General features: G+C 44.7%; 3 protein-coding genes, 1 long non-coding RNA gene and 1 other non-coding gene across 7 annotated transcripts; 2 read left to right on the top strand and 3 right to left on the bottom strand.

The window, feature by feature from the left end:
• Positions 1–17,621: 17,621 nt before the first annotated feature.
• LOC119362627 (wall-associated receptor kinase 1-like) lies at positions 17,622–21,786 on the bottom strand. Of its 2 annotated transcripts, XM_037627872.1 has the most exons (4): positions 20,656–21,786; positions 20,365–20,541; positions 18,448–19,388; positions 17,622–17,985 (listed from the first exon to the last, which is right to left on the bottom strand). In XM_037627872.1, the coding sequence occupies exons 1-4, from the start codon at positions 21,725–21,727 to the stop codon at positions 17,971–17,973; spliced, it is 2,205 nt and encodes a 734-aa protein (XP_037483769.1). In that variant the 5' UTR covers positions 21,728–21,786; the 3' UTR covers positions 17,622–17,970. The 2 variants fall into 2 exon arrangements, with proteins under 2 accessions (XP_037483769.1, XP_037483768.1); XM_037627871.1 differs by lacking the exon at positions 17,622–17,985 and having other exon boundaries at positions 18,234–19,388.
• A 6,774-nt stretch (positions 21,787–28,560) lies between these two features.
• LOC119362626 lies at positions 28,561–31,455 on the bottom strand. 2 transcript variants are annotated; one of them, XR_005173531.1, is made up of 3 exons: positions 31,297–31,455; positions 29,165–29,280; positions 28,561–28,619 (listed from the first exon to the last, which is right to left on the bottom strand). It is a non-coding gene; the product is annotated as an uncharacterized LOC119362626 (long non-coding RNA). The 2 variants fall into 2 exon arrangements; XR_005173530.1 differs by having other exon boundaries at positions 28,577–28,629.
• An 11,320-nt stretch (positions 31,456–42,775) lies between these two features.
• On the top strand, positions 42,776–47,901 carry LOC119362624 (protein HIGH CHLOROPHYLL FLUORESCENCE PHENOTYPE 173, chloroplastic-like). The gene is made up of 16 exons (XM_037627868.1): positions 42,776–42,930; positions 43,331–43,537; positions 43,621–43,782; positions 43,925–43,975; positions 44,415–44,549; positions 44,707–44,730; positions 44,877–44,988; positions 45,523–45,648; positions 45,742–45,791; positions 45,919–46,077; positions 46,166–46,261; positions 46,378–46,493; positions 46,703–46,826; positions 46,982–47,095; positions 47,209–47,289; positions 47,428–47,901. The coding sequence occupies exons 1-16, from the start codon at positions 42,874–42,876 to the stop codon at positions 47,572–47,574; spliced, it is 1,761 nt and encodes a 586-aa protein (XP_037483765.1). The 5' UTR covers positions 42,776–42,873; the 3' UTR covers positions 47,575–47,901.
• TRNAQ-CUG lies at positions 43,152–43,223 on the top strand. Its single transcript has one exon. It is a non-coding gene; the product is annotated as a tRNA-Gln (tRNA).
• A 291-nt stretch (positions 47,902–48,192) lies between the features above and the next one.
• LOC119362625 (putative uncharacterized protein YHR217C) lies at positions 48,193–49,164 on the bottom strand. Its single transcript, XM_037627869.1, has 2 exons — positions 48,544–49,164; positions 48,193–48,440 (listed from the first exon to the last, which is right to left on the bottom strand). Exons 1-2 carry the CDS (start codon positions 49,087–49,089, stop codon positions 48,423–48,425), a joined length of 564 nt encoding a protein of 187 aa, XP_037483766.1. The 5' UTR covers positions 49,090–49,164; the 3' UTR covers positions 48,193–48,422.
• Positions 49,165–71,643: the final 22,479 nt, after the last annotated feature.

Genomic DNA, 71,643 nt, shown 5'->3' with positions numbered 1-71,643 from the left:
TGGGCTGAATGTGTTACTTCATTGGCTGAGCCACCGACTATGTCAGAATCGTCTGAGTTAGGTGATGCAGCTGGTTCCAGATTGTTATGTCCGGACTCCTCTTCCCATGATACGGATGGCTTGAAAAGTCGTTCCAGGAAGATGTTCGGAGGGACGGCATCGCGTTTTGCGCCGATGCGTGCCAACACGTCTGCTGCCTGGTTATTGTCCCGGGCTACATGGTGGAATTCGAGTCCCTCGAACCGAGCTGACATTTTTAGCACAGCGTTACGGTAGGCTGCCATTTTCGGATCCTTGGCGTCAAAGTCTCCATTTATTTGGGATATTGCGAGGTTTGAATCCCCGCGCACCTCTAGGCGTTGAATACCCATGGAGATTGCCATCCGGAGGCCATGTAGAAGGGCCTCGTATTCGGCTGCGTTGTTGGAGTCCATGTACATTATTTGAAGTACATATTGGACTGTGTCTCCGGTTGGGGACGTCAAGACGACACCAGCCCCCAAGCCCGCCAACATCTTGGAGCCGTCGAAATGCATGATCCAATTGGAGTATGCGCCGTACTCTTTAGGGAGTTCGGCTTCGGTCCATTCGGCGATGAAGTCAACCAGGACTTGCGACTTTATAGCCCGCCGTGGTTTGTAGGTTATGTCAAATGGTAAGAGCTCAATGGCCCATTTTGCAATCCTGCCCGTCGCGTCGCGATTGTTTGTAATATTGTTGAGAGGTACTTCAGACGCCACTGTTATGGAGCACTCTTGAAAGTAGTGTCGCAGCTTCCGGGATGCCATGAACACCGCATACGCTATCTTTTGATAATGTGGGTATCGGGACTTGCATGGAGTCAAGACAGTGGATACATAGTACACTGGTTTTTGAAGAGGGAATTTGTGTCCTTCTGTTTCTCGTTCTACGACGAGTACCGCGCTGACAACTTGATGTGTTGCAGCGATATATAATAGCATTGGTTCGCCCAGGTTGGGTGCGGCCAGGACCGGATTTGTTGCCAATATGGCTTTAATTTCTTCGAGTCTGGCCGTCGCGGCATCCGTCCATTCGAAACGTTCAGTGCGCCAGAGGAGGCGATAAAGGGGCAATGCCTTTTCTCCCAAACGGGAGATGAAGCGGCTTAGAGCCGCCACGCATCCAGTTAGCTTTTGTATTTGCTTGAGGTCTTTTGGGATATCCAATTGTGACAGAGCTCGGATCTTGGCTGGGTTTGCTTCAGTTCCTCTACCGGATACAATGAAGCCCAAGAGCTTTCCGGCTGGTACGCTGAAAACGCATTTTTCCGGGTTTAGCTTAATGTCAAATGCTCGGAGGTTGTCGAATGTCACCCTCAAGTCGTCTACTAGAGTTTCGACGTGTTTGGTCTTGACGACCACATCGTCTACATATGCCTCGACTGTTTTACCTATCTGGGTAACCAGACATGTCTAAATCATGCGCTGATATGTTGCGCCGGCGTTTTTGAGTCCGAAGGGCATTGTGTTGAAGCAGAATGGTCCATATGGAGTAATAAATGCTGTTGCAGCCTGGTCTTTTTCCGCCATCTTGATTTGATGGTATCCGAAGTATGCGTCGAGGAAGCACAATGAATCGTGCCCTGCGGTAGCGTCGATGATTTGGTCGATGCGGGGGAGAGGGAAGGGGTCCTTTGGGCAAGCCTTGTTAAGGTCTTTGAAATCGACACAAAGGCGTCAGGATTTGTCCTTTTTTGGTACCATTACCAGATTGGCTAGCCAGTCCGGATGTTTGATGTCTCTGATGAATCCGGCTTCTAAGAGTTTGTCTAGCTCCTCTCCCATTGCCTGTCTTTTTGGTTCGGAAAATCGCCGAAGAGGCTGTTTGACAGGCTTGAATCCTTTTAGGATATTTAGGCTGTGCTCTACCAGTCTGCGTGGGATTCCTGGCATGTCTGAGGGGTGCCAGGCGAAAATGTCCCAATTTTCCCGAAGGAATTCTCGTAGTGCGGCCTCGACATCGGGATTTAATTGTGTCCCAATGGAGGCCGTCTTTGTGGGGTCGGTTGGATGGACCTGGAATTTGACTATTTCGTCTGCTGGTTTAAAAGAGGTGGACTTGGACCTCTTGTCGAGTATCACGTCGTCCCTATCCACCATGGAGCGCAGCACAGTTAGTTCGTCTGCCGCTAGGGCTTCGGATAGTGCCTCTAGGGCTAATGCGGCTGTCTTATTTTCGGCGCGGAGTGCAATATCTGGATCACTGGCCAGAGTGATGATTCCATTGGGGCCGGGCATTTTAAGCTTCATGTACCCGTAATGGGGTATAGCTTGAAAGATTGTGAATGCCTCTCGCCCTAACAAGGCGTGATATCTGTTGCCGGATGGGGCCACTTGGAACGTGACCTCTTCAGACCTGTAATTGTCCGGCGAGCCGAACACTACATCGAGTGTGATTTTTCCTGTGCAGCGTACTTCTCGACTAGGGATTATCCCCCTGAAGGTTGTGCTGCTTCGCTCAATGCGGCTCCAGTCAATATCCATTTTTTGAAGGGTTTCCTCGTAGATGAGGTTTAATCCGCTGCCGCCATCCATGAGTACCTTGGTAAGGCGAAAGCCATCCACTATCGGACTGAGGACCAATGCGGCTGGTGCTCTAGCTGTTCGGAATTTAGGTTCGTCGCTGGCGTTGAAGGTGATAGCCGTGTCACTCCTTGGATTTGCTGTTGCTACTTGGTAGACTTCGGCGAGGCCGCGGATTGTTCTTTTTCGCATGTTATTTGATGCAAAAGTCTCGAAGACTGTTAATACCGTATCGGTACTGCTGGGCTGTTTGCCCGGGGCTAAAAAGCCTTCGCCACTTTTGGCCACCTGCCGTAGTATCCAACATGCTCGAAGGCTGTGTGTTGGAGTGGCGCCCTCCGTACTGTGGATTTTGCAGGGTCCGTTGAGCCAGCCCTCAAGTACGGTTCCATGCCCTTTAGGGTTTTTTTGCTTTTTGGTTTTTAACCCAGGTGCTTGAGTATGGCGCACCCTTTTACTTCGGACTAGGGTTGTAGTCAAGGCCGGACTGTCCCAAAACCTAGTTTCGGTGTTCCTGGCACTCTCCACCGCACAGTATTTTTGTACGATGGTCGCTAGGTCGACGAAGCGTGTAACTTCGCGACGACTTATGGCGTTCATGATTCCCTTGTCCGTGCAATTGTTGCAGAAAATTGAAATCGCGCTTTCTTCGCAGCAGTCCTTTATCCTGTTCATAACCAGGAGGAATCTGGCCCAGTAATGATGTACTGTTTCATCGGGCTCTTGCCGTATTCGAGATAGATCGCTTATGTTTGGGTGGGCGGGTGGAATCAAGTTCGGAACCCCGCTCGATCTGAGGGTCAAAGGCCAAGAAGTTTCCGGATTTGGAAGCTTGACTTGCTGGATGCTTTCCAACGAATCTAGTCCGATGCCTGACTCTAAGTAAAGTATTTGATTAGAGTCCATCCCTCCGCGGGAATCCGGCTTGGAGGGATCGGGAATCCGGACATAGTTGGTTTTCAACGTGGAAGAAGGGTTGCCGCATTGTTCCTCTACCATGACAACATGGTGGGTAGCCTGAGGAGAGTTAATCTCTCTCAGATCGGTTTTAAGCCCAATCTGATTGTAGTCTGTAGCGACTCCCAGGGCGGCGATGCGATCCAAGAGCTCGTTTACAGAGGAGATCTCAATAGGATCTAACTGCTCGGCGAATTCCGAGCTGACGTGAAGATCGCTTTTGATGACCTGAGAGGTCATCGTCGGAGCGGTGGCCGAACAGGCGGTCATAAGAAAACCACCTAGCCGGATAGTTTGGCCGGCGGCCAAAGCTCTCTTGACGACGGTGCCGTCTTTAAAGATGGGAAAAGGCATCCTTCCTGATCGCGACGGCACAGAGGAACTCTCAATGAAAGCACCAATGTCGGTGTTAAAACCGGCGGATCTTGGGTAGGGGGTCCCGATCTGTGCGTCTAGGCGGATGGTAACAGGAGACGAGGGACACGATGTTTTTACCCAGGTTCGGGCCCTCTTGATGGAGGTAAAACCCTGCGTCCTGCTTGATTAATATTGATGATGTGGGTTACAAGAGTAGATCTACCACGAGATCAAGGAGGCTAAACCCTAGAAGCTAGCCTATGGTATGATTGTTGTTCATCCTATGGACTAAAGCCATCTGGTTTATATAGACACCGGAGAGGGCTAGGGTTACATAGAGTCGGTTACAATGGTAGGAGATCTACATATCCGTATCGCCAAGCTTGCCTTCCACGCCAAGGAAAGTCCCATCCGGACACGGGACGAAGTCTTCAATCTTGTATCTTCATAGTCTTGGAGTCCGGCCGATGATGATAGTTCGGCTATCCGGACACCCCCTAGTCCGGGACTCCCTCATTCACCTTCGTTGGAGCGTCACCGATCAGATCTCCCAGGAGCCGACAGAGCCACACACCTTGGCATGCGCTCGATGCTGCCGCCACATACTCTGCCTCGCAAGACGAGAGCGTGACGATCTTCTGCTTCTGGGACGCCCACGTGATAGCACTTGAGCCGAGGAAGAACACCATGCCAGTGGTGCTCTTGCGATCGTCCTTGTCGCCGGCGTGGTCGCTGTCGCTGAAGCCGATCAGCGTCGGTGCTCCTGCACCTCGCTTGTAGCAGCATCCGTATCTCGCCGTCCCTGAGATGTAACGGAGAATCTGCTTCACCGCCGCCCAGTGCGGTGCTCCCGGTGCCTCCAGGTACCTGCTCACCATGCCGACAACAAACGTGATGTCGGGACGTGTGTTGCAGAGGTAGCGGAGGCTGCCCACGATGCTCCGATAGAGCGTCACGTCGATGACTCCCCCTGAGTCCCGCTTGCGCAGCGGCAGCCTGCTCTCCATGGGCGTGTGCGTTGTGTTGCAGCCGACCATGCCGGCCGCGGCGATGATCTTGCCCACGTAGGCGCTCTGGCAGAGAGTGATCGAATCACCTCTCTGAACCACCTCGATACCGAGGTAGTAAGATAGAAGTCCAAGATCACTCATGGCGAACTTGCACTTCATCTCCTCCTTGAACTTGTCGATGTCGCCCGTGTCAGACCCGGTGATCACCAGATCATCCACGTACACGCTGATGATGAGAGTCGAGGCACGGGTGTTTCTCCTATACACAGCGTGCTCGAGTGGGTTGCGCTCGAACCCAAGCGAGGTGAGCGTCGAGTCCAGCTTGGCGTTCCAGGCATGTGGTGCCTGCCGCAGCCTGTACAGCGCCTTGCGCAGCCACATCACACCGTGCCTGTTCTTGTCATTGACGTACCCTGGAGGCTGATGAACGTACACCTCCTCCTGCAGGTCGTCGTTCAGGAAAGCGCTCTTGACGTCCGTGTGGTGCACCGCCCACCCATGGTGCGCGGCGAGCGCCAGGAGCAGAAGCACGGTCTCCATGCACGCCACCGGCGCGAACACCTTGTCGTAGTCCACGCCTTGCCATTGCGCGTAGCCTTTCGCCACGAGTCGCGCTTTGTGATTCACAATGTGACCTGCAGGGTCCTTCTTTACCTTGTACACCCATTTGAGCCCAATGGCTCTGTGTCCAGGTGGGAGCGCTGCCATCTCCCAGGTGCTGTTGTCGTGGATCGCGGCAAGTTCAGCGTCCATGGCCTCCTTCCAGCACCCCTTGGACAACGCCTTGTCGACGCCATCTGGTTCCTCCGCCGCAATGAGGCAGAGCTGCACGAGCTGCCCCCGATCCTCATCCAGCTGCCTGAGCACATGCCGCATCTTGCGATACTTCTGTGGTGAGTGATCGAGGTCGTGGCGCTCGTAGTCATCGTCAGGAGGTGTGGCCCAGCCATCCTCTGTGGATGCAGGTGATGGCAATCGTGGCATGACGACCTCCCGCTCCACGCCGTCGTGACACGACGTCTCCGTGTTTGTCCCCGATGGTGTGGTCGTCGTGGCCATTGCTCTGCTGGCCACGGATGCGCCTCTGCTCGGTGCGGCTCTACTCGACGAGGATCCAGCTTCAAAACTGGATGGAGGAGGCGCGGGATTGGTGGTCGTGGGGTCATCTAGGTAGATGACCACGAACTGTTTGTCCAGAGGCCGCGTCGCGGCGCTCGCTGCACCCGACCAGTCCCACTTCCGCTGCTCCTCGAACTTGGCATCGCGAGTCACGCGCACCTTCTTCGTGGCAGGGTCATAAACCCTGTAAGCCTTTAAGCCCTCCTCGTAGCCGACGAAGAATATCGGAGCAGATCTGTTGGCGAGTGCACTGCTGGCTTCCAGCCATGCCATGCTTCCTATGGCGTCATGCCGTCGACGCTGTGCGTGGGTGCCCTGTTCAGTAGGTACACCGTTGTTCGGGAACGTTGTAGAAAATAATTTTTTTTCTACACTTCACTAAGATCAATCTATGGAGTCATCTAGCAACGAGAGAGATGAGTGCATCTACATACCCTTGTAGATCGCGAGCGGAAGCGTTCAAGAGAACGGGGTTGAGGGAGTCGTACTCGTCGTGATCCAAATCACCGAAGATCCTAGTGCCGAACGGACGGCACCTCCGCGTTCAACACACGTACGGTTGGGAAGACGTCTCCTCCTTCTTGATCCAGCAAGGGGAAAGGAGAGGTTGATGGAGATCTAGTAGCACGATGACGTGGTGGTGGAAGTAGCGGCGATCTCGGCAGGGCTTCGCCAAGCTCACCGAGAGGGAGAGGTTGTATGGGGGGAGAGGGAGGCGCCAGGGACTAGGGTGCGCAGCCCTCCCCCCTCTTTATATAGGGGCCCTGGGGGGGGCACCGGCCCCTAGAAATCCCATCTCATGGGGGGGGGGGCGGCCAAGGGGGGAACTTGCCCCCCAAGCCAAGTGGGGCGCCCCCCCCACCCCTAGGGTTTCCAACCCTAGGCGCAGGGGAGGCCCAAGGGGGGCGCACCAGCCCACCAGGGGCTGGTTCCCCTCCCACTTCAGCCCATGTGGCCCTCCGGGATAGGTGGCCCCACCCGATGGACCCCCGGGACCCTTCTGGTGGTCCCAGTACAATACCGGTGACCCCCGAAACTTTCCCGGTGGCCGAAACTGGACTTCCTATATATAAATCTTCACCTCCGGACCATTCCGGAACTCCTCGTGACGTCCGGGATCTCATCCAGGACTCCGAACAACTTTCGGATTACCACATACTAATATCTCTACAACCCTAGCGTCACCGAACCTTAAGTGTGTAGACCCTACGGGTTCGGGAGACACGCAGACATGACCGAGACGACTCTCCGGTCAATAACCAACAACGGGATCTGGATACCCATGTTGGCTCCCACATGTTCCATGATGATCTCATCGAATGAACCACGATGTTGAGGATTCAAGTAATCCTGTATACAATTCCCTTTGTCAATCGGTACGTTACTTTCCCGAGATTCGATCGTCGGTATCCCAATACCTCGTTCAATCTCGTTACCGGCAAGTAACTTTACTCGTACCATAATGCATGATACCATGACCAACTACTTGGTCACATTGAGCTCATTATGATGATGCATTACCGAGTGGGCCCAGAGATACCTCTCCATCATACGGAGTGACAAATCCCAGTCTCGATCCGTGTCAACCCAACAGATACTTTTGGGGATACCTGTAGCATACCTTTATAGTCACCCAGTTACGTTGTGACGTTTGGTACACCCAAAGCACTCCTACGGTATCCGGGAGTTACACGATCTCATGGTCTAAGGAAATGATACTTGACATTGGAAAAGCTCTAGCAAACGAATCACACGATCTTGTGCTATGCTTAGGATTGGGTCTTGTCCATCACATCATTCTCCTAATGATGTGATCCCGTTATCAATGACATCCAATGTCCATAGTCAGGAAACCATGACTATCTGTTGATCAACGAGCTAGTCAACTAGAGGCTCACTAGGGACATGTTATGGTCTATGTATTCACACATGTATTATGATTTCACGATAACACAATTATAGCATGAATAATAGACAATTATCATGAACAAGGAAATATAATAATCATTTTATTATTGCCTCTAGGGCATATTTCCAACAGTCTCCCACTTGCACTAGAGTCAATAATCTAGTTACATTGTGATGAATCGAACACCCATAGAGTTCTGGTGTTGATCATGTTTTGCTCACGGAAGAGGTTTCGTCAACGGATCTGCGACATTCAGATCCGTATGCACTTTGCAAATATCTATGTCTCCATCTTGAACATTTTCACGAATGGAGTTGAAGCGGCGCTTGATGTGCCTGGTCTTGTTGTGAAACCTGGGCTCCTTGGCAAGGGCAATAGCTCCAGTGTTGTCACAGAAGAGAGTGATCGACCCCGACGCATTGGGTATGACTCCTAGGTCGGTGATGAACTCCTTCATCCAGATTGCTTCATGCGCTGCCTTCGAGGCTGCCATGTACTCCGCTTCACATGTAGATCCCGCCACGACGCTTTGCTTGCAACTGCACCAGCTTACTGCCCCTCCATTCAAAATATACACGTATCCGGTTTGTGACTTAGAGTCATCGAGATCTGTGTCGAAGCTAGCATTAACGTAACCCTTTACGACGAGCTCTTCGTCACCTCCATAAACGAGAAACATATCCTTAGTCCTTTTCAGGTACTTCATGATATTCTTGACCGCTGTCCAGTGTTCCATGCCGGGATTACTTTGGTACCTTCCTACCAAACTTACGGCAATGTTTACATCAGGTCTGGTACACAGCATGGCATACATAATAGACCCTGTAGCCGAGGCATAGGGGATGACACTCATCTTTTCTCTATCTTCTGTCGTGGTCGAGCATTGAGCTAAGCTCAATTTCACACCTTGCAACACAGGCAAGAACCCCTTCTTGGACTGATCCATATTGAACTTCTTCAATATCTTATCAAGGTATGTGCTTTGTGAAAGACCTATGAGGCGTCTCGATCTATCCCTATAGATCTTGATGCCTAATATGTAAGCAGCTTCTCCAAGGTCCTTCATTGAAAAACACTTATTCAAGTAGGCCTTAATGCTATCCAAAAGTTATATATCATTTCCCATCAAAAGTATGTCATCTACATATAATATGAGAAATGCTACAGAGCTCCCACTCACTTTCTTGTAAATGCAGGCTTCTCCATAAGTCTGCATAAACCCAAACGCTTTGATCATCTCATCAAAGCGAATGTTCCAACTCCGAGATGCTTGCACCGGCCCATAAATGGATCGCTGGAGTTTGCATACCTTGTTAGCATTCTCAGGATTGACAAAACCTTCCGGCTGCATCATATACAGTTCTTCCTTAAGATAGCCGTTAAGGAATGCCGTTTTGACGTCCATTTGCCATATCTCATAATCATAGTATGCGGAAATTGCTAACATGATTCAGACGGACTTCAGCTTCGCTACGGGAGAGAAAGTCTCATCATAGTCAACCCCTTGAACTTGTCGATAACCCTTAGCGACAAGTCGAGCTTTATAGATGGTAACATTACCATCCGCGTCCGTCTTCTTCTTAAAGATCCATTTGTTTTCTATCGCTCGCCGATCATCGGGCAAGTCTGTCAAAGTCCACACTTTGTTTTCATACATGGATCCTATCTCGGATTGCACGGCTTCAAGCCATTTGTTGGAATCTGGGCCCGCCATTGCTTCTTCATAGTTCAAAGGTTCACCGTTGTCTAACAACATGATTTTCAGGACAGGGTTGCCATACCACTCTGGTGTGGAACGTGTCCTCGTGGACCTACGAAGTTTAGTAGTAACTTGATCCGAAGTACCTTGATCATCATCATTAATTTCCTCTCTAGTCGATGCAGGCACCAGAGGAACATCTTCCTGAGCTGCGCTACTTACTGGTTCAAGAGGTAGTACTTCATCAAGTTCCACTTTCCTCCCACTTACTTCTTTCGATAGAAACTCTTTCTCCAGAAAGGACCCGTTCTTGGCAACAAAGATCTTGCCTTCGGATCTGAGGTAGAAGGTATAACCAATGGTTTCCTTAGGGTATCCTATGAAGACGCATTTTTCCGACTTGGGTTCGAGCTTTTCAGGTTGAAGTTTCTTGACATAAGCATCGCATCCCCAAACTTTTAGAAACGACAGCTTAGGTTTCTTCCCAAACCATAATTCATACGGTGTCATCTCAACGGATTTAGATGGTGCCCTATTTAAAGTGAATGTAGCTGTCTCTAGAGCGTATCCCCAAAGTGATAGCGGTAAATCGGTGAGCGACATCATAGATCGCACCATATCCAATAGAGTGTGATTACGATGCTCGGACATACTGTTACGCTGAGGTGTTCCAGGAGGCGTGAGTTGTGAAACGATTCCACATTTCCTTAAGTGCGTACCAAATTCATGACTTAAATATTCTCCTCCATGATCTGATCGTAAGAACTTTATTTTTCGGTCACATTGATTCTCTACCTCATTCTTAAATTCCTTGAACTTTTCAAAGGTCTCAGACTTGTGTTTCATTAAGTAGACATACCGATATCTACTTAAGTCATCAGTGAGAGTGAGAACATAACGATAGCCACCGCGAGCCTCAACGCTCATTGGACCGCACACATCGGTATGTATAATTTCCAATAAGTTGGTTGCTCGCTCCATTGTTCCGGAGAACGGAGTCTTGGTCATTTTACCCATGAGGCATGGTTCGCACGTGTCAAATGATTCAAAATCAAGAGACTCCAAAAGTCCATCTGTATGGAGCTTCTTCATGCGTTTGACACCAATGTGACCAAGGCGGCAGTGCCACAGATATGTGGGACTATCATTATCAATCTTACATCTTTTGGTATTCACACTATGAATATGTGTAACATCACGTTCGAGATTCATTAAGAATAAACCATTGACCAGCGGGGCATGACCATAAAGCATATCTCTCATATAAATAGAACAACCATTATTCTCGGATTTAAATGAGTAGCCATCTCGTATTAAACGAGATCCAGATACAATGTTCATGCTCAAAGCTGGCACTAAATAACAATTATTGAGGTTTAAAACTAATCCCGTAGGTAAATGTAGAGGTAGCATGCCGACGGCGATCACATCGACCTTGGAACCATTCCCGACGCGCATCGTCACCTCGTCCTTCGCCAGTCTCCGCTTATTCCGCAACTCCTGTTTTGAATTACAAATATGAGCAACCGCACCGGTATCAAATACCCAGGAGCTACTGCGAGTACTGGTAAGGTACACATCAATTACATGTATATCACATATACCTTTAGTGTTGCCGGCCTTCTTGTCCGCTAAGTATTTGGGGCAGTTCCGCTTCCAGTGTCCCCTTCCCTTGCAATAAAAGCACTCAGTCTCAGGTTTGGGTCCATTCTTTGGCTTCTTCCCGGCAACTGGCTTACCGGTCGCGGCAACTCCCTTGCTATCCTTCTTGAAGTTCTTCTTACCCTTGCCTTTCTTGAAACTAGTGGTTTTATTGACCATCAACACTTGATGTTCCTTTTTGATTTCTACCTCCGCTGATTTCAGCATTGAAAATACTTCAGGAATAGTTTTCACCATCCCCTGCATATTGTAGTTCATCACAAAGCTCTTGTAGCTAGGTGGGAGCGACTGAAGGATTCTGTCAATGACCGCCTCGTCCGGGAGGTTAATGTCCAGCTGGGACAAGCGGTTGTGCAACCCAGACATTTTGAGTATGTGCTCGCTGACAGAACTATTTTCCTCCATCTTACAACTGCAGAACTTGTCGGAGACTTCATATCTCTCGACCCGGGCATGAGCTTGGAAAACCATTTTCAGCTCTTCGAACATCTCATATGCTCCGTGTTGCTCAAAATGCTTTTGGAGCCCCGGTTCTAAGTTGTAAAGCATGCCGCACTGAACGAGGGAGTAATCATCAGCACACGACTGCCAAGCGTTCATAACGTCTTGGTTCTCTGGGATGGGTGCATCACCTAGCGGTGCTTCTAGGACATATGCTTTCTTGGCAGCTATGAGGATGATCCTCAGGTTCCGAACCCAGTTCGTATAGTTGCTGCCATCATCTTTCAGCTTGGTTTTCTCTAGGAACGCGTTGAAATTGAGGTTGACATGAGCGTGGGCCATTTGATCTACAAGACATTTTGCAAAGGTTTTTTAGACTAAGTTCATGATAATTAAGTTCATATAATCAAATTATTTAATGAACTCCCATTCAGATAGACATCCCTCTAGTCATCTAAGTGATCCATGATCCGAGTCAACTAGGCCGTGTCCGATCATCACGTGAGACGGACTAGTCATCATCGGTGAACATCTCCATGTTGATCGTATCTTCTATACGAATCATGTTCGACCTTTCGGTCTCTTGTGTTCCGAGGCCATGTCTGTACATGCTTGGCTCGTCAAGTCAACCTAAGTGTTTTGCATGTGTAAATCTGTCTTACACCCGTTGTATGTGGACGTTGGAATCCATCACACCCGATCATCACGTGGTGCTTCGAAACAACGAACTTTCGCAACGGCGCACAATTAGGGGGAACACTTTCTTGAAATTATTATGAGGGATCATCTTATTTACTACCATCGTTCTAAGCAAATAAGATGCAAAAACATGATAAACATCACATGCAATCAAATAGTGACATGATATGGCCAATATCATATTGCTCCTTTGATCTCCATCTTCGGGGCGCCATGATCATCTTCGTCACCGGCATGACACCATGATCTCCGTCATCATGATCTCCATCATTGTGTCTCCGTGAAGTTGTTCGCTAACTATTACTTCTACTACTATGGCTAACGGCTTAGCAATAAAGTAAAGTAATTACATGGCATTTATTCATTGACACGCAGGTCATACAATAATTAATACAACTCCTATGGCTCCTGCCGGTTGTCATACTCATCGACATGCAAGTCGTGATTCCTATTAGAAGAACATGATCAATCTCATACATCACATATAATTCATTCATCGCATCCTTTTGGCCATATCACATCACAAGGCATATGCTGCAAAAACAAGTTAGACGTCCTCTAATTGTTGTTGCATGTTTTTACGTGGCTGCAATAGGGTTCTAGCAAGAACGTTTCTTACCTACGTCAAAACCACAACGTGATATGCCAATTTCTATTTACCCTTCATAAGGACCCTTTTCATCGAATCCGATCCGACTAAAGTGGGAGAGACAGACACCCGCTAGCCACCTTATGCAACTAGTGCATGTCAGTCGGTGGAACCTGTCTCACGTAAGCGTACGTGTAAGGTCGGTCCGGGCCGCTTCATCCCACGATGCCGCTGAAACAAGATAAGACTAGTAGTGGCAAGAAAATTGACAACATCTACGCCCACAACAAGATTGTGTTCTACTCGTGCATAGAAACTACGCATAGACCTAGCTCATGATGCCACTGTTGGGGAACGTTGCAGAAAATAAAAAATTTCTACGCTTCACCAAGATCAATCTATGGAGTCATCTAGCAACCAGAGAGATGAGTGCATCTACATACCCTTGTAGATCGCGAGCGGAAGCATTCAAGAGAGCGGGGTTGAGGGAGTCGTACTCGTCATGATCCAAATCACCGAAGATCCTAGTGCCGAACGGACGGCACCTCCGCGTTCAACACACGTACGGTTGGGAAGACGTCTCCTCCTTCTTGATCTAGCAAGGGGAAAGGAGAGGTTTATGGAGATCTAGTAGCACGATGACGTGGTGGTGGAAGTAGCGGCGATCTCGGCAGGGCTTCGCCAAGCTCAGCGAGAGGGAGAGGTGGTACGGGGGGAGAGGGAGGCACCAGGGACTAGGGTGCGCAGCCCTCCCTCCACCCTCTTTATATAGGGGCCCTGGGGGGGCGCCGGCCCCTAGAGATCCCATCTCATGGGGGGGGGGCGGCCAAGGGGGGAACTTGCCCCCCAAGCCAAGTGGGGCGCCCCCCACCCCTAGGGTTTCCAACCCTAGGTGCAGGGGAGGCCCAAGGGGGCGCACCAGACCACCAGGGGTTGGTTCCCCTCCCACTTCAGCCCATTTGGCCCTCCGGGATAGGTGGCCCCACCCGGTGGACCCTCGGGACCCTTTCGGTGGTCCCGGTACAATACCGGTGACCCCCGAAACTTTCCCGGTGGCCGAAACTGGACTTCCTATATATAAATCTTCACCTCCGGACCATTCTGGAACTCCTCGTGACGTCCGGGATCTCATCCGGGACTCCGAACAACTTTTGGATTACCGCATACTAATATCTCTACAACCCTAGCATCACCGAACCTTAAGTGTGTAGACCCTATGGGTTCGGGAGACACGCAGACATGACCGAGAAGACTCTCCGGTCAATAACCAACAGCGGGATCTGGATACCCATGTTGGCTCCCACATGTTCCACGATGATCTCATTGAATGAACCACGATGTCGAGGATTCAAGTAATCCCGTATACAATTCCCTTTGTCAATCGGTACGTTACTTGCCCGAGATTCGATCGTCGGTATCCCAATACCTCGTTCAATCTCGTTACCGGCAAGTCACTTTACTCGTACCGTAATGCATGATCCCGTGACCAACCACTTGGTCACATTGAGCTCATTATGATGATGCATTATCGAGTGGGCCCAGAGATACCTCTCCGTCATACAGAGTGACAAATCCCAGTCTCGATCCATGTCAACCCAACAGATACTTTCGGGGATACCTGTAGCATACCTTTATAGTCACCCAGTTACGTTGTGACGTTTGGTACACCCAAAGCACTCCTACGGTATCCGGGAGTTACACGATCTCATGGTCTATGGAAATGATACTTGACATTGGAAAAGGTCTAGCAAACAAACTACACGATCTTGTGCTATGCTTAGGATTGGGTCTTGTCCATCACATCATTCTCCTAATGATGTGATCCCGTTATCAATGACATCCAATGTCCATAGTCAGGAAACCATGACTATTTGTTGATCAACGAGCTAGTCAACTAGAGGCTCACTAGGGACATGTTATGGTCTATGTATTCACACATGTATTATGATTTCCGGATAACACAATTATAGCATGAATAATAGACAATTATCATGAACAAGGAAATGTAATAATCATTTTATTATTGCCTCTAGGGCATATTTCCAACAACCGCCGTCTTCACCGCCTCTCCCCATAATGTCGCGGGCACGCTCATGCTTTTCAGCAGACAGCGCGCCATCTCGACAGTCGTCTGGATCCTCCGTTCAATGACGCCATTTTGCTGCGGCGTGTACGGAGCGGTGGTGAAGTGTTTGATGCCGCCGTCGTCGCAGAACTGAAGGAACGCAGTCGAGTTGAACTCGCCACTGCGATCCGAACGAAATCCAAGCAAGCGATGCCCGGACTCAGCTTCTGCTCGTGCCTTGACCTTGCAGAAGCGCTCGAACGCCTCGTCCTTGGCCTTGATCACTTCCAGCCACATGTACCATGATCGATCGTCGACAATGAGGAGGAAGTAGTTGTTCCCCCCCTCTGTCGCCGGCGTGATCGTACCACACAAGTCCGTATGCACCATCTCCAGGTTCTTGGTGGCGCGGTACGATGTGGCCTGCGGGAAGGGATGCCGATGTTGCTTGCCCAGGATGCATCCATCGCACACCTGATCCAGTCGATCGAGCAGCGGTATACCGCTCGCCATGTCCTTGCACCCCAACTCGCGCAGGGCGTGGAAGTTGAGGTGGCCTTAGCGTGTGTGCCACAGCCAGGCAGGGTCCATGCCGCTCGCGAGGAGACACACCGGCCGCGCCGATGTCAGATGCAGGACAAATAGGCGCCCCTTGTTCCTCTTCACGCACGCGAGCAGACGATCGTTGGCGTCGTGAAGGCGAAGCCAGCCATGGCGGATGTGCGTGTCACAGCCGATCTCGTCCATCTGCCCTAGGCTGAGGATGTTGCTGCGAAGACGAGGTATATAGTACACCTGATTCAAAGTCATGTGCTCACCGCTGCGGGTCTCGAAGACGATGGTGCCCTTTCCCTCGATCTGCACCTCCGATCCATCGCCAAGTTTCACGGCCCCCGTCGTGATGATGTCGAGCTCGGAGAAGATCTCCCCCCGCCCCGACATGTGGTTCGACGCCCCAGTATCCAGGTACCAGGACGTGTCATAGCGACCCCCGTCCTCGACAGCGCGGGCCTGTGACTTTTCCTCGTTGAGCAGGACGTGCTCGTCGCGGCTTTGGGGCTCGGTGGTGACGACAGACAGATCGGCGAGGAACACAACTTTATCTTCCTCGCCATCGGCGTCACGGGCAAGATTTGCCTTCTCCTTGCGCTCCTTGCGAGGCTCGGTGCAGTCGCGCGAGAAGTGACCGTTCTTGTTACAGTTGTAACATTTCACGGTCAACATGTCGCGTTCTCCGGCCGACGTGCGACCGCCGCCGTCGCCGCGAGGCTTGCCCTTCTTCTTGCCCTTGCGACCTTTGCCGTCGCCGCCGGAGCTGCCCGAGCTCTGGCCCTGCTCCTTGCTGCGGGCCTTCCACTTCTCCTCCGTGAGCAGAATTTTCCCGTCGTTGCTGCCGCTGCTCTGACCGAGGCTATAGCGATCCTCGGCCGAGCGCAGGCGTCCGATCAGCTCCTCCACCGTGAGGAGGCTGGTGTCGAGTAGTGTCTCGATGGAGATGGCGATCTGCGTGAACTGAGAGGGGACAACTTGCAGGAATTTCTCAACCACAGTTACCTCTTCCACGACGTCGCCGAGGACGCGCAAGCTGTTTGCGAGTGTGTTGATGCGCATCCCAAACGCCTCCAGTCCCTCGCCGCTCTTGAACTGGATCTGAGCGAACTCCTTCCACAGGCGCTGTGCAGTGGCCTGCTTGACGCGAGCGACTCCAAGACGCATGGTCTTGACTGTCTCCCACGCCTCCTTCGAGGTTTTCTTTGCCGCGAGCGTGCCCACCATTTCTGGCGGCACTGATCGCAGGATCGCTCCGAGTGCTGCCTTGTCGTTTGACACGCTCATCGGGAAGCCCTCCACGGCCTCCCAGAGGAGGCTTGCCTCCATGTTGATCTGCATGGCCAATGCCCACTCCATGTAATTGGTTTGGGTGAGCATGGGCCAGACGATGGAGCTGCTCGGAGCGGCGCGCTCTTGCACCGTCCGCTCGTGGACGATGATCTCGCTGCTGTCGCTCCTCCGCGCAGTGCTCCGGCCATGGCGCCGCGCCGATCGTGACGGCGTCCGTGACGTCCTGCGCTCCGCACCCCCTGCCGCCGCCGCATCCTCCTTCTCCTTCCGCAGCCTCTCCTTCGTCGCCGGAGAGGCGCTCGACATGGTCACCGGGAACGATAACTGCTCTGATGCCAAATGTAAGGGCTAAGTGGTGAAATCCAGCTCACGAACACACACACAGAGAGAGAGATGAACACGAGGATTTTGTGCAGCGCACAACAACCACTGATCTTTGATTTTCCCTTCCTTATTTGTAGTTGCTTACAAGCTAACTGAAACCACAAAATCAGGACATGACTAAGCCTACTGATCGTGCCATCCCACGATCGCTGAGCCACTCCCTTGATGATGCCGTGCTTCGTGCGTTATCTCCGCGCCATCCCACGGACACACGATCACCAGCCTACAAACTAACTGGATCAGCTCGACGACTAACTCAACGAGCTGACCGATTATTCTGCTGAAGCAAAACTAATCCTAAACAGCTAACTGACAGAGAACTAGCCGTTGTCGACAACAGCCTGAAGTGCTACAGTTAACTGACGAAACTGTCGTCAAGCTTAAGCTTCAACAATGACTCAGGTAAGCTTGTTTCCCTGTCTCGTTATCTTCATTCTGATGCAGGATTGATTGAGATCTCGGATGGACAAAATCATCGAATTAGACAAATTAATAAACAACCCAGAAATGATACTGATGCTTATGTTTCTAGTCCACTGCTTACAAATTCTCACAAGCATAAGATTAGAGATATTGATAGGAAGATGCATTCGTTTATATTGCCTTGTTTCCCAGCAATGGATTATCAAAAATTGGGGGAAATGTCATAATGCTGAGATGGAAAATGCGCTTATTAAAATGAAGTCATTAATTCCTATAGAATCCCGAACTGAAATGAAAAAAGCTAGGTTAGTATAGAAAAAATGATTAGAAAAACTGAAATCACATGAAATAAAAAAAGGAGGGAAATTGCAAACCCATAAGTGTATCTCTTTACATGTTCTTTATTTATTGAACTTCGCCATTGTATATGACCATATACGTGTTTTTTATACAAACGTTAGTATATTATGAAGGAATAAAATAGAGGGAAATTGCAAATTAATAAATGTGTTTATTTACATGTTCTTTATTTAACAAATGTTAGTATGTTTGTATAGAAAAAAAGCTCAACAATATATTACAAATTTTCTTGGAACCAAAGTGAAACCTTCCCTGTTCCTACCTTATAGGCTTTTGTTCACAACAACAATATAAGATAAACGTCACCACCTCTTATTTGACACGACATATACATGCAAGCAAGTTACGACTTACGAGACCGGTTCATTATGAGAAGGCGCTCTACTACCTCTGTCATCGATGGTCTTTGATCCACATCAAGGTTAAGACATTCCAAAGCGATCGCTGCCAAACTATCAAGAATCTCCAAATCTCCTGCGACTACAATTTCCTTGTCAAACAACTCTGTCACTTTCTTCTCTTTCTTCCCAGCTTCAAGGAAACTGTTTACTAAGCTGCCGCCATCAGAATGTGTGGCTTTCTGCCCACTAATAAGTTCCAGTATGACAACACCAAAACTGTAGACATCACTTTTCTCGGTTAGTAGGCCAGTTTGTAGATACACTGGATCGATATAACTCATGTCACCAATGACAGATCCGGTGTGTTTTTTGTCTCTCGCAATCAACCTTGATATGCCAAAGTCTGAGATCTTCGGCGCAAACTTATCATCCAAGAGTATATTTGCAGGTTTAACATCACCATGTATGATTTTGGCATTGGTTTTTGAGTGCATATAGACCAGAGCATCTGCCGATTCGATAGCAATACTTAAACGCACACCCAAGTTGAGCGTCACCTTCTTTTTGCCGTGAAGAATGTCATCAAGGCTACCATTGGAGAGAAACTCATAGACCAACATCGGGATATCAACTTCTAGGCAACAACCTATGAGCCTAACGATGTTCTTGTGGATTACTCGAGACTGAATGATGACTTCGTTTGCAAACTGTTCATTCTCTAGCATAGTACCACTAATTGGCTTCTTTACCGCAACTTCTTCATTATCAAGAAAGCCCTTATAAACTTCACCAAAGCCACCTTTTCCAATGAAATTGCTACTCTTCAAAATTGGCTTGAGCTCCTCCTTTTTGAAAAGTTTTATGAACTTTGCCTTCTCTAATGTAGGCCCGCCGTTCTTTTGATAAAACTCTCTTGTCTTTTGTTTCTCTTTGTGAAGAAGAATAAGGAATGATATAGCCGCGATGATAAAAATACCACCTATTCCACCTACATGGACACAAAATAAAATGATTTCACATCACTAAAACTTTGAATAACTTAATCTATCTGCATAGGAGAATATAAAAAGTAAACAATTTTTTTTAATAATACACTTTGAATTTGTCACCACTATGGAAAAAACTACAGCAAATAGCTCGCATATGTTATCAAGGACGATGTAAACCATCATACTTTATGGGTGAGTGATAATAGGAGACTATATTAGATGGTTTGGTGTGAAGAACCACCTTTAATATGTCGACAGCTGAGTAGAAGCCAAACAAATTCACCCAGAACATCCGAGGATTTCTTGTAAGGGCCTCTTCAACTCAAAGGATTTTTATAGGAATTATGGAGCATAGGAATCCTCAGGGATTTTTCCTATGTTGGTCATCTGTGTTGTATGATTGAATCATATAGGAAAGTTTACAAAGGATTGATTTATACTACATTTCACAGAAAAAAAATCATCCACTCAATTATCTTGGAAGAATCCCTTCTTACTTTCTGTGATAGATTAATAACCAAAATCATGTAGGATTCAAATGAACATGCATATAATCATACATTTTCCCCTTCTCAAGTTTTCATAATCATGTGAATCAAAGAGGCTTTGAAATCACAAAGTTTGTTTCCCCATCCACCTTTAGGGCTCATACTCCAATCTAACACTCCACCTAAATCAAGATGGTCGTGTATCGTAATGATGCAGAGGCCAGAGGTTTCAACCTTCTTTTCTTAAAGAATAGCCCGCATATAAATCCCCATAGGCGATAGATATTCCCCCTAGTAATGGGCTAATGGGACTCATTTAGATTAAATACTAAGTAACAACCCATAATAGAAAATGTGTACAAATTAAAAACATTTGAAAGTAGGAAAAAATCTTAGCAAAAGCTAGATTGAGACATGTGTACTGCTAGCTAAGGACAAAAAAAAGTTGTAGTCGATTAATGTGGTGCGATGTAGTATTTGTGCTTACCCACAATCACCTGTGCTACTAGGGGGAATTTATCGGTGCAAGTTCCTTTTATACCGTCACCTTTCATTCCGAGTTTACATGGACAGTCATAGCCTTCCAGCCTGTTCTTGCAGATCCCATCACTCGAACAAGGATACAACTCAGGATTCAGTTTTCGGAGCTTGCACTCGTCGATGTCTGAAGAAAAAACAAAAAAGGTTAAAGGTTCGAAATCTGGTTTTCACAACAAGAAGAAAAGTTTGAGATCTGGAGTAAAAAAGAGATACTAGTACGAATTAAGGCTTAGTATACCTTGGCATCCATTGGCGATGTAAGGGTTGCCATCGTAATGTTCCAAGCACCTGCACACATAGCCATGGGCAGCACCACCTGTCGCGTTGGCGCAATAGCTGTTGCCGCTGACGCAGGCGTAGTCCGGAGGTGGTTTCTGGCCTTTCCCCGGGCATGCACCGTTCCGGATGGAGAAGTCGAGCACGAAGGGGATGCCCCTTGGGTACCTCCTGGGCAGCACCTCGACGCCGTACAGGTCCGGCGTGGAGAAGCGGTACCAGTCGCTCTCGACCACCATGGCGTAGGTGCACGGGTTGGTCTGCCACATGGGGTTGTCCTCGATGCTGAACCACGTCCCGAAGTCGGTGAGCGGAGCCGCCTCCGGCAGCGCGGCCTGGCAGCAGCCCCGGCTGGAGCATGACCCATTGGTCGCCAGCTGCAGGAGCTTGGGCATGCCCATAAGGTCCGAGAGGCAGGCGAGCGAGAACTCATAGGTGGAGTTCCGGTACGCTGACCACAGGTAGCTCATGATCTTGGGTTCCACCCTCCAGCCCACGCCGACGAGGAGGTTGCGCGTCACCGACAGCAGGAACGGGCCCCTCTCGCCCAGCGCCAAGTTCTGGCACTTGGCGACGTAGTCGCCACTGAGGTTGGCGGCGTTGCAGAGGGACAAAACGAGGCCATAAGCGCGCGCCTCGCCGTCGGCCACCGATATGTCTATGAGCTCCAGGGCCGTGTTGCCATGGTCGGTCCTCCACACAGGATGGTGCCACCCCACCTTGTAGTATATCTCGGCTATGTGCTGGTTTACTCCGGCGTAGGCGAGAAAGGCGCGGTGGGGAGTGAAGGAGTCGTTGCAGGTGACCTGGAAGCCCTCGCGGAAGCAGCCGGGCTTCGTGCCGAATGGGAAGGGGATGAGAGTGTCGCCGCACCTGTCGGGGCAACCCGGAAGCGTGATCGGCTGCTTCTCATCTTGTTCTGCAGTAGCAGCAGCCTGTAAGATCAAGCGAGTTGATGCTGCTGCTGCAAGGAGGACTAGGATTATTGGCAGTGGCTGGGAGTGATGGGATTGGGAGCTTCGCGTGGTGGTCATGGCCGGTACGGTGTTGTATGCTGCCCTGCGCTTGTGAAGCAACAGCTCTATTCCACTCATGCAGATTACTCCTAGGTCGTCATTAAGCTCCGGCGGGTGGAGTAGTAGATGGACTTCCACGTCCCGAATATATGGGGAAATATGGGAACAAAATTCCGTGCATACGGGCTATAAAAGCACAAAAATGCTAGACCTACGTATGGCTTTACGAAAAGCTACGTAAACCTTCCATCGCTAACTAATCAGCCCCCCTGATTTTCAGGGGGTGGGGCCCCCTCCCTTTTTTTTCCAATCAAATATCTCCAACTTAGTCTCTTCGTAAGGTACGTAAAACAATTTACGTAGGTGTAGCGTTGTCCATAAAAGCATCTACAGCCGGGCCGGGCGCCTCAAATCGGGCGCCTCCCCCGTCACTGTCATGAAATTTCGATACAGATGGGCGTCGCAAACGGGACTTAAACGTCCGGTCTGACGGCACCCTCATATCAAGGCCAAATATGAGGCGTACATGGAGGCATCCAGGCGTGCTCGCCACGTCGGATCCGGCCCACACTGGCTCACCCGACCCCACATATATTCTTCCCATCCGCTCGCCAGACCAAATCCTAGCCACTTCACTTCATTCCCCTCCGCCACCCATGCTCACCTTCGGTGGTCTGGGGCCATTTCCGGCATGGCGTGCAGCGGATCAGAGTCCTTCACCTCCAGATCCGTCGACCCCGAGCTCATCCCACATGGCACCGAGGAGGATATGGATGTCCGGCTTGCGCTCCGCCGCTCCCGGGAGGAGGCCCGTGCGAGGCAGCGCTCGGACTCCTTCCGTCGGGAATCCATTGCGTCCGCCCAAATGGTGCATGGATCCGGCGCTAGGTGTGCCGTCGCTGCCTCACTAAAGGCAGTGCGGTCCATCTGGTGTCCGAACGCGGTGGTGGACGCGCAACCCCTCCGTTGACACGCCAAGCAGCAGGACACACCATTGGCGTCGTGGGACAAAAACATGACATGACGTGCCCACCATGTGAGGCAGCGGAAGGCGGCGGCACCCTTCGCGGCGGTGGACGTCGGCAAGGCGGAGTCGCACTCTTCAGCGCCCCATATGTTGCAGCAGTCTGGGCGCCGCAACCGCGTCGTGGTGGATGTCCGGCTCATCCCAGGATGGATTCATCATCGATCTGACGTCCACCAACATCCAATGGGTTTCGGGCTCCGACGAGGAAGGGTAGGGCATGGGAGACGACGACACCTTGAGTCCCGTGAGCCGGCTCGTGTTCCATGTCCTACTCTACCTTATCGGCAACCGGACCAACACTCTGGGTACGCAGCCGGCCGTCCAACATGGGCACGGCGACCGGACGAGCTCCACTTAAATATCGCTATGTTGCATATAATAATATGGATTTGAGGTTTCTAATCTAAAGTATCTGAATGTGAAATGCGTTATTTGAAGCGGGACGGCCCGATTTGCATGTGCGCCTGTAAATGCTGTAAACACTTTCCGCGGCCATGTACCCCACCTCACTGATTTCCTGCTGGTAACCTTCGTCGGTTGCTTCGCTCTGCTCAAAAGCAATGAAAAAGCATCTAGCATGGGGTCTTCAAATCTTCATCGTGTGCTCCTTTGCTTAAAGGAATCCAATACTAAACAAAAAGAATCTACAAAGAAAGAATGACACTAACACTGAAACGATCTACATAGACTAAAGAGTGATCGTGCTGAGTGCTCACGTAGTTGAGTGGCACAAGAGCACGTCCAACAGCAGGCACGCAAAAATAAAGCGGATTTTCAAGACATGGGGCAGCGGAGCACTTTGAACCCACCAAAACATGTGCTTAATTTTTTTGAAAAGATTTGAATTTTTGTACATGAATACGCACACATGTGGTCTAGGTACGTGTGAAATTTCGTTTGAAAATACGTTGTATTGTATGCTGCATGAAAAAGACAAAAAATTTGGCCCAAAATAAACTGGCCCCAAATTTGCATGTATTTTGTCTTTTTTATCTCTCACATGCCAGCACGTATATTGGTGAAATTTTGCCCCGTTATACTGTATTGCTATACGTGTCCGTACATAAATTTTTGGAATTTTTTAAGCCATACAAATTCATTTTTTTAACTTCAAAATAACAGGCACAAGTGCCCGTGCTCATATGTCAATTTTCGACGCAAAAATTTCTTATTGGGCACCAAAAAAGTGCATTTGCATCATCTGATTTTTTTTACTCCAACAACAGCCCTACAATAGGGCACCAGTTTGCATTGCCGACACCGACGCTTCGACTCTTGGGGGAGGGGTGTGGTTGAACGTGACATATCCGCATATATCTCCAAATTATCTCTCTCTTATCTCTACCCATGTATAGCCTAACTACTAAAGATTTGGTAGGGTTAACTGACTTGTCACACAAGACATGTACTATACTAGAAGGAAATGTGCGCGCTGCTGCGCTGTTTTTCATCCATGAAAAACAAAATATATAGAAGTACTCCAACAAATTTAGCAGAAAACCAACAATTTCAATGACACCACAGACTAAGAGGAAATTTCATTGGAATTCCCTAGTCCATAATCACATTCTCACTTGCCTCCCCCAATTACTATTGTTCCTGCATTTGGGCCTCCTAAGTCATGTCTTACTTTCACAAAAGATGACACTTCCAAATAAGGCGTTAATCAAAAGTTATTTTATCCAGAGAAAAGGATATCACATATTCCATACAACAGTCTATAAGTCACAGATGTACAATGCTCATTAACTGTACAATGCTCATTAACTATGGTACAACTGCATAACGGTGTCTTGATAGTGTTGAGGATGTTATCGTATAATATTCAGTAACGCCAACCGATTTCCTTGGATAGAGGGGGTTGTGGTCCTTCATGAAACGCTCCATGAGATCCATACGAAAAAGCTAGGCAGGGTTGTTTTCAAAGTGGATTTCGAAAAGGCGTATGATAAGGTTAAATGGCCATTTTTGCAACAGGCCTTGCGCATGAAAGGTTTCGACCCGGCTTGGAGGAACCAGGTTGAATCATTCATGCAAAAAGGGAGTGTTGGAATCAAGGTGAATGACGACATAGGTCATTATTTCCAGACACATAAGGGCCTGAGACAAGGAGATCCGATGTCACCTGTCTTGTTCAACATTATAGTTGACATGTTGACCATTCTAATAGGTAGGGCAAAGGATGCTGGTCAAGTAGGTAGCCTGGTACCTCATCTGGTTGATGGAGGGGGTGTCTATCCTACAATACGCTAATGATACTATCATCTTCATGGAGCATGACTTGGCAAAAGCGAGAAATATGAAGCTGCTGTTATGCTTATTCGAACAATTGACCGGGTTAAGATTAACTTTCACAAGAGCGAATTGTTCTGCTTTGGAAGAGCCAAAGAGGAACACGAGGCTTACAAGCAATTGTTCGGGTGTGAACTTGGGAATCTACCTTTTACATATTTGGGTATACCAATTCATCATCGTAAGCTAACAAATAGAGAATGGAAGTGTATTGAGGATCGATTCGAGAAGAAACTAAGTTCCTGGAAGGGCAAGTTGATGTCGTACGGGGGTCGTTTAATTCTAATTAATTCGGCACTCACGAGCATGCCCATGTTTCTTTTGTCGTTTTTTGAGATACCAGTTGGAGTCCGGAAAAGACTGAATTTCTATCGATCACGATTTTTCTGATAGAGTGATGACCTGAAAAAGAAATATAGACTTACTAAATGGGATATTATTTGTCGACCGAAAGACCAAGGGGGTCTAGGTATCAAAAATCTTGAGGTGAAAAACAGGTGTCTTCTCAGCAAGTGGTTGTATAAGTTATCTTTAGAGTCGGAGGCCACGTGGGCGCAGATTCTGCGTAATAAGTACCTTCATTCCAAAACTTTGTCACAGGTAACAGTGAGGCCGACGGACTCACCTTTTTGGAAAGGGTTGATGAGAGTTAAAGCAGCTTTTTTCAACAAAACAAAGTTTATAGTCGGAAATGGTACTACCACGAGATTCTGGGAGGATACATGGTTAGGAAACACCCCTCTCGCGCTGCAATATCCCTCCCTTTATAGCATTGTGCAACAAAGAGACGCCTTCGTTAATACCGTGCTTCAGTCCACTCCTCTCAATATCCAATTTAGGAGAACACTTGCCAGAGCCCGTTGGGAAGCTTGGCTCCATTTGGTGAGAAGACTAATGGATGTGCAGCTTTCTCAACAGCCAAACACGTTGTGCTGGAGGTTAACTAAGAACGGAGAGTTCACGGTTAAATCTATGTATTTAGATGTAATTAACTCTAGCTCTATTCCTAGTTCCAAATATGTTTGGAATGTCAAAGTACCTTTGAGAGTTAAAGTGTTCGTGTGGTTTGTACACAAACAAGTTATTTTGACTAAGGACAACTTGACAAAGCGCAACTGGACTGGTTCTACGAGATGTAGTTTTTGTGATCATGATGAGACCATCAAACACCTATTTCTTGATTGCCTGATGGAAAACGTTCTATGACGGACTGTTCACATTGCGTTTAATATTACTTCCCCGACTAATATCAACATGTTATTTGGGACGTGGCTGGATGAGATAGAGTCCCAAACAACGAGACACATTTGTGTAGGAGTATGTGCTTTACTTTGGCAGTGTGGAACTGCAGGAATGATTTGGTTTTTAACAGAGCATCAAATACTCATTTTTTGCAGGTTATCTTCCGAGCTACTACATTGATCCGTATGTGGTCGCTACTCACTCAGACGGACGCCAGGGAGCATTTGGTTACTGGATCTACCCGATGTGAGATGGTAGCTCGGTCTATTTTCAACCGGTTTGGATGGCGGTCACGTAATAGGATAGGCAATTAGTTTTCCTATCTATATCTTTTGTCGGCCGGTTGTGGCTTTTAGTTTCTGCTCTTCATGAGGTTTTTTGCATACTTTGTTTAAGACCTCTTGACCTTGTTGAACTTATTTGCGTTCTAATAAAGGTGGACGTATGCATCGTTCTGATGTAGAGGCCGGGGTTTCACTCCTTTTCCAAAAAAACCCGATTTCCTTGGAATACAACTTGACTTTTCCTTGGAACTTATTTTTTTAAAAGATCTATTGTCTATTTATGCACCAGGCAAAAAGCCTATAAATGCAAATGATGAAAAAATTAAGACTCTATTGACAGTGTCTATAACATGGCTAGCATCAAACATGAGCCAGATTTCGAAAGAAGACAACATTCAAAACGAGAGGTATAGTAGAAGCCATGAGCAAAGAACTGCAGGAATATAAAAGCAAGTTGATTGTAAAAATACCACAAACCATGAACACTGTTGAAAGGATCAAGAAGAGGCGTCTAGAGGGGGTGAATAGACCCTTAACACACAAAGTTGGCAGTTTTTAAGTTTTTCAAGTTTAGTGGAGTTTAAGCACAAGTTTGACCACTCACAATACATATCAAGCAAGCATGCAAAGAGTATATGAGCAGCGGAAAGTAAAGCATGCAACTTGCAAGAAAGTAAAGGGATGGGATTGGAGTGTGCAAACGCAATTGGAGACACGGATGTTTTTGGTGTGGTTCCGATAGATGGTGCTATCGTACATCCACGTTGATGAAGACTTCAACCCACGAAGGGTAACGGTTGCGCAAGTCCACGGAGGGCTCCACCCACGAAGGGTCCACGAAGAAGCAACCTTGTCTATCCCACCATGGCCATCGCCCACGAAGAACTTGCGTCACCTTCACGAAGTAGGCGATCTCCTTGCCCTTACAAACTCCTTGGTTCAACTCCACAATCTTGTCGGAGGCTCCCAAGTGACACCTAACCAATCTAGGAGACACCACTCTCCAAAAGGTAATAGATGGTGTGTTGATGATGAACTCCTTGCTCTTGTGCTTCAAATGATAGTCTCCCCAACACTCAACTCACTCTCGTAGGATTGGATTTAGTGGAAAGCTAATTTGAGTGAAAAGCAACTTGGGAAGGCTAGTGATCAAGATTCATATGGTAGGAATGAAATATCTTGGTCTCAACACATGAGTAGGTGGCTCTCTCTCAAAAAATGGATAGTAAAAGTGTAGGCACGTTATGATGGCTTCCCTCATGAATGAGGAGAGGGCAGAGGGGTATATATAGCCTCCACACAAAATCTAACTGTTACACGCATTACACCAAACTCAGTTGGACCGGATCATAAATCTCGGTCGGACCGATTCATTTCATATGTGACCGTTAGACAATTTCGGTGGGACCGACATGTCATCTCGGTGGGACCGATATCATTAGGGTTAGGGCATAACGTAATCTCAGTTGGACCGATTACACAAACTCAGTTGGACCGACTTTGGTAATAAGCTAACCAGAGAGTTGGTCAGGCAAACTCGGTGGGACCGATTCGCTCGTCTCAGTGGGACCAAAGTGTTACGAAAAAGAAACAGAGAGTTTGCATTGCAGACTCGATGGGACCGATTCGCCTATCTCAGTTAGACCGAAATGTTACGAAGGGAAACAGAGAGTTTGCAATCCCATCTCGGTGAGACCGAGATCCCTATTGTTAAGACCGAAAAGACTAGGATTTCTGGCAGTGACTATGTCAAATGAACTCGGTGGCGTCGGATGGATCAAATCAATAGGGCCGAGTTTGAATTTTAGTTTTGGACAAATGTGGATATGAGAAAGTGGTTGAGGGCTGTGAGCATATCACTAAGCATTTTGAGCAAGCAAGGCATTAAGCAACACCTCATCCCCTTTTAATAGTATTGGCTTTCCTATAGATTCAATGTGATCTTGGATCACTAAAATGGAAAAGGTAGAGTCCTGAGCTTTTGAGCTTGAGCCAATCCTTTGTCGTTAGCATCTTGAAGGGGTTCCACATTCTTTTGTCCATGCCACTCCACTGTTGAACTCATCTGAAATATACTGGATGAAAGTATTAGTCCAACAAAAGATATGTTGACATAAATTACCAAAATTGCCCAGGGAGCACTTGTGCTTTCAACTGTATCTTACATAACCATTTCTATACTATTGGAATATCAAGACTCCAAATAATGTTTATTAGACCACCGCATGGTTTGTATGTCTTTTACTTACTGGATGTGATCCTAGCCAATGACAGGAATGAAACTAAGATAGTACTCCCTCCGTCCCAAAATAAGTGACTCGACTTTGTACTAACTTTGTACTAAAGCTAGTATAAAATTGAGTCACTTATTTTAAAAAGCTAGTAAAAGTTGAGTCACTAATTTTAGGACGGAGGGAGTATATTTCTTCATCTGTGAGGGCATTATTTCTACATAAAGTTCCCATTTTAGTACCTCCCCTTTGATACTGAGTTTTGAAAGTTTATCTTATCACTACACAAATTATTAGTCAATGAACTTTACCAAAAAAGAGTAAAATACAATAAACAGTCATAGCACGTAAATACACTTTAACACTTTATTTCACTTACATTCATGTCCAGGTGTAGCCGTATGGTTTCAATGTAATGTGTATGGTCACAAACATCTTTGATAACATAGGAGGCGACCACTGCTTTGCTAATTTTTAAACTCCATGTTGCTTAACCTGAGAACACATAACGAATGAGGCTAGAATCATCTTCTGAGGTGTGCATATATAAATGTAGATATAAGAACTATCATGTAAGTTAATGTAAAACAAGCTTTGTTAATTTTCGTATTAATTACACATTGTTCTACTTGTCCACACAGAACAAATGAGGATACAAGCAACCTATCATCTATTCATAAATAACCATAGATATACGGGCAATACCTTATAAGTTACTTTAAAATAATTCTGCATCCACATTTCTTAAAGAAATTGTAGATAACAACTTCTCAATGAATAGCAGTACAGTTTCAGTTTCAGTTTCGGCGATGGAAGTAACCAAATTCTGGAACCTAAACTTGCTAAATCAATTAGAAAATAACCCTCAATGATGCCACATATGAAAGAGCGAAAGGCTAGAATTAATACCAGGTGCTAAATTTCTTAACCAAACATCAAGTGAGGGTAGGCATGGTTCAGGTGTGTGAGGAACAATACAACTATGATGCAGCAAGTTCTGAGGCTCCATATAAATCACAAACTAAGCCATTGCTTATGCAACTCATTCATCTAGTTGGGCATCAGCCGCTTCATAATGCGCAGGCACATCGGTCACAGGATTGTAAAAACTCATGAATAAAAAAACACGAGGTTGGATGTCATGCCCATTCAAAACCTACAACCAACAAACCAACAACTCTCAATTAAAAGATTAGCATAGCCTCCTCTATGAACTTGCAATGCAGGTACACCATAAAAAAGATACGTTTCCCTAGTTAAATGATCCTCCTATGCAGAAAGTGCAGCTGCAGCATAAAAACAGAATTACATTTACCTAGTTAAATGATCCTCCTTTGTTACTTTTTAAAATGTCATACAAAATTTCTTCAAACTCATAATCAACAGATGCTTTTTTTTCAAGCTAACAACAGGGATTCAAATATTTTTATAAGGATTAGGACATTTTTCTTGCCAACAGTTAATAGCTCATGAACATAACAGATGTTGACTTTTTCATTTGACACTCCCCTCAAGGAAAAGCTATCACTAAGCTCGGCATGCCTAGTTAATTTTTTTGTTCACAATCGATGAAGAAGTATACGCATATGCGTCAAGTACATCAAGTGAATCTTGCCACCAGTGGCTGTCAAGAGAATTGGCAGAATTTTGTAACCATGCCATCATATTGGCACGATCAGTAATTGGTTTAGCACCAGTTGGACACAAACCAAAATTGCAGGACACACTGATCGCTGCACGTACCAATAATATTTAGCTATTGTATGGTCTCTATCCACTTGCAAAACAATCATGATCATTTTTAGGAGCAAGCATTAGGTAGCCAATACTCCCCTCGCAAAGGGACCAGCCTCTTGCCAATAGTTGCTATATAATGAATTTGACAGGAGTTTGATTTATAGTTCACAAGTTTGCTTGTGCAAAAAGGATCGGTATGACAATCATTTCACAAATCTGCCTTGGTTCGTTGGTACCAAACCAAATACGACAATCCCATCACCAGCAAAATATTGGTAACAAATACTAAATGTCAATGAAGGTTGTTGTTAAACTGAAGTGGACACACACATTTATCTAAAGAATTCATCGTCTATTTCAACAACGTAAGGAAAAGACAGATGCGGGACTTCATCTTTACCATTTACTTATAGCCGCCCTCTTATAGATTGAAACACATACTAACACAGTAATTTGTTGAAGAAAGATTCTGCTCCATGAGAATATCTAGATTAACAAGCCTGATTAGTAATCACTCCATAGATCAGTGATCGGCGCAAAAGACATAACAGAGCAGATGAAGCACCTCTTCTACCTCACCAAACGCAGCACAAGAACGCAAACTGAACTGAGATTCTACCGGACGAACCCCACCCACCCCCTTCTCCCCCACCCCCTCCCCCTCCCCATCCGCAAAGAGCACCAACCCGAGACCACCCAGACCGCACCCTAATACAGAGGCGAGACGACAAACCAAATAATTACCATCAAAAAGGAAAGGGAAGGAAACTAAACCTGAACTTGAGCGAAGGAAGGAGACATGGACGAAGCAAATCCACCCGCCGAGGAAAGCAATCTAGGAGATGGAAGGCAGCCAAACCAGCGGCGCACCCACCAGGCGGAGAAACTGCAAGCCGCCGCCGCCACAGCTCAGTCGCACAAGGAGACACCCGTTGCAACCCTACACGCACGCATTAAGCAAAAGGGAAAAGTCCAACCGACCTTCTTCACACCAGCGGAAATCCCTCGAGCGCACACGTACCACAGGGATAAGCATACACATGCCACGTTCGACAGCAGGTTGACCCAGATCGGGATGTACTCCATACAGGTGGGGCCACGACCGTAAAAACCAGCCTCGATTCACCAGAGACCTTGAATTCGTGGGAGGTTAGTAACCGTACTAATATATTATAAGAATTCCGATGAATACAATTGAGTTGCATCCAATACTTTTTCTACACCTATAAACCAAAGAAGGCCTAATCATTTAATATACACTGCTACATGTTACAATTTTAGAAATATAAAATGTTGCATGTTCATAGTCTAGGTTTAATATGCTTTCAAAAGTAATAAATAAATAAACAAAAATTCATCTCTGCATCTGAGCTCATCTGCACCCGTGCTGACGAAACAAATACTAGAAAAATTCAAAAAAAATCATTTTTTTGTGTGGTAGACAATTTGATGTGTGAGACTCGCTCCAAATTTTAAGTCACTTGAACATCTGAGCAGCTCTCAGCAAAAAAGACAAATTGGGGGCCTGTAAAAATGTTTAATGTTCATGTACTGTTTTGACCCGATTTGTCTTTTTTGCTGAGAGCAGCTCAAATGTCCAAATGACTTGAAATTTTGAGCGAGTCTCACGCATCAAATTGTCTACCACACAAAAAAAATTAGAATTTTTTGAATTTGTTTTAATTTTTTACGAATTTTTTTCTAACCAGGTGCAGATGAGTCTACCGAAACGCCCCATAATTTTTTTTAAATAACACATTTTTTATTAATTTTCACAAATATTATGTCAGATAAATTATTTTCAAAAATAATACACCGTCGGCCCGCTGCTCGCCGACTGGGCCTAGTCAGCCCACAGCAGGCCGAGTGGATGTAGTCGGCCAGTAGCAGGCCGACAGCTGGCCCGCCTGCCACGTGTCTGACGCGCATTGGCTAGGCCACGTCGCGAGGAGGAGAGAGGTGGCTGTCAGCGTGGGCTGGTCACGGGGGCACCCCTGTCAGCCTGTTGCGGACCGGTCGGTCTGCTGCTGGCCGACAGGGTGCGACCCCATTGCGCGCGGCTAGCCCGGATCCCTTTCCTCTTCTTCCCACGCTCGCTCTTCTCTATTCTTCTTCTATTCTTTCTCCTCTCTGTACAAGAAAATGCCCCCAATTTCTACACCAAAATGAGCCCTTTTTTGCGGATTTGGCACCTTGAATGGATTCTACTTAGTTAGGGCAACCAAAAGAGACCTCAATCTACTGATGGGGTAGCTCGTGCTGGTCGTGGTGAGCATTTAGGTGGAGTTTTTTTCCAGCTCATTGGTGGAGGTTGTTGCGGCAGTGGAGGTGGAGGTGGTGGTGGTGAAGTTGGGGCAGTGTGGTGGAGGCGGTGGAGGTGAAGCTCTGGCAGTTTGGTGGAGTTTACGGCTCTGATTCCGGTGATTGAAGGCCGCCGTTCGTCATTCTCACGCACGCTTCAAGGGTATATTTCAACAAACATTTTATTTTTCGTAGGTGCTCCGGTAGTATTTGTTAATATGTTTCGATGTAAATAAATTAGGTGTGTGATTATTGTTAGTTGCTCCGGTAGTATACGTAAATATATTTAGATGTTAACTAATTAGTTGTGTAAAAATTTGTAGTTGCTCCGGTAGTATTAGTTGCTCCGTTAATATTCCGTAATATATAGCTAGCTAATATATAGACATGTCTAATATTTGTTAGTGCGCATATTTTAAGTTGTTTCTTAATACTTGTATTTCGTTGTTGAAAAAAAATAGGTGAACCGAGATGTCTGATTTAGTGAAGTTCATATTTTACTACGGTCCTGGTACTGTCCAAACAACTGGGATGGGAGCTGATCTGAGTGAATTTACTCACATAGAGGTGCCAATGAGCGCACCTCAAACATGGTCTGTTAGTCAGTTGAAAGAATGGATTGTGGCAAGTTTGGGTCTTGATACTGAAACACACACCGTCGGTGTTCATGCATTGTGGACACGGTCAAGTTCAATAATTTAATTTTATTTGAGGCCAATAGAGCGAGACTCCGATTGGGTGCGGTGGTTACAAGGTTGTGAACGAAGGGGGCGCAATCCTGTTGCTTTAGTGCTTCTCGTTGTGAAGGAGGTCACTGCACATGAAGGCGAGGGTGGCTACGATCCTGGGCAGAGCAGTGTAGGGAGGCAGTTATCTATGTCAAATGCTGGAGATGATGGTTACGAACAAGGACAGAGCAGTCGGGTAGAAGGAGGAAATGTTGATGGTTATGAACCAGGGCAGAATAGTCAGGTAGAAGGAGGAAATGTCGATTGTGATTACAATGGCGAGGTGGACGCTGATGAGGTAGATGGGCACATGCATGACCAGATGGAAGAAGAAGAAACCGATGTTGATAGGGGTCATGCCGATGATTCTGACGAGTCGGATGAAGATGAAAATGCAGAGGAGGTACCGAATCCTGCATCGTGGAATCAGGACTTCTCATCTGCTATGATCGTGAATGATGGACATGATTCTGCCTGGCAATATCACCAGAACAATATTGTGACGGGTGCTATGTATCCCAACAAGCAAGCTCTGAAGGATGCAAAACAAACTGGGCAATGTCCACGCAAAAGGTTTTCACTGCTCAGGTGTCGAGTCAGAAATACCTGACAATGGTATGCAGGAACGCAGATTGTCCTGCCAGGGTGCACAGCTATCTCCCTAAGTATGGCACAAGTTGGATGATTAGTGGCTTAGTTAATCACACTTGTCTTATTCCCTGCATCCCTCAAGATCATGCCAACCTTTCATCGACACTTATTGCTCGGTTGTTTTACGATGAGATAGTGCAGGGCAAAGCTATGGAAGTGAAGGCAGTCCAGACAAAACTCTTCACCAGGTTCAAGTACAGAATTTCTTATGGCAAGGCTTGGAGGGATAAGCATGCGGTGCTTGAGAGGAGATTTGGTTCTTACTTTGATGCATACGACTCTGTTGTCCAGCTCCTCCACACCCTGCAGCAGCGGAATCTAGGCACTTATATCGATATTCAAGACCTGTTCATGCTAGAGTTCCCAACTGTGAGGGTGCTGCATCATCTCTTCTTCTCTTTTGGTGTATACATCGAAGCTTTCAGTCATTGCCGACCGGTGATATGTGTTGATGGTACTTTTCTCACTAGCAAGTACAAGGGTCAGATCCTAACAGCCATAGGTCAAGATGGCCAAAATCAAGTTGTCCCACTCGCGTTTGCTTTTGTGGAGAGTGAGAACATTGAAAGTTGGACATGGTTCTTCAGGCGGTTGAAAATATCAGTTGTGAAGGAGAAGCCCAATGTGTGCATCCTTCATGACAGGCACGCAGGTATACTCAGTGCGATAAGGACACTGACAAACCCGGGCCCCGAGGAACAAACTCCATGGCGGGACTTGCAGAGCCGTTGGTGCATGCGCCATCTGGGGCTAATTTCTTCTCGCAGTTTAGAAATAAGAACCTGATGAATTTGTTCAAAAAACTCTACAAGCAGAACCAGTTATGGAAGTACAATTTGATACGTGACAGACTTAATGTGTGCACGCAAAGACACGCGAGGGACAGGAAAGCTGCAAGAGATGCAGCGGTGAGGGCACATGTTGAAGCAGTAGCTGCACTGTTGGCAATAGGAACATCAGCAGTGGAGGAGGGGCCTGTTGGGCTATGTGACCTTCTAGGCTTTGACCCACCTAGTACTAGGAGAAGGCTCGGGAGGTCGATTAAAACTTTCGAGCAGCGGATAGAGCATGAGCCTCTAGAGAGGTGGTCTTTGCTATATGACACATTTGGAGCAAGGTACGGTGTCATGATAACGAACCTCGTGGAAACATACAACTTTGTCCTTAGAGGAAACCGGGCATTGCCACTTACAGCCATTGTTGAGGGTATTTTCTATGGCACCGTGAAGTATTTCAGAGATAGACGCCAAAAAGTAAAGCAACATATCTTGAACAACCCGAATACATGTTACTGTGAAAGAGTCGCGAAGTACATGGACAACAAGATGCAAAAAGCTAGGTCACACACTGTAGTCGCCGTCGGTAATCAAGAAAGAAGGTTTGAGGCCCGCTTAGCCAACAACAAATTCAGATGTGCAAATGAGATGAGGACGCATGAGGTGAGAATTGGTAATGAAGCCTGGCCAACGTGTGAGTGCACATGCAACAAACCGAAATTGCTTCGCCTACCTTGCTCACATGTACTTGCTGCTTGCGGACAGCTTGGAATGGATGCAATATCGTTTGTGTCTCCATTTTTTTGAAAGAGACTGTCCTCAATACCTGGACAGGTGAGCTGATGGGTTTTCGATCAATGGGTAACTTCAACAGTGTCAACCCCGCTGAAAGGCATTACATTCCAAACCCAGAGCATATGCGTACAAGTAGAGGCAGACGACAGTGTCAGCGCATCCGAAATGATATGAATGAATCTGAAGCAGGAGGACCGACTAGGCAATGCATTCTATGCAATGAATTTGGCCATAGGGACACTAATTGTCCCACTTTTGTCACTGGGCGTGGACGAGGCAACCGGGGACGAAGAGGGGGTAGAGGAGGTAGAGGAGTAAGAGGGAGAGGAAGAAGCTAAGTTAGCAGTAATATGTTATAAATTTGTATTAAGTGTGGCACTATGTTCTGAATTTGTATTAAGTGTGACACTATGTTCTGAATTTGTATGAAGTGTGGCACTATGTTCTGAATTTGTATTAAGTGTGGCACTATGTTCTGATTTTGTATTAACTGTGGCACTATGTTCTGAATTTATATTAACTGTGGCACTACGTTCTGAATTTGTATTAATTGTGGCACTATGTTCTGAATTTGTATTAACTGTGGCACTATGTTCTGAATTTGTATTAGGTGTGGCAGTATGTTCTGAATTTGTATTAACTGTGGAACTATGTTCTAAATTTGTATTAACTAGGGCAACTATGTTTGAAATTTGTATGTGCAGGAATGGTGGGAATGTGGTTGCTGAATGGGGATATTGATAGGGTTCATCGTTCTGCAATATGGTATGAGTGCAAGATTGAGCCTCTGGTCACTCGCACTCCTAAGGAGAACTGGATGATACACCCAGGATGGGTTCAGCGGTGCGTGCTTTATTATTTTGCACACTGACATGCATATTAATGGGAGACACTGACTAGAATGTTTTGTCATGAAGGTTGAAATGGGCCGGCCATTACCTTTCGCGCATCTGGTTGCTCAATTTCTAGGTATGGGGGCATCACGGGCCTAAGTATGATTGGTTGCTCAATTTCTAGGTTAGTTCCCCTACCTATTATCTTCAAGTTATCATGCATATGGTTTTACAGAAGATACATGCGGCTTACTAAAACTTTCTCTTTGCTTAATGCAGATCCAAAAGTTCCCGGCATCGTTGAGTGCGGAACAGATCAACCGGAGCCTGGAGGCCTACTTAATGTGGCTTTTCGGCAAGGTGATGTTCACAGAGAACCATGTCACCACTATTAGCGCTCTCTACATCCCTATGGCACTCGAGATAGCGAGTGCTCAGACGGTGGATCAGATCAGACAAAGGAGTTGGGGTTCGGCGGTCTTAGCGGCTACATATCGAGGTATGTGCAACGGCTGCCAGCTTGCATCGAGAAAGCCAGCCCTTCTTGGATGCCCTCTATTCCTACAGCTGTGGTCCTGGGAGAGGTTCTCTATAGGGCGACCAAATGTACGTGTTTATCAGCCTATAGATGCCATGTTCGATGCTGACGGCATCAACATGCCTACTTTTGGTCTGTGTTGGATACATCGTGAGGTATGTATCGTGTTATAGTTTGATGCAACTTTTTTGTGCACAAGAGATAGTTCAATGCTAGCGGCTAGTAACTTTTGTTTTCTGCAGAGACGCTTTGCTAGAGATCAAACAAGGAAGGCATACACGGCATTGAACGAGTAGTTCGATGCGTACACTGGGGTCATCTGGCAGCCCTACATGGAAGCAGCCATACATGCAAGATACCCTTGTGGTATGTCTGTGCTACGCATAAGGGACCGAGATTACTAGATGACAAAATCGAAGATCATCTTTGATATCTTCGTCGAGGAGATGGCACAACAGAGAGTTATGAGGCAATTTGGTCTTCTGCAGTTGGAGCTGCCTTCCCCTACAGAGAACCCGGTGCCAACACACATCCACAGGTATTAACCAGTTTTTCAATGTTGCATTATCTTTAACAATACTCCATTCGAAGCATTAGGTAATTGTTGAACACACACCACAAATTTAGGACGACGAGGAAGGGCATGACCAGGACAACTACCGACTGGCTAGTTAGACTAGAGTCGTATGTTATCGAATGGGAGACAGCAAACACAAATCTATGGCAAGAGAATCACAATTTTGATCTCAATGAATTCAATCTCTATTTGCGGCGCTACATGACTAGAACACGGTTACGCATCGTTGAGCACGCTCACCCAGAGGAGATACCTGACCCTACTCCATCGGATATGTACCCCAGCTATGATACTTCGGGCTCTAGGCAGTACGCGGTAAGATATATATTTTCTTTAAGTAAAGTTGTTGTAAGGTCACATTTATCCCTTAGGTGTTTTGGTGATTGATGACAATGCTTTTGCGGACTAATCGTGTGCCTTGAGTTTCTCAGATACTTCATCACTAGGCACGAGACGATTCGGTGCCCCTCGGAGACTATTGAAGTCGGCGTTGTTCTACGTTTCTCTTTGGTGGATTTGAGTCGTAGGAGAGCTGTACTATTAAGAGGGGGTCCGCGTCGGAAAGGTTTGGGTGGAATCAACACGTACACTTGTCCTACCTTTCCTTGCACTCTGGAGCTTCTCTTTGTTATCTTGGTTGTGCTGAAATCTGATGACTACCGGTGTACTTGCGGTAGTACCGCAAGTACCAGTGGTAGTACCGCTCATCTTGAGCGGTAGTACCGCGACTCCCAGGCCTAGTGCCGCTTCGGTACGGTAGTAGGGGCGGATGTAATTTTTTACATCCGCGCCACCCACGGTAGTACTGCTCGTCCAGCGCGGTAGTACCGCGGTGACCCACGGTAGTACCGCTCCCCAGGAGTCGTAGTACCGTGGCCCTCCTACCTAGTACCACAGCGTCACGGTAGTAGGCACGGATGTAATTTTTTACATCCACGCCGGCAACGGTAGTACCGCGCCTCGCGAGCGGTAGTACCGTGTCGGATTTTTGTACCACCTCAACTCCAGCGGAAGTAGGCACGGATGTAATTTATTTCATCCGCGCTCTTTGCAGGCTATGACTTCCCTGCCTTGCGGTAGTACCGCAAGGGGGAGCGGTAGCACCGCGCGAGCGGTAGTACTGCACCCTAGTCCTGGCCTCTGCTGCTGTCGCGGAAGTACCGTGGTCCGCCACGGTAGTACCGCGCGGCCTCGCGGTAGTACCGCGCCGCTGCAGCGGTAGTACCGCGTGTCGCGGGCTGAACTTGTGGATAACGGTTGGATTTTTCCCATGACTATATAAGGGGCGTCTTCTACCTCTAGTTGACTACCTCTTCCACCTCTAAGCTCCATTGTTGCTCCAAGCTCCATTTTCGCTCGATCTCTCTCCCTAGCCAATCAAACTTGTTGATTTGCTCGGGATTGGGTGACAAGGGCCCGATCTACACTTCCACCACAGGATATTTGATTCCCCCCACTTATCCCTTGCGGATCTTGTTACTCTTGGGTGTTGAGAACCCTAGACGGTTGAGGTCACCTCGAAGCCATACTCCATTGTGGTGAAGCTTCGCGGTATTGTTGGGAGCCTCCAAGTGTTGTGGAGATAGCCCCAATCTTGTTTGTAAAGGTCCGGTTGCCGCCTTCAAGGGCTCCAATAGTGGAATCACGGCATCTCGCATTGTGTGAGGGCGTGAGGAGATTACGGTGGCCCTAGTGGCTTCTTGGGGAGCATTGTGCCTCCACACCGCTCTAACGGAGACGTACTTCCCTTTAAAAGGAAGGAACTTCGGTAACACATCCTCGTCTCCACCGGCTCCACTCTTGGTTATCTTGTCCCTTTACTTTTGCAAGCTTACTTGTGCTATGTCCATTGCTTGCTTGTGTGCTTATTGTCTTTGCATCATATAGGTTGTCCACGTAGTTGCACATCTAGACAACCTATTTCATTGCAAGGTTTAAATTGTTAAAGAAAAGTCTAAAAATTGTTAGTTGCCTATTCACCCCCCTCTAGTCAACCATATCGATCCTTTCAGTTGTGACATACTTTGACGTGCATACTTAATAATCGTCATGAAAATTTTCAGGCTCGCTTGACACATGAACTATACAACGACGTGACCACATTTTGACGATCACTATCGTCTGGACCTCTTCTTCAACACCGGCCTATGCTACATCCCTTCTTGGAATGCATGCAGAACAAGATACAGGTTGTCTACGAGGCTATCACGTGTACTCGGAGAAGCGACATTGTTCAGCACCAGTAGCAGCAGCAGCCACGTCACTCCGTGCACCGAAATCAGCCACGTCCACGTCTAGCACATCAACCGACCACCAGACCACCCCCTCCTGACCAACCTGGCAGTTCGACGTGGCAGCACCCACATCATTATGGTCCCACATCGAGCTTCGTGTTTTCTCCACAGCACTAGGGTCCCTCGTCGAGCTTCGTGTTTTAGCCCGAGCAGCCGTCACAGCCAGCATGTATGTCTCTTCATATTTATTGTTTTCAATATTTATTGAGGCGACCTCATTCTTCATGACTTAATGTTCCATTGTGCAGGAGCCTATGGATATCATGCGTCTATGTCGGCATCACATGATACATGGGCGAGTGATCAACATCCTGAGGACAACATACAAGCTCAGATGTCGCAGCACACCGAATGGATGAACATGTTTTCGACTCCTCCACCTGGCCCCACACAGGATACACAGCATGACCAGGGAGAGTCTGAGATTCCTCCTCGTAACATTAGGGCACCCAACAGGTTGGGATGGACGCCGCCTGTAGATCCGTCTTCCCGCCAGGGCAGACATCGTCGGTGACGCTTCTATCTATCAGTAGAGACATGACCATCTATTTCTGTATGATACTTATGTCTATTATATGTATGAGACAAATGACTATGTACTTATGTATGAGACATATGCCTACTCTATTTTAGTACTCTGTTATCCGAACTACTACATCATATTTAGATATAACATAATGCTCATACAATAAGACATTACAAACAACTAGATAGAAATACATCTAAATTAAACGATACGTACGAATTAAATTACAACATGCATCATAAAAACTACATGAAGTCATCATCGTCATCCTCCATCGATGCAGAACTCTTGCCCTTCGACGATGTAGAACTCTTGCCCTTCGACCATGCAGAACCCGGAAGCGGCGGCATGAAGATATCCTCATCATCCTCGCTGTCGTCAGTCCATAAAAAATATGTTTTGCTGCAAACTTTAGGTATGTTTCACTCTTTGATTGTTGCTTCATCCATCTTCCCTGCAACCTCAGAAGTTCTTCCCGTATCTCCTCAAAGGTCCTGGACGGCCACCTGCACCTCCTTAATGCGTGAGCCAGCTCATTCAGTAGGGTGTCAGTACTAATGAGCTTCTCCCACGGAACTAATATGTTGTCTAAATCCAGAAGACAGTTGGACATACGAGGGTGAAAACTACGATCAAAAGGATATCCAGGCATCTTGACAAGACTACAAGACTACACTAGAATGCTTACCAACGTTAGTGCCGAGGATGATTTATAGGTTAAGAACACAAAGAAAGGCGGGAAATCGGAAGCGGGAAAATGTGGCGGGAGATACTGGCGGGAACTAGAGAGCGGGAAATATGGCGGGAGACACCGGCGAAAACTAGAGAGCTGAAAAATATGGCGGGAGATTATGGCGGGAATGAGCAAAGTGGGAAAATATGGCGGGAAATGTCGGCCCGAGATATAAGCGGGAAACGGGCATAGAAAATTGCATGCACGAGTCGGCCTACAGCTGGCCAATTAGTCCTAATTGGCCTACTGATGGCCGATTAGTTCTAGTCAGCCCACATATGGCCGACAGGATCTCAACTTGTGGCCGATAGGCCTGTCGGTGGCCAGTAGGCCGATAGGAAGCAGCAAGCCAACTGCATCCAATCGGCCAGCTGCGGGCCGACGGTGTATTATTTTTAAAAATAATTTATCTGGCGTAATATTTGTCAAAATTAATAAAAATATATATTATTTAAAAAAATAGCTAAATAAAACGGAAATGTTAACGCCCACACGTGTGGGCGTTTGCACATCGCCCACACGCCTCCATCACCACTCATTTTGCCACGTATGAATAGATGACATCAGCATATTTTTTTTTGGTTTTCGGCTTAAAAATGTTGTATCTCCTAAATAAAAAAGCGAACTAAAAATCCGTTTTCACCATTAAATCCGTCTCGACGAGATCTTCAAAACTAGACCCCATGTTGATATGTTTCGACGAATTTTTTTTTGCCAGAAGTTGCCACGATGTTTACACTGCAGTTGCCATAGGGCTGAAACTAAAGTTGCCATGTGGCAATTTTAGTTTGTAGATCATGACAATTTTAGTATTTTGATGATGGCAACTCCAGTACTTTGACCATGAAAATTATTTTTTGTATGAACCATGGCAATTTTACGTGCATGTATCATGGCAATTTTAGTTTATGGTTCATGACAAGTCTATTTTCTTAATTCCCCGTTTTATAAATGTCAAAGTTTACTTTTAAATGTAGAAGAAAATAGCTGAAACATATCATGTCAACTTCAGTGTAAACATCATGGCAATTCATATGCAATAGACATGGCAACTTTTAATCCAATTTTTTTTCATCAAAACATATCAACATGGGATCTAGTTTCGAAGATCTCATCGCGAGGGATTTAATGGTGAAAACGGATTTTCAATCGGATTTTTCGTTTAAAAGATAAAACATTTTAAAAACTGAAAATCCAAAAAAATTTCTGCATGCATACACGCGATGACGTGGCAATCTATTTACATTTGAAACGTGTGGTGCGTCTCCCTTCCTGCCACACGTGTGGCAGTTAGCGCGACCCAAATAAAAAGCTACTCCTCCAAAACTGTAGAGTGCCGGCTCAGGCCGAGGCTTGCCCACCGGCTTGTGGCACTGAGCAAGCCGGCTCGGCTCGAAAACGGGCGAGCCACTCGTAGGCTCCAGGCTGAGCCACGTGGGCTCACTAGACCGTAGGATTTTGTGTGGCCGCGGGGGTCTCTCCCTGTCCAAGCCTCCAGTAGCATCGGAATCGCCATCGTCGACGCCGTGCGATAAGTACCTGCTGCCCCGGCTCCGGTCCCTCGTGGTCCGTCGTCGCGCCGTCCGTCCGAGAAGCAAGATGAACTGCCCCTCCTCCTTCTGCGGCGTCTCTCCTCCGGTCCTCGCCAATCCCCGGGTGAGTGCGCTCTTGCCCTCCTCAATCCATTCCTCTCCTGACCTGCGCAAGCTGTTCAGAAATCGGCCAGGTTTTCCCTCGAGTCTTCATGCGTGAATCTTTTGCTGTTATTGGTGATGATTGAAAAATTAATTCTTCTTAATAATCAATAAACCAAGGCAAATCTTTTCCCTCCGTTTCTAAAAGAATAGTAGTAGCTGCTTGTTCTTGTAGAACAAAAAGGTCCCATGGTCTAGTGGTTAGGACATTGGACTCTGAATCCAGTAACCCGAGTTCAAGTCTCGGTGGGACCTGTTTTTTTGCATTATTTTTGCTCAGCTCAGTGATACAGCCAATGCTTACTACTGGTACCAATCATATCACTATAACGTGTTAGTCATTTTTTTTTCATCGTTATCAGGGTGAATTCGCTGCTAGTTGCTCCACAAGAATAACTCAGAAGGTGCATTTCTTCGGTTCAAGGCCATCCTCCCAAATCATCTACAGCCCAACATCATCGCATTTGTCACGGAGAGCTGTAATCGCCTTGGCCGGAAAGCAATCTTGGGATATCGGCAGGTTTGCCAAGACTCTGTTTTTCTTCAACGGGCCTCCGAACCCTCTCAAGGTCTTGTCACTAACTTGACATTTCCCCTCTTCTGGTTAATATGTGTACCTCTGGGCTTGTGCTCATGCATTTGTTTGTTTTAGATTGTGGAGTCCATAATGAGCAGCATCACAGCCTCTGCTCCTACCGAGGCGCCGAAGAAAGCAGAGACTTCTGATGTGGTGCTTGTCACCGGAGCTACCGGCGGCGTCGGACGAAGAGTCGTCGATGTCCTGCGGAAGAATGGGGTGCCTGTCCGAGTATTGGTATTCCACCTACTTTCTGTTTTGTCAACTATCCATTGTGGCATTTGATTCCGTCAGGGAGTGTGTTGCTCCCTGTTCCATTCCATTTTCTCGCTTTTCTTAGAGCTTTGTCTCTCAAATATTTATTTCCTTTTTTATTCAGGTTAGAAATGCAGAGAAGGCGAGGACAATGTTGGGGCCAGATGTGGACTTGGTAGGTCACTTTTTTTTACTTGAGTTATGTATCGTGGGGATATTTCATAAGCTACGGTTAGACAGTTAGTTCAGAGAGATCAAGCAACAATATATCACGAGACCTATATCACAGATAATGAGGACTGCAGTGTTCAATGACATTACATAACTCTATTTAGTAATGACAATATCATTGCCTACCTCATTGTCACATGTTCCAAAAAACTGTTAGTTCTTTTTGTGGGGCTGAAAAGCTGTTAATTGTCGATAATGAAATTTGAAGTTCACTATCCTGACATTCTTCATGTAGCAAAGGACACGGATATATTATATAGGTGATGCATATATCTACAATGGATCCTCTAAATTCTCTGCTTATGGCACATGTTTTTCTTTATATTATAGTCAATACTTAACTGCGAAGCATCATGTCATCCATATATGAATTCTTATTGCAGATCATAGGAGATGTTACAAAGGGAGACACGCTCGATCCTAAGTACTTCAAAGGGATTAAGAAAGTCATCAATGCAGTTTCAGTCATAGTAGGGCCAAAGGAAGGTGATACACCGGACAGGCAGAAGTATTCGCAAGTAAGTCATCTAGTAAATAGCTAGAGTCTTCTATGATCATCCATTGGCTAAATTTGACGATCTCAACCATATACTCTAAATCTATAATATTCATGTGCTAACAGGATTGCAAAACTGCATGTGCACAAAATGACACTTTCATCTTATATTCATGCAGGGCATCAAGTTTTTTGAACCCGAGGTATTGTCATCAATAGATCTTCTCGTCGCATGTATAATAAGTAACACTTGATTTATGACATCCTTAACCTTTAACATACAGCCTGAATCTTATATTCATTCCCTCTCTTTAAAATTCCTTTTCACTATATTTGTTTTGCCAATCAGATCAAAGGACCATCACCTGAAATGGTAGAGTACCTTGGTATGCAAAACTTGATTAATGCTGTGAAGGAAAGTGTTGGGCTGAGCGAAGGGAAACTGCTATTTGGATTCAAAGGTATACCTTGCATTGCTTGATCAAAATGAATTGTACATTCAAGTCATATTCGTCGTACTCCGGCACTATTGTGTTAGCGGGGTGAGTAATACCCTCCATTCAAGTCATACTCTGGCTTTTTGCTTCACTGCTCTGAAGTTTTTCCTAATGGGATTCCCATTGAACCGACTCTGTTGATTTTGGGCTTGTAACTTGGTTTGGAATCTTTACCTTCTTAATGTCCACATGATCCTAAACCTGTCATTTTCTAAATAAAAAAACATAGTCCTATATTTGTTGATCTGGTAAAACTGATTATCTGTTTTTTGTGGCATAATATTACTGTAGTCCTTTGGTGTAAAAGCTGCAAGATATCTAATTTTTGGAATTTACGCTGGCTATATTAATAAAAAATAATTTGTTTTGAACTGGATCAGTTTTAAATTCGTTAAGAGAAGTATCGTAAATCATTCCCTGACCTACATAAATGTATTTATTTTCTTTCCAGAATGTTTTTACGTTCCCTCATACAACATGTTGGTCATTTTGGTGTAGGCAATTTATGTGGAAAGTTTGTGTGGGGAGCACTTGACGATGTTGTAATGGGCGGTGTTAGTGAAAGTGCATTCCAAATCCAATCAACAGGAAGTGAAACTGGTGAAGCAACTGGATTATTCAAAGGTATTTGGTTTCCTGTATTTTTAATTGTGTATGAAATGTTAGACTTCCTTTGAGTAGTCTTTAGCCTAAACTGTCTGGACATGGACTTTTTAGGTACCGTGTCTACTTCAAATAACGGTGGCTTCACTAGTATAAGGACAAAGGTATTTATTGCCACATATTTTTCTCAGTAATGGAAATTACTCATACATGCATATCACTGTTAATTCTGTGTTTTGTCACTGGAAGCAATCAAGTATTTTATCTGAACTGGTCTGTGTAAGCCTGCAGAATTTTACCGTGCCCGAGGACCTGTCGCCATACGATGGTGTTGAACTACGAGTTAAGGGCGATGGCCGGAGGTACAAACTTATCATAAGAACTAGCTACGAATGGGATACTATTGGCTACACTGCAAGCTTCGACACCACAAAGGGCGAATGGCAAAGCGTATGTTGTATTAATTCATCATGGTACAAATATCTTCATTGTTTGTTTCAATGACAACAACTGTATTCTGTATCCCTGTATGTATCAGGTTAGAATACCTTTCTCTTCTCTGATACCGGTATTTCGTGCCCGTACCGCAACTGATGCTCCGCCCTTTGATGCAAGCAATATCACTGCACTACAGGTATCCCTTCCCTTTTATTTTATCTTTCTCTCTTTTTTTGTATGTATGCTCCTGTGTAAACTTGAGGAGTTACCCGAAACACTCATCTAAATTTATTAGGTGTGACAATTTTGTAGCTCATGTTCAGCAAGTTTGAATACGACGGAAAGCTCAACCCAACATTTGCAGAAGGTCAATTTGAGCTTCCTTTTTCAAGCATTAGAGCATACATAAATGAGCCAATTACTCCAAGGTGAGCAACAAGTTTTGTTTTATGTACTACTCCCTCCGTCCCAAAATGTAAGACGTTTTTTGACTCTAGCGTAGTGTCAAAAAACGTCTTATATTATAGGACGGAGGGAGTACTAGATATCAGGACATTATAATAGGTGATCACTAGCTTTATTTTCCAGTTCTACAGAGCTCATAAAGATTAAATGATGTTGTTTATTTGATTTGCAGGTTTGTTCATGTGAGCTCTGCAGGAGTTACAAGACCTGAAAGACCAGGGCTAGATCTAAGCAAACAACCCCCCGCCGTCCGCATGAACAAAGAGCTTGGTTCCATTCTAACTTACAAGTTGAAGGCATGTGACTTATATTAGTTGTTAAAATATTATTATTTGAAGTAATCTTTTTTTTTGGTAAAGTTAAAGGCTTGCACATGTAGGCCCATATCATCTCTTACACGTGCAAAGAACTTATGCTTGCACGTAAATGCTTAATATTTGAATGCTTTCAGGGAGAGGATTTAATTCGGGAAAGTGGCGTGCCCTACACTATCGTGCGGCCATGTGCTCTAACTGAGGAGCCAGCTGGAGCTGACCTCATATTTGAACAGGGGGATAATATCACTGTAAGTAGAGACAGCATTGTGTTATTGCCAAATGAAATTCCATGTCACTCTTTTTTCTCCTTGTTACACACCGAAATGATTACACATCTAACAACTACCGTAATAATATTCAGGGAAAGATATCACGGGAAGAAGTTGCCCGCCTTTGTGTCGCGGCTCTAGCAAGCCCAAGTGCAGTGGGGAAGACTTTTGAGGTTAAATTTCTGCAACCCACTTGCGAAAGAGATACGTATGGCAGTAGAACTTTATATAATTACAAAAGAGGGAAAAAAAGTGAAACTTTATATTTATTATCTCAGGAAGAAAGCTAACTGATGTACCTTTGTGATCAGGTCAAGAGCACCGTTCCATTTAGCGAGCCGTTCGTTATCGATCCTTCGAACCCTCCTCCCGAGAAGGACTACGAAGTGTACTTCAAAGAGCTCAAAGACGGCATCACGGGTAAAGAGGCTCTCGAAGGAACACCTGCTCTAGTCTGAAGAATACGTCGAATGCGGAATGTCCTCTGCTTCAAGAGTGAACTTTGCTTATGCTTTATGTTCAGTATATAGAAAAGAGAAGAAGTCCCCATGAAACTGCAGAGGACTTGTGGCTGTAGAGCTAGGCTGTGGGATTGTCATAGAGCAGCTTCCTGGTAATTTCCTGCAGTTGTTTTCACTGATTCTGTAGTATAGGTAATTTATCTAGGTAGACCATTTTGGTAATGTGAAGTGAGAATCATGAGTGCATAGAAAAAGGAGGTTTACAGTTCCTGCCTATGGCTTCTTTCCTTCACCTCCAGATGATATTTATTCATTCTTCCTGCATGATTTTTTTATTTGCGCAACTTGCAACTGTGGACCTGAAGATTAATGCCCTCAGATCTCAGAACAGGACATTAACTGGGAGTCTGAGTACAGATTACATTGATATCAGTCGATTTTCAGACAAGAGCAAGTTATCCCAGCCTCCTTTCCAAATACAGTAAAACGTCAACGATTACCACCGCTTTTTACAACACCCAACTATGAGAAGGTTTCGCGACAGCAACACCCTCAGCAAGGGAAGAGTGCATGAACGCCGTCGTTGCCGGATCCAACCACAATGGTGGGAACAACTACACACATATGACCAGCGTATGTTTATATTTCCTTATTCACTCGAGGGTGAAAATGGCGTTCGCCATTTCGGGCCCAAAGTACACCCCAGGGTTAAAGTCCCTAATTTCTTACAGAAAACTAAGTACAGTAGTAATGTCCCCGTAAATACATCGATTAGCAAGCCTCCCTAAACTGCAGAAGGATCTATGAACATCCCGATTGCCCGAAACACGAACGGCGCATGCATGTCACCAGCAGCAAAACATCTGCATCATCAGGAAAAAAGAGGCAAGAAACATCAGCAAAACTGTCTCAAGTCTCAGCTCTCAAGTTTCAACAGCTTGCACTTGCAGTTGCAGTGCTACTAACCTTCCTTCTCCAGCTCCGGCGCGGGCGTGGACGCTTGGCGCGGCCCGAGGCGAGCGCGAGGACCTCCGGCCGCAGCAGCACGAGCGGGGACCAGAGGCCGCTCGTGTCGTAGTCGAAGCCGAACTCGCTGGCGTCCATGAACTTGCCCAGCAGCTCCTCGGAGACGTCCATCGGCACCACCTGCACCACCGTGGCGCCAGCCGACGCCGCCGGCGAAGGAGCAGGCGGAGGAGAGGGGCTCAGGAGGTCCAGGAGCGACGGTGGCGACGTCGGCATGTTCTGCTGCTGATCGAGACGGACGAATGCATGGGGGTGCAAGACGGACGGATGTTTTTGGACGGATAGGTGATAGGTGGGACGTTGCGTTTGCTTGGTTGCAGGGCAAGGTGCCACAGGCTGCCCACGGCGTCTGTGGGGTGGGAGATAGTGGGGATGGGAGTGAGGGAACGGGAAGAATCTCTCTCTCCCTCTTGCTGCGGCATGATTATAGGTGTGTGTGTGTGTGTGTGTGTGTGTGTGTGTGTGTGAGTCGTGGTCGATGCGCATGGCTGCATGATTAGGACAGGGCGTTCGCCATTAGGTTGCAGGTCCGTTTAGCTCCTGCTGCCTTTTGTGACCAGGCAGATTTAGAAGTTATGGGCCTTTTGCTTGCGTTCTTTCATGTGACGCATCGTTGTGAGGATAAAGGGAGAGAGATCCCTGAATCACGTGACGGCGATGGCTGGGCTACGGCGACAGATGCATTTAATGTTAAAGTCGGGGGACCGTACAACGCACGGACCCGGCGACGAAAAAACGGCTCGCTGGTATAATTAAGTAGCTTTGTGCATTGTTCTAAAAAAAAATGCTTTGTGCATTACTTTGTTTTTTCTATTTGGTGAATACTCTTTTGGTTTTTTAGGGCTTACTGTTTTGGTAATATATACGTTTCTTTTGACATGGTGCAGGCGCAGACACCTTCACAGTGGACGATAACGTCTTCTTCCACTGAATGCACATCGCTAAAAGGCCTGAAATAAACGCAGAAAAATGCGAGCACCGGCGTCACTTCTAGGACTTGGATCCTAATGGGCTGCTGATACCACCGTCCTCCTAACTACAAATTGGTTCACACGGTATTTATACACCGTTCGCCGGAAGGACTATTCTCATTCTGGTTTCAGCTCGAACTCTAGCTCTTCCTCTTGGACCTTTAGGCAATTGAATTCCAACTCTTCCTCTTGGACCTTTAAGCAATTATTTCAGATGATTAATTTGACTTGTTCCTTTTATATAGAGTTGGAAAATTTCAAAATTTTATTTGAAGTTATTAATTTTTAGGTGGTGCTTTACCACTACGCCAAGGCTCCCCTTCATTGAAGTTATTATACTAATTGTGTTAATTGATTAAACCCTAAATATATTTAGGGGGTTATATTAAGACCTAGAATTAGTTTCTATTGAGGAAAATGGTATTATAAAAGTTTCTTTATAGCTGATACTATTCTTCCTAGGCTCTACTTTTTGGGGGGAATTATGCTAAGCTTTATAGATCAATGTTCAGGGAGATACATAATGGATCAGGCGAAAATCCAAGCCACATCTGGCGACCCTAATCAAGTGACAACACATACTTAGCAAGACTATGAGCCTCATAATTCGACTCTCTACCTTCAAAACTAAAAGAAAAAAATCTCAAAATTCTTGATTCTATCAACTATCTCCCTAACTATAGGACTATGAAGACTTTTGGTATAATTCTTTACTCCTAGGCTCTATATAACTAATAGTATTTTTTGTGTCTTTTATGATCTTGTAAAGAAGTGGTTTGGGGAATTCCCTATTCGCCGCGCGTTACGGCATGATGTCGCTCTTTCGCACAAGGGATCGAGCGGTCGTTCGGATATGGGCCGGCCCGTTTAGGCGGTTTCAGCGTTCCCAGTGTTGGGAACAATCTAGAAGTTCCCAGCCGGTTCTACAGTTTTGGGAAACTTCTAGAAGGTTCCTGAACCAATTTTTTTTTCAGTTTTGTTTCTCTTTTCTTTTTTAGTTCTTTTGCAGTTTCTTTTTCCTTTTTCTCTTTTTTTCGTTATTTTTTTTTGTTTCTTTTTCTTTCCTTTTCATTTTTCTTTCTCAAATTTATTTTTATTTTTCCAAAATGTTCGCATTTTAAATAATTTGTTCATTTTCATATAAAATGTTTCTGTTTCCAATTTTAATTCATAACTTCCAAACGAAAACAAAATTCCAAAATTTGTTTGCGTCGTCTCAGAAAATGTTTGGTAATTCAAAAAATGTTCACCTTTTTAAATTTTGTTCACAAACCGAAAAATATTTGTTTTCACAAATTTTCTATTTTAAAAATTTGTTCACAAATTCCTAAAATGTTCGTATGCTTAAGTTTTGTTCACAAATTAAAAAATGTTTGAGAATTAAAAAATGTCCCTAATTCAAACAAATTTCAATAATGCAAAAGTATCCTGGATCTTCAAAAATTCTTTCCATTTAAGAAATTTGTTTGCAGACTCAAAAAAAAGTGTTTAAAAAATGTTCATGTTTAAAGTTTATTCACAAATTCAAAAAATGTCCGCATGTATAGTTTTTGTTCCCAAATTCAATTTTTGGGGAAAATTTAAAATGTTCCTGTTTTCCAAAATTGTTCACATATTCAAAAAATGCTATATTCTTCAAAATCGTTCACAAATTAAAAAATGTTCACATGTTCAAATTTTTTTCACAAATTCCAAAATGTTTGGGAATTTCAAAAAATTGTTCCCGTTTACATTTTTTTCGCAAATTCACAAATGTAATAGTATTTCAACAATTCTGTCTGTTTTGCAAATTTGATTGCAAATTCAGAAAATATTTTGTTTTAAAGTTTTGTTCAAATATTCAGAAAATTTTCATGTTTTATTTCTTTCACAAATTCAGAAAATGTATGCATATTTTTTTTTACAAATTCAGGAATATTTGTGAATTTTCAAAAATGTTCCTGTTTTCCAAAAAAATCAGATTCTAAAAATGCTACACTTTTAGGAAAGATTTTGTTTTTTTATGTTCGTGCTTGAAATTTTAAAAAAAGTTTTAATGTGCCTCGGATTATAGTTTATATATTCCGGTCTGCCATTGTACACACTAAATCTCAGTTATTACAGTGGCTATGTAGTCTCTTCCCTGTCTGGAGTACTTGAGTTCAAAGCCTTTCCCGCTAGTTTTAGTTTATGGAATTTGGAAAACTGGTTTTTCTTTTTCGCCGCAGCTGGCAATTTCTTTTAAACTCGTGCTGTTAATATTTTAGAATAACTAGCCTGTCGCAGTGGCTAGCGCGTCACGCAATTACAGAAGGTCGCTGGTTCGATTCCTGTAGGTAGCGCCCTTTAATTTTTTGGCGAATTTTACATTCCGTGCAAGACGGCGAATGGGCCGGCCCAGTCGTGCACCTCCTGTGCGTCCCGTGATCTATTCGCCGCAAAACGCGGCATATAGGAGCTCCCGTGGTTTGGCGTTTTGTTCCGCTCAACCCAATTTCTGTTGGGCCGCAACCCCAACGCGTGCGCCAGCCATGCATCCAACCAGCCAAAGGCCGCAAAAAAATAACACATCGCGAAAAAAAGCAGACCGCACACATCAGATTTTGCGGCCGAAATCACTAGTTAAGGAGTATTTCTTGCGGAGATCACTCCAACCTCCCCAGGTTGTGACAAGTGACGTGATGTATGTGCGCCACTTGTCGCAACCTGGGAGTTTTCCCTTTTTTCGTCGATCCGTTTATTCAAAACGTTTTATCTCTTAAACCGTGCGTCCAAATCTCGAACCGCTTTCGCCGTTGGATTCCTCGCGTCGAGATCTTCAAAACTAGATTCCATGTTGATAGGTTTTGACGAAGTTTTTTTTCATGAAAAAAAGGACGAAAAAACCAAACCGGGAGCAGGGTTTTTTCCCTTTCCAAAAGAGGCACATCCGTGCCTCTCATGAAATCACAATCGTGCCTCTCGCGAAAGAAAAAAACAGAAAACACGTTTTTTTCCGTTTCCGAGGAGGCACGGCCGTGACTCTCGCGAAAGCACAACCGTGCCTCTCGCGGAAGCAAAAACGTGCCTCTCGCGAAAGAAAAAAAAACAAAAAACGTGTTTCTTTTTCGTTTCCAAAAGGCACGGCGGTGACTCTCACGAAAGGAAAAAAAACGAAAATGCATTTTTTTCGTTTCCAAGAGGCATCGTTTCCAAGAGGCACGACCGTGCCTCTCGCGGAAACAAAATCGTGACTCTCGCAAAAAAAAGTGTTTTCTGCAAAAAAAAATTTCGAATTGTTTTTCGTCGAGAAACTAGGAAAGACCAGTGGAAAACCAAAACGTAAAAAAACCGAAAAAACGTTTAAAAAGTCAAAAACGCGTGCGGAAAAATAAAATAACAAAATCCGGAGGGAGTGTCCAGAGCGCGACACATGACAAATAGCTGAGAGCGCGCCAAGTGGCGCTGATCGTTGCGAGGCTCCCGAAGGAGCGCTCGTTAATTAGTTGATGCCTTTTGCGGCAGGTTATCTCTCGCCCGTTTCGAGACCGCAAATCCTATTTGACGTTTGCGAGCGTCAAACGACATGGCTTCGCTGAAGCATGGCCTCTCGACGCCCCAGTTTCAGCCGGCCCACGATAGCTCTGCTGTTTCTTCTCTTTTCTGTTTCTTTTTTCTTTGTTTCTTTTATTATATTTCCCTATTTAATTTTTTTATTTTATTGTTACTTTTTGTGCATTATACAAATTTAATTGCATGTTTATTACAAAAATATTCATCGCATATTTAAGGAGACTCTTTCACCCTATAATAATTAAATGTTCAACAGACTTCAAAAAAGTTCATTGAGTATTATAAAATTGTTCAGTGTATATCACAAAAAAATCAATGTGTATTTAAATATTTTTTTAGTGTATATCACAAAACTGTTCAATGTGTATTTAAATATTTGTTCAGCGTATATCATTAAAATGTTCAGTGTGTATTTAAATTGTTTAGCTTATTACAAAAATATTCAATGTGTATATAAAAATTGTCATCGTTTGGAATTTCATTTTTTTTCAATCTTTCAATATTTTTTCACATTTAAAAAGTTTGCCAGAATTTCAAAATGTGTTCAAAGTTTTCATTTTTTTTAAATACGGATCTGACGGTGTACATAGTACTTTAAATATAGCACTGCATTATTGTCAGTGTGTGAGCTTTGCAGTCAAGCGAGAGGTCTTGGGTATGACTCTGCGCGTGAGTTTTTATTTTTCATGACACTTTTAATTCATTCGACGCCCATGGATGGGTCGGCCTGTTTGCGCGAATCTTCAGCGAAAGCTCGACTATTGGACGCATGCGGGCGTCTAAAAGAATATCTCTTGCGAGACATAGTCCCTTCTCGCCCTCTGTGCGGCCCTACTTGGACGACCCAGTACTGTAGCTGCGAGGGAGTTTATTCTCATTAAAGCCTTGTTTGGGACCGCTCCGCTTCATTAAAATCAGTTTCATTCCATCAAATTCACTTTGAAGCAGTTTTCATACAGAAGTTGTAGCACTACCAAAGAGAATGTTTGGCTTCCGTGTAGCTCCAGCTTCAAGAATGAGAAATTTGGTGGAAAAGATCTGTTTGATTGGTTGAGGGGGAGAGAAACGAAGGGGTATCCACTTACTGGTGGCAGTGGTGGGTAATTTCCCCCCAACTCCAGCTTTTAGAGTTTTTGGGAGCACCCCCTGAAGAGGTTCATAAAAATTTAGGAGTTGTACCCCAGATTCTACTTATTTTGCGGAGCAACATATCGTGGAGTTACCCCGTTTGGCCTGTGCTTTTCAGAGCAGAGCTGAATTTTAAGGAGCAGAGCAGTCCCAAACAGGCTCTAAAATATGGTTTTTTTCACTGTTTGCATTAGTTTTCTTCAGGGTTTTGGTTTTTCTCATTTTCCATTTTTTTTGGTTTTCTATGTTTCTTTCTACAGTTTTCTTTGTATTCTTACTTCTTTTTTCTTTCCCCCTTTTTTCAACACATGTGTACATTTTTATACGCATCAGGAACTTTTTCTGTAAAAGTTTAGCATTTTTCAGATACATTATGAACATTTTCTCAAATATATGTTTTGATGTCTATTGTTTTCATATGCATTGTATATATATTTTATATGTAGCTAAAACATTCTTTGATATGCATAGACGTTTTTTAATACATGGTTTTGAAAGTTTATGAATATATTTTGAACATTTTTCAAATAAACATTGAAACAATTTTCTGAATGACACAAAATATTTTATTAAAACTATGTGAACATGTTTTGCTTGTATAATTTTTTGGAAAGTCATGAGCATATTTTTGATACATGTAACATTTTTAAAATTGTAATTTGCATTTTTTGAAAGGTGCGAACTTTTTTTCAATTATGAACATTTTTTACATTTTATAAGCATTTTATAGAATGTCACGTACATTTTTTGAAACATGTCACGAACATTTTTTTAATGCAATGAACATTTCTTAAAACTTGGATGTACATTTTTTCATTGATATATGGTGAGCTAAGTATTAAATGCAACCAGAGTATTGCTCCAGTGGTCCTTTCCATGGGAACGGCATGAACCTCAAAACAAGCACATGATTGATTAATTAATTTTTTAACTAGTAGGTGCACCCAGGCATTTGCGTCGATAGAATTGCATACATCTTTAGAAAAAAAGAGCTATGACGATATATAATTTAGAAAATTCAACTTTTAATGTTCGAGCACCTCCTTTTTCATGTTTGTAGCTTATTATGGTCATATGTATTTTTTGATTTTCTCAAAATATATTATTTTAGTTTACCATGCTAGGTTTTTCAACATCGGACGTAAGTCCCTTCCATATTTCTTTTCTCTCAGTTTGGCCGACACATGAGACCCCACAGTCACCTTCTACCTTAGGTCGGTCTCTTGACCGAGCATGCGTCGAGCCCGCGTATCTCGCACTGGCCTCACCCATGAGTTGAGACCGCGTATCTCGCACTGGCCTCACCCAATTCTCCGTGATCCTTGTGTGATTTGGTCTATCTCGCACCACAACGAGACCCCCTCTTCCGATTACCATGTCGAGCACTCAGTTTTCCCCTCAGCATCAAGCACACGGTCCTCTCTCCCTCCCCCTCCCCCCCTTCGTTGGTTGCATCGCCTCCATGATACTCATCTCCCTAGCTTTTCCCATCATTGCAAATGCATAGGACTGAGCTTCCCAAGATCGCCCGATCTCACTAGAGTTCCCCGAAGCGCCATCCGACCAGCTCCACACGAGGACACCTTGGTCACCGCCAATTGCACCGATGAATCCACTGTGTCGCGCCGAAACTCTCCTAAAACTTCCCTGACAAGCCCGATGGCAGCGTCGTCTTCTTCTCGGTCTCTGGAGAAGATTCTCGATGAGGAAGATCCCATGCAAACCCTAGCCACGTGGACGAATTAGGACCATTTGTTGTCACTTACTCAAACTACTAGCGATCGATCTCGTCCACTTAGTACATAGTGTCCATTGCGACTTAAATCCAACAACAAGTTATTTCAGCGATAAACCATTTTTCTGTGAACTAAAAACAACCACGCGTCATGCACTTCCGCAAAAATACTCCTAAAACTTCAAAGTCTCGTACCTTTTAATTGTAACTCCGACTGAGGTGAAACCTTTTGCAAAGTGATCCTTGTGAAAAATGAGACCAACCCAAGGGCTAACCCTCGTTGTCATTTATTTATAGGAGAAACTCCGCGAGCACCACGCGTCCAAGCCGGGACTTGAACTCGGGTGGGCCGGCAGCAACCTCAGCTGCCCAACCAACGGGTCGACGCCCCGTCCTCCAAAGTGATCCTTGTGAGACCCTCTTTCTATTGACATCAAGTTATTAATTGTTGAACTTTTCAAATTAGAATTCACATGTTATTGTGGTCATATTTTGTAAACCATGTCACTTTTTCAGTTGGTCCCTTTTGCCTATGGATACTTGTATCATATACTTGGTGTTCATATCATGTATACTGAAATTTCAAATATTCTTTGACCTGTTTGAATTTGAATTTAAAATTGAAACTTCATTTTACTATAACTTGAGTTCAATTGATTCTTTTTGCAAATGAATTCTTATGTTATATGTAATATATTATACCATGTTGATTTCCAAACACTTTGATCATTTTCTGTATTATCTCAATTACAAAGCTTGTATAGCAATATCTCTACATCTATTAACTCTTGTGATTCGATTCGTTCATCTACCACCTGATAGCTCATAGAGACCTATATTATATATTAATCCTAGTTAAATTAATGTTTCTTAACCTAGTCATACTCGTTTTATTTTTATTTTGATTCTTATCTATGGTATGATTGTTTATTTGTATTCTTTCATTTACGATATATTTCTCAAAGTGTGAAGAGTAGAATTATCAGGATTGTGTGTGTGATGAACGTCGTCAAGCTTACCAGGCATCTTGACCATCGTTTACCCTATTTTTATGCATGTAGTTCTCTACTACCGTACGCTATTATGCATGTGTAAGCACATTATTTTATTATGCTATGCTTTTGAAACCTAGTGGGATAACCGTATGCTGATCTTGATTCCTTGTCGACATAGATCGTGGTAGTTGTGTTCCTGCTATGCTATATGGACGAGGTTGGTTCGTGTACGCATCCAGATTATGTGAATGCTACATCCTAAATTTGTGTAGATACTCATGGGCGGATAGGGTTGCATCATTGATTCTTGTTCCTTCTTTAAGCTCAAAATGAGTAACCTTGATAGCACCATGTTCCAATTGATTTATAGTTTAGATTAAATTAATGTGCAAGATTGAAATATATTTGATTTATTTTGACATTATTTTAATTGATTGGACCACATGCAATGCAACAGTCATGATGATCAGTCCGACTTCCTATCTTTGTACATTATTTTAGATAATGCAAAGAAACTTGCGGATCCAACCTTCCTCAAACAGGAGGAACCCGTTTGCAATTGTACGTGCAACAACAACTTTCAAACTCCTTAAGATTGCCACAAGTTTTTTTTTTTTTTGCGGGTGAAAGATTGCCACAAGTTGTTGTAAAATTGGTAATCCCCGACGTGACGCATGAATGTTTGCACTTGTCAAGAGTGCATCCTGGTAGCTTTTCGCAAACAACTGCAATATGAAAGAGCAATGATCAAAGTCAAATCGCACCGACATGTAAAATTATAAGAACAAAGTAGTTAAAGTACCTAAACATGATATAATGTCGCCTCCTTGACCGAAGCAGGGTGACATGGCCAAAGCCATGATCGCAGTGGGCATCATGAACAGAGGCACTGTGTTCTTGGTTTTGAGAAGCGCCATCAAAAAGAGACCTTGTTTTTAACCGTATTCTGCTCAATGGCTTGGTTTGGATGTGATGCTTCTTTGGCCATGCGTATATGGGGGTGGATGGATGAAGAAAATGTGGGAGATAATTAATTTCGTGGTGTCATGTTTCTATCTTCACGGATATCTTTGGCTGTCATTCATTTGATGCCTCGTAGGAATACTTTATCTATTGGCAGCAATTAACTATTGCTTGATATGGTGAACTGACTATAAAATACTCTATCCGTTTCGTTTTCTTCTGATTGATATATGGTGAGCTATGTATTAAATGCAGCCATAGTATTGCCCCAGTGGTCCTTTCCACGAGAACTGCATGAACCTCAAAACAAACACATGATTGCTTAATTAATTTGTTAAATAGCAGGTGCACCCGTGCATTCGTGTGGATAGAAATGCATATATATTTAGAAAAAAGATGGCATGACAACGCAGAGATTTCAACATTTAATTGAGAACATTATATTGTTGTGTATTGAGCACCTCATTTTCCATGTTTATAGCTTATTATGGTCATATGTATTTTTTTATTTTCTCAATGTAGTAGTTTAGTTTGGCATGCTATTTTTTCATTCAAATTTCATGCATTTGCGGGGCTAGAATTGGATATATATTTTATTTAGAATAAATGGTATGACTTTTGATATTTAATTTATAGATTTGAACACTCAATTTCATGAACTTTGAAATTATATTATTGTGTATTGAGCAATTACGCATTTATCTAGCTTCATATAGTCATATTTATTTTTGATTTTCTCCATCTATTACTTTAGTTTGCCGTGCTATTTCCCCTCTTAATTTTGGTCTTACCAAATTCTATACCAAATAGACCCACTGTTGTAAGAGATAGACTTAATAATCTTATGTATTCCCTCCTACCCATATTAATTGACACTGCTTTAGTACAACTTTGAGTATAATTTGGATCGGAGGGACATGCCTGTCTTATCAATGACAATCATCCATTTGAATGAGGCAATTCTAAGGGCATGTCCAACACTGGGCACTTCTAGAGACGCTAGGATTGCTTTCCCATCGATATCCTCGTAAATTGGCAGTTGAGGGCGACAAATCCTGGCATCGGATGCAACTGGGCACAAAATGTTGCGCCAGACGCTTCCTTCCCTTTCTTCCCGCATGTAGAGTACAATCAGTTCAATTAGCGCACAATTAGCGCTCATAGGTAAGCGCGTGATGTTGGAGGGTGGTGCTCTTAAATATTTTCTGATTTGATAAAACTATTTTTTTCCTCTATAAGCGCCTAGTTTGGCAGCTAGCATTGTAGATGCCCTAAGGGTTGTTTAGGATTGGTATCTGCTCCCTTCCCTTGAAGTACTTATCTCCATGACCAGTATCAACAAAGGCAAGACTTGTAAGCATCAAGCTAGCCAAGGAGTAGAAGTTGATAAAGATGGCACAAACAAACGAAGAAAGGAAATTGGTTGGTGATCTTACATACATGAGGCTTTCCATCCTTTTTTTGAAAACAGTAAGCTTTATTAATTAGAAATAACAGTTACATCATCAATAAGGAGAGATACAATATCAACCATGGGCTCCTCAAACCAATCCCTAGTCGCAGAGAATTTCGCTAGCCTAGCAAGTTCATGAGCAACTTTATTTGCTTCCCTATTACAATGTTCAAACCTAGTAATAGTAAATTCACAAGCCATAAAATAGCAATCATCGAACACTGCCGTCACCGCTCCCACCGGTTGTCCTCCATTCTTCATCGTGTCAATCACTTCCGTATTATCTGGGTTGACAATAAGGCGGTTAAACCCTGCATTCTATGCTAGGGTAAGGTCAAACCTTAGTGCCAATGCTTCTGCCGTTAGAACATCCGCATGCCAGTCAAGCCTCCAACTTCCACCAACAATGAACCTTCCTTTGTCATCTCTCAGGACTACCCCCGCCGTGCCTCTAAGCATATCATGGTCAAAAGAAGCATCAACATTTAGCTTCACAAAACCCATAGGAGGTCTAAGCCATCCCCCTATTTTACTGATTGCCTTAGGGGAATTTTCTTTAACATAATTTGCCGCTATAGCACGGGCCCCTATCGCAAATTGATATGCATCTTGAGACTTTCCTTCATAAACCAGTTTACGTCTATCCCACCATAAATACCAAGTAGTTATAACGATCAATTCACGTGTATTCTGGAGTTCCAAAACAGATATTTCTTCCTCTAGCATAAGTATTAAAAATTCAAGAACTACCTCTCCCGCCCGGTCAGCAACACAAGCTCTATTGATCACCTCATACAAACCTAACTTATCCCAGACCTCTTTCGCCTTCTGACACAGAAACAAGATGTTTCGTGTCTTCTAGCCCATTTGAACATGTTGGGTAGACGGGAGATACCTTCACATGTCTATTGGCGAGAGTAACATGACATGGGAGTGTTGTAGGATCGAAAGTATGTCTAGAGGGGTGTGGGGGGGTGATTAGACTACTTGACCAAATAAAAATCTAGCCTTTTCCCAATTTTAAGTCTTGGCAGATTTTAGCAACTTAGCACTAGTCAAGCAAAAAACCTACGCATGCAAATCTAAGAGTATAGCAGCGGAATGTAAATCATTGCATATGATGGTAAAGGGGAGGAGTTTGGAGGGAGCAAACACAATGTAGACACGGAGATTTTTGGCGTGGTTCCGATAGGTGGTGCTATCATACATCCATGTTGATGGAGACTTCAACCCACGAAGGGTAACAGTTGCGCGAGTCCACGGAGGGCTCTACCCACGAAGGGTCCACGAAGAAGCAACCTTGTCTATCCCATCATGGCCATCGCCCACGAAGGACTTGCCTCACTTGGGTAGATCTTCACGAAGTAGGCGATCTCCTTGCCCTTAAAAACTCCTTGGTTCAAATCCACAATCTTGACGGAGGCTCCCAAGTGACAGCTAACCAATCTAGGAGACACCACTCTCCAAAAGGTAATAGATGGTGTGTTGATGATGAACTTCTTGCTCTTGTGCCTCAAATGAAAGTCTCCCCAACACTCAACTCTCTCTCATAGATTTGGCTATGGTGGAAAGATGGTTTGAGTGGAAAGCGACTTGGGGAAGGCTAGAGATCAAGATTCTTGTGGTTGGATTGGAATGTCTTGGTCTCAGCACATGAGTAGGTGGTTCTCTCTCAAAAAATGAGTAGTGGAAGTGTAGGCACATTTTGATGGCTCTCTCTCTCTCAGATGGAGAAGGGGTGGAGGGGTATATATAGCCTCCACACAAAATCTAACCATTGCACACAATTAACCAAACTCGGTGGGACCAAATAGTGAAACTCGGTGAGACCGACTTGGTTCAAAATGTGAATGTTAGGCTTTTTGGTGGGACCGACAACATCAACTCGGTGAGACCGATGCGCTAGGGTTAGGGAAATACCTCATCTCGGTGATACCGATCACATGAACTCGGTGAGACCGATTTCAGTAATAAGCAAGCAGATACTTGGTCATACAAACTCGATGTGACCGATCGCTCATCTCGCTTAGACCGAAATGTTACGAAAAGGAAACACAGAGTTTGCATTGCGAACTCGGTGGGACCGATCGCTCATCTCGGTTAGACCGAAACTTATGAAGGGAAACAGAGAGTTTGCAGTCCCATCTCGGTGAGACCGAGATCCCTATCGGTAAGACCGAACTGGTTAGGGTTTGTGGATATGGCTATGTCAAGTGAACTCGGTGGCGCCGGATAGATCAAACCAGTGGGGCCAAGTTTGACTTTTGTTTTAGGACATATGTGGAAATGAGAAAGTGGTTGAGGGTTTTTGGAGCATATCACTAAGCATTTTGAGCAAGCAAGCCATTAAGCAACACCTCATCCCCTTTTAATAGTATTGCCTTTTCTATGGACTCAATGTGATCTTGGATCACTAAAATCAAAATATAGAGTCTTGAGCTTTTGCCAATATGTGTCCTTAGCATTTTGAGGGGTCCACATCTCTGGTCCATGCCAAACCAACCATTGAACTTTCTGAAACATTGATCTTGAAAGGATATTAGTTCAATGAGCTATATGTTGTTATGAATTACCAAAACCACCCGGGGATTAGTTGCACTTTCAATCTCCCCCTTTTTGGTAATTGATGACAGCATATAGATCAAGGCTTCGACAAATGATAATATAAATGGAGTACATCATCGCTTTGAGAAGTATGTGATAAGCAAGAGCTCCCCCTAAATTTGTGAATTATTTGAAATTTGCTTTCAAATGCAAATGCACAATCAATTAGGATCATGGGTCACTCTTCCATGTCACATACATCTTGGTGGAGCGCTCAAAATGATAAAATATGAAATATGCACCCATCACCAAAATAAGATATGAATGATCATACATGAGAGATAGAATATCATCATTAAGCACAAGCATTAAAGTATGATATGATCAAACATATGATCATATAAGTATCTCACACACAAGCATAAAACACTGTATCATCCAAACAAGCAAAGCAAATAGAGTATCAAGAGAGAAAAATTAAGCAAACTCTCTCTCTCTCTCTCTCTCGAAGCCTATGATCTATACACTTTCTCCCCCTTTGGAAACAAGTTACCAAAAAGCTCGAAAATGCATAGTGCTATGCGGATCTAAGCACGATCTCCGGGAGCTCTAGAGTGTGAAGGTGTCATGGAGAGGAGTCCTGCGACGAATGCATCCCAAGAGGTCTGAGGAGCTGATGGAGTTGCAATGGGAGGAGCAACAGAGGCTGTAGCTGCTGGTGCTGATGTAGTAGCCCTTGTGTCAATGGCTGGCACAGCTGCAGACCTTTGTGCCCTTGGCACTCTCTAAAAAGCTTCAATGGTAGCTCTCTCTCTTCTCTCTTCAGCTTCATCCTGGAGTTGCTCAACTGCAGTCTGGATCTCTGTGACCTTCAAGTCTAGATCATAAAATTTAGTTTCAGTGATCCTCTCTAGACTTTCTTGGTTCCGAGTTAGGGTTGCCAACCCTTTCTCAATCCTCAAAGTTGCTTGAATGAGATAGTCAAGTTGATCTTGCTTAGATTTCAGGAAAATCTGCGAGGCTTCTTCAGCACTTGGTGGCTTGGCTGCCTTCTCTGCTCTAGCTTTTTCTTTCTTCTCCTGAGCCTGTACAGATGTGGGATGTGATGGATCCATGACAACCACATTGTCTTCAAACTCTGGCATCAGGGGAAGATGTTCCTTATCCAAGAGATACATGCCCTTGCCCATCTTGGACTTGATGAGCATATGAATTTGTGGAGCATAGCCACATGATCTCTTTTGGTCTACTGTTGTACTCTTGATTGTCTCAACAATCAATGTCATCACTTTGAATTTTTCAGGCACATCAAACATATGCAGCAGATTTATCGAGTGCCCTCTAATGATCCTGTCATCTCCAGACTTGGGCAACAGAGTATGTCTGAGAATTGTGTTGATGGTTGGCAGACCTGACAGCAGATAATACATAGACCCAAACTTGTGGGTGTCCAAGACATCATCTGGAATTTCCTTGTACATGTGAGCTAAGTCATGTCCCTTCCTTGGCTTAGAATATACATCAGTATCATCCTTGTGCTCTTCTAGGGCATTTATTACCTTTGCCCACTCAGCCACCGAAGATTGGTACCTGGTACCCTCTGTCATCCAAACAATTTTACCATCAGGGTAAAAGTGTGTCGTGGAGTAGAACTGCATGATCAACTCATCATTCCATTTTGTCAACTTCTGGCTAACAAATGCATCAACTCCTATTGACCTGAAGCTCTCATGGACTCCTGGGAAATGATCTTCATTGTTGTCAATGAACTTCCAGTCCACCCATCTCATGTCACTTACTATTGGCTTCTTGTCAAGCAGTACAGTCTCATAGAAGTCTTGTTGTTCCTTTGTGTGGAACCTGTAATCAACAGTTGTTCTCCTTCTAATGGCATATGGGTTACTCTGCCTCCATAGCCTGAGACCTGCATCTTTTCCGAGCTTCATATTTTCTGCCACAGGATGGGTGTCATCATGGTCAAGAATCTTTGGCTTCAACTTTCTAAGTACTTGCCCTCCCTCTTCTTCTTCCACTTCAGGCACTGGGGCCTTGTTCTTCTCAGCTGCTGGAATGTTTCTGGTGGATCTCTTGGGAGCTTGAGCAGCAACCTTGGGGGCAGACTTGGGCTTTGATGGAGCAACCCCTGATCTGATTGATTCGCCCATTACCTTCTAAGATTTTGCAGGAGGTGCATCTTGCTCTTCTTCCTCTTCTCGGTCTCTGATCATAGAAGATCTCCCAATGACTCTAGCCATTGTCTTCTTGACCCTCTCCTTCCTTGTTTTGCCCTCACCAGCCTCCTTGGGTTCAAGTGTGAACACCATGGTTTCTTGGGTTGAGGCTTTGGCTTTGGACATGGGAACTCTTCTTGCAGGAGCTTTCTGCTTCATCCCTGGCTTGGTGTTGGCAGTAGTACCAAGCTCTTTCTTGTCTCCTTTCCTCTTGGAAGAGACTTCCTCATCAGTCTTGAAATCCTCATCCTCAGAATCTGATGTCTTCTTCTTCCTCTACCTAGTTGCAGCTTTAGGCAGGTTGTTGGAAGTGTTTTTGCTCCCATCATCATAGCTGCTCTCAGAGGGACTAGTTCCCCCACTCATCTGAACCTTCTCCTCATACTGATTCTGGCTATCACTGTTGTCAGACATGCTGAAAGCTTAAAGCTGACCCTATGAATAGATGTAGATGATATAGAGTGGATGAGCATCATAAAGTGCAGAGATTTTGCAAAACAATTGAGCCAAAAACATAGTTTTAGTTTTCTGCAGAAGGCATTTTGGAGCTACCGATTTGTTGAACTCGGTGACACCAAAGAAATGTTCAGAGTCTAAACTAGTGACATCGGTCAGACCGAGACATAGTTCAGTGACGCTGAGACTGCTAAGGTTTCACAAAGTTTTGAACTTGGTCACACCGATTTGCAAGATTCGGTTAGACCTAAACTCACAAGTGCTATAGCCTAGGCCAAATCGGTGAGGACCGATTTCTACAACTCGGTCGGTCCGAGATGAATTCGACGGAAACCTAACCCTAAATTTTTGAATAAAAACTAATCCAAAGGAAGTTTTTGCTAGATAGAATAATCTCAATCATGGCAAGAATCATGGTATTGTCTTGATGCTAAGAATCGGAGTGAGAAAGCACAAAGGATCAAACTCATACCCTAACTTGGTGATGAGCTCGCTACGGCGACAATGGCGGAGGAGAATTCATTGACGGCGGTGGAGACCAGCGGCAGGGGGTCGCTGGCGATGGAGGCGATGATCCGGAGACCTTGAGTCGGCAGATCTGGACAGCGCGGGCGAAGAGTTTTGGAGGAATTTCCAAAAAATCAACCCGTGGGTATATATATATATCCAAACCCTCTCGGTGTGACCGAGTGGAACAACTAGGTGGCACCGAGATGTAGAATCGCAAGCGGTTATTGCACCTCGGTGAGACTGAAGTGTTCAAGTTGGTTGCACCGAGATTGAAACCTAGATCAACTTAATGAACTCGGTGTGACTGAAAGAAATGAATCGGTCAGACCGAGATGCATCAAGAGGTTTTGGAAGTTTAAGTGTATGACGAATCGATGACTCTGAGTGCTCCTCACCCAGAGGGTTCGAATCTGACTTGATCAAACTTTATGATGTAGCATGAATAGAGTTTGAGATGAGAAAAGCATAGATAGATAGAGAGTACTTAGGCATTCTTGTCCATCCATTTGGCAAAAGAAAAGACCAAATAATCAAAACAATAAATGGATGTCCTCGAATGAAGAAAATTATGCAACCATCATGCTCACACAATAAGATAGCAAATGAAATATGTGGCAAAACATGCACAAACACTCTAGCATCTATCAAGCAATTGGCGATGACTAGGTCATCTATATATGAGTATATTGACTCAGGAGTCAAATGAGAACATTTGATCATAGGTCATACTCATCGTTTAAGCTCAAGTGGGGTTACCACTTTTACATAAATCATTGTTGTGTTCACATCATTTGAGTTGCTTTAGCTAAATTCTTAGAGTAAGCTCCCCCCCTCCCATGTGATATCCCCTCTTAGAGGGATGAACTAACCTTGGGTTTTGTCGATGATGACTTCATGTAGATGTTGAAGATGTGGATGCTCAATGTTGATGTAGATCATTTGGAGCAATCCATTGGAGTGAGTTGCACTTTCAATACCTATATGGGTTAGTCCCACAAGGAACAAACAAGAATATCCATAGACATAGAGTGAAGTACATACAAGATGATGTCCATGAAAGCATTAGGTTACCTTGTCCCTTGACTTACTAACAAGAGGGTTTGTGACTCCTTGAACTAGTGCAAGATGTGGAAGTTGATTGCACTTGTTCTTGCCAATATGAATATGAGTGAAGTATGTTGGCGGAGTCACCCTCAAGAACTCTCTAATTCTTCTTCTTCAGGATCCACATCATCTTGATGGGAATCCTTGGGGTTGTAGATGTACTTGATGAAGTAGAACTTGAGGTGGACTTGGGAACCCACTTGACCAAGGCCTTTGGAGCTTCTTCAAATGCATCAATCTCCTCTTGAAGCTTGTCCTTGCCTTTTAGCTTGTGGTCTTGTGGTGGAAGATCATCTTGAGATTGTGTCCCCCTGAAGGAGGTAGGATCATACTTCTCTTGTTGAGGAACAAACTTCGTCTTGGGGTATTGATCTTCTTCCCACTCACGTCCATTGGAATTGAACTTTCGTTCAAAACCAACACCTTGATTCTTCCGGTGCCTTCCTTGCTTGCGTACAATTTCCTCAAATTGCTTACTTCTAGAAAGGCTCTTGTAAACACCTTTCTCTATAATTCCCTTCAATAAGCTATTTTCTAGCTCAAGTGTAACTTGTCTAAGAGAATCATTAGTGGAATCAAGAGAACTACTAGAAGCAACAATATTGGATTTAGCATGATTATTGTTACTACTAGAAGAAGAATCTTTCTTACTCTTGTTGTTAGATTTTACTTGTGGCATGTAAGTAGACAAGAGTAAATGCTTGGCAATGTAAGAAGAACTTTTCTTCCGAAGATCATCATTGATGGCTTTTAAGAACCCATGTTCTTGATCTAGGTTGAGCTTCTCGAAGCGTAGCTTCTCATGAGTTTTTAAAAGTTCTCAATGATCTTCTAAAGTAGTTTCATGAGCTAACTTAAGAGTCTTTAGTTCTTTAGTTAGACGCTCAATCTCCTTCTTATCATTGTCATTCATTTCATCTTGATTAGCATGATTAATAATAGTTTCATCATAGTTTTCATCACTAGCATTTTCAACAAGTAACTCATCATCACCTAGAAAATCATCTTCATCACTATCAAAATCAATATACTCGGGGTGTGATACCTGGGGACCTTTAGCCATGAAGCATCTTCCAATTCCTTCATTTGGTGAGTCAAATATGTCGTCGGAGTTGGTTGACACAAGTGCAAGATCGGCAACACCTTCATCTTGAGTATATTCGGATTCAGAGTGAGAACTTCTCTTAGAGTGGTGGTCGGAGTCAGAACCAAATACCCATTCACCAACATGAGCTTGATGTCTTTGTTTTGTGTAGCTCTTTGATGACTTGTCCATCCTTTGCGAATCCTTGCTTCTGCGAGAGGTTCTTCGTTCATAACGATCATCTCTACTCCTTCTCTCTCTTGGAGGTGATTCTTCTCTTCTACTTCTTCTTTTAGGTGAGTCTTCTCTTCTTTTGCAGGGAGTCGTACACTCACTGGAGTAGTGTCCGGGTCTTCCACAATTGTAGCAATTTCGCTCATGACTAGAAGATCTTTTGTCATGGTAGGATCTTGACTTGGAGCTTCTCTCTTTGCTTCAACTCTTGTAGAATTTGTTGAAGTTCTTCACCATTAAGCTCAATTCCTCATTGAAGACTTGTTTTCCACTCGATGTTGCAGGAGCATCACATGAGGCTTTGTAAGCACCACTAGACTTGTTGTGAAGCTCTTCTTTATCCTTGAGTGACATCTCATGAGCAACAATCCTTCCAATGACTTCCGTTGGCTTGAGATCTTTGTAATTGGGCATCATTTGGATCAATGTGCACACAATATCATATTTTCCATCCAAGGCTCTTAGGATCTTCTTGATGATGAATCTGCCAGTCATCTCTTCACTTCCTAAGCCGGAAATCTCATTTGTAATGAGAGCAAGCCTAGAGTACATTTCAGTGACACCTTCACCATCCTTCATTTGGAACTTGTCAAGTTGACTTTGAAGCACATCCAACTTGGATTCCTTGACGGACTCGGTACCTTCGTGCATATCAATCTATCCCAAATTTCCTTTGCATTCTCAAGACGACTGATTTTGTTGAATTCTTGGGGGCATAATCCATTGAAGAGGATATCGCAAGCTTGAGTGCTGTATTGCAGCATCTTCAATTCTTCCGCAGTTGCTTCACGATTTGGTTCTCTCCCATCGAAGAATTCACCTTGCAAACGAATGCACACAATAGCCCAAACAACGGGGTTATGTCCAAGAATATGCATTTTCATCTTATGCTTCCAACTAGCAAAATTAGTGCCATCAAAGTAAGGACCTCTACGGTGATAATTTCCCTCACTAGACGCCATACTATCCTAGGTTGTGAAACCAAGGATATGATCACCAAAACTATGGAAATCAAGGCAAATGGAGACCAAAGCTCTGATACCACTTGTAGGATCGAAAGTATGTCTAGAGGGGGGGGGGGTGATTAGACTCCTTGACCAAATAAACATCTAGCCTTTTCCCAGTTTTAAGTCTTGGCAGATTTTAGCAACTTAGCACTAGTCAAGCAAACAACCTACACATGCAAATCTAAGAGTATAGTAGCGGAATATAAATCATTGCATATGAAGGTGAAGGGGAGGATTTTGGAGGGAGCAAACGCAATGTAGACACAAATATTTTTGGTGTGGTTCTGATAGGTTGTGCTATCGTACATCCACATTGATGGAGACTTCAACCCACGAAGGGTAACGGTTGCGCGAGTCCACGGAGGGTTCCACCCACGAAGGGTCCATGAAGAAGCAACCTTGTCTATCCTACCATGACCATCTCCCACGAGGACTTGCCTCACTTGGGTAGATCTTCACGAAGTAGGCTATGTCCTTGCCCTTACAAACTCCTTGGTTCAACTCCACAATCTTGACGGAGGCTCCCAAGTGACACCTAACCAATCTAGGAGACACCACTCTCCAAAAGGTAATAGATGGCGTGTTGATGATGAACACCTTGCTCTTGTGCTTCAAATGATAGTCTCCCCAAAACTCAACTCTCTCACGCAGATTTGGCTATGGTGGAAGGATGACTTGAGTGGAAAGCAACTTGGGGAAGGCTAGAGATCAAGATTCTTGTGGTTGGATTGGAATGTCTTGGTCTCAACACATGAGTAGGTGGTTCTCTCTCAAAAAATGAGTAGTGGAAGTGTAGGCACGTTCTGATGGCTCGCTGTCAAATGGAGAAGGGGGTGGAGGGGTATATACACTACAAAAAAATTACACTTCCGTGATGATACGTGTTTGTCACACTAGGTCGCGTTTTTTGTCATGCATGTACATCCATGACAAATTTATGACAGAATCAAGATAGTCATACCTGTGTTGTCGTAGAAGTGTTCCATGACATTACCAAAATTATCATCACGGAAGTGTCCACTTCCATGACGATAAATCGTGCGTCACAGAAGTGCTTTCGTCAAGGGTGACTGACACGTGGCATCCACCGTAACGGAACGCCGTTAAGCTATCGGGCCGGGTTTTGGATCCGATAACCCGTTAACAGCCCCGACCAATGAGGATTTTCCATGTGTAAAATCATCATTGGCTGGAGGAGACACGTGTCAGGTCCGCGCTGAAACAGGTGTCACTCATCCAATGGGCGAGACGCGCCTATGATATGTTGACACGTGGACCGGCCCATCAAGTTTAAATGGGCCGGCCCAACTAAAGGGCCACAAGATTTTGCGGACCATAATGGGCCGGCCCAGCTAAAGGCCCACAAGATTTTGTGGACCATAATGGGCTGGCCCAGCTAACGGCCCACAAGATTTTGCGGGCCATAATGGGCCGGCCCAGGTAAAGGCCCATAAGATTTTTGTGTGCCATAATGGGCCGGCCTAGGTAAAGGCCCACAAGATTCTTGCGGATCATAATGGGCCGGCCCGGCTAAAGGCCCACGAGATTTCGCCGACATTAATGGGCCGGCCCAGCTGTAGGCCCACAAGAATTTGAGAACCCTAGTAGGCCGACCCATTAACTGGCTGACATGTTTTGGGCCAAATGCCGACCCATATTTGATCCGGTCCATTGATGGCCTGCCACGTTCCGGGCCTAATAGTGGCCCATATGAGATCCGGCCCGTTAAAAGCATGCCACGTTCTGGGCCAAATTACGGCCCAGATCAGGTATGGCCCTTTAAGAGGCTATGGGATCAATTATGGCCCATATCAGATTCGGCCCGTCAACTGGACACTATGCTTTTGGGCCCACTTGCTAGAGGCCCACTTAGTAATTTGGCCTGACATTAGTTTTGGCCTCTTAAGGACCCGTTTAACATTTCGGCCCTATATTAATTTTGGCATGCTAAATGCCCGTCATATAGTTGGGCCTAACTACGGCCCGGTTTGCATCCGGCCTGCTCGCAGCCGATATCTGATTGGGCCAAACAAGGACCAAGACAATTTTGGCCTGTTAAAAGCCCGTGATTTGATTTGCACAATCATGGGCCAGGGTTCATTTCGGGCTACTGCCGGCCCGTTAGCTGTTCAACACGTTTCAGGCCCAACCTACATCGTGATTGCATGACGGCCCGATTATGTACCATAATTTTATGGTTTGGCCGGTTTACTGCGAAGACAGGATATATATACAGTAAAATAACTGCAACATCATGAATAAGAAAAAACCTAGACTATACAATAAAGAAATTACAACATATTACATCCACTGGGCATCAAAGTTCGCCACTATGATAATAAAGCACAAGCAGACAGCAGATTACACACACTAGGCATCAAAGATCGCCACTAGTGCAAATAAACACGCCGACAAAATAATATACAAAACTGACAGCACTTCAATAGAGTTCAAGAAAGGTTAGCCCTGCTGGGGAGCTGCAGCGCAAGCAGCTGAGCAAGATGATGAGACTGCGCTTGTTCAACACTTATATCTTCCTCACTCTGAAAGATAAACAAGCAGACAGATGACAGGTTTTGCACATAAAAGTATCATTGCTGACAATTCATCACATTTCTTACTGACGAATAAAGTGACACAGTTTAAAATTGCATTAACACAATATGGTATTGTTCAGGTCAAGACATGGCAGGAAATGACATTGTGAAGGAGTTGGCAGCTTCACGACACCACTGGATTACAGACCAAGAACTCATAAGTATCAATGGTTAGTGTGCTGTCAATTTATCCCATTTCATATTGGCAAATAAAGAGACGGTTTAAATAATACTCCCTCCGTCCGGAATTACTTGTCATCAAAATGGATGTGTCTTGAACTAAAATACATCTAGATACATCCATTTCAATGACAAGTATTTTCGGACGGAGGGAGTAGTAGAATGATATGACATTGTTCATAGTTAAGACATTGCAGAATATGACATTGTGCTGTAGTGGGTAGGTTCACCACACCACTGGATTACGGATGAAGAACAGGAGCATACATGCAGTGCAAAAGAAGATCACTTGCTCTGTATAGTTTAATTTACATGGT

This window comes from Triticum dicoccoides, chromosome 2B (genome assembly GCF_002162155.2).
Source record: "Triticum dicoccoides isolate Atlit2015 ecotype Zavitan chromosome 2B, WEW_v2.0, whole genome shotgun sequence".
Taxonomy (NCBI): Eukaryota; Viridiplantae; Streptophyta; class Magnoliopsida; order Poales; family Poaceae; genus Triticum; species Triticum dicoccoides.
The sequence above is the reverse complement of the archived record's forward strand: the minus strand, read 5'-3'. Positions and strand labels throughout refer to the sequence as shown.

Coding starts and splice junctions, on each gene's coding strand:
- LOC119362625 (XM_037627869.1), bottom strand. CDS start 49,089: ATGCGCATCGACCACGACTCACACACACACACACACACACACACACAC.
- LOC119362627 (XM_037627871.1), bottom strand. CDS start 21,727: ATGACCACCACGCGAAGCTCCCAATCCCATCACTCCCAGCCACTGCCA. Junction 20,542..20,655: donor CATCGCCAATGGATGCCAAG/GTATACTAAGCC, acceptor TTTTTTCTTCAG/ACATCGACGAGTGCAAGCTC. Junction 19,389..20,364: donor AGTAGCACAGGTGATTGTGG/GTAAGCACAAAT, acceptor GTGTCCATGTAG/GTGGAATAGGTGGTATTTTT.
- LOC119362624 (XM_037627868.1), top strand. CDS start 42,874: ATGAACTGCCCCTCCTCCTTCTGCGGCGTCTCTCCTCCGGTCCTCGCC. Junction 46,494..46,702: donor AATGAGCCAATTACTCCAAG/GTGAGCAACAAG, acceptor TTTGATTTGCAG/GTTTGTTCATGTGAGCTCTG. Junction 47,096..47,208: donor AACAGGGGGATAATATCACT/GTAAGTAGAGAC, acceptor AATAATATTCAG/GGAAAGATATCACGGGAAGA.